The 72089-nt window shown below is 47.2% G+C and overlaps 4 protein-coding genes across 4 annotated transcripts; 3 read left to right on the top strand and 1 right to left on the bottom strand.

Moving 5' to 3' along the window:
* Positions 1 to 14123: 14123 nt before the first annotated feature.
* Positions 14124 to 14911, top strand: LOC147973481 (F-box protein SKIP19-like). The gene is made up of 2 exons (XM_087525020.1): positions 14124 to 14440; positions 14620 to 14911. The coding sequence occupies exons 1-2, from the start codon at positions 14124 to 14126 to the stop codon at positions 14909 to 14911; spliced, it is 609 nt and encodes a 202-aa protein (XP_087381146.1).
* A 2337-nt stretch (positions 14912 to 17248) lies between these two features.
* LOC147973480 (F-box protein SKIP19-like) lies at positions 17249 to 17947 on the top strand. The gene is made up of 2 exons (XM_087525019.1): positions 17249 to 17580; positions 17686 to 17947. The coding sequence occupies exons 1-2, from the start codon at positions 17249 to 17251 to the stop codon at positions 17945 to 17947; spliced, it is 594 nt and encodes a 197-aa protein (XP_087381145.1).
* A 27375-nt stretch (positions 17948 to 45322) lies between these two features.
* On the bottom strand, positions 45323 to 45943 carry LOC147973479 (uncharacterized). The gene has a single exon (XM_087524695.1). It carries the CDS (start codon positions 45941 to 45943, stop codon positions 45323 to 45325), a length of 621 nt encoding a protein of 206 aa, XP_087380821.1.
* A 1171-nt stretch (positions 45944 to 47114) lies between these two features.
* Positions 47115 to 48322, top strand: LOC147973478 (protein LURP-one-related 15-like). Its single transcript, XM_087522084.1, has 2 exons — positions 47115 to 47571; positions 47692 to 48322. The coding sequence occupies exons 1-2, from the start codon at positions 47344 to 47346 to the stop codon at positions 48055 to 48057; spliced, it is 594 nt and encodes a 197-aa protein (XP_087378210.1). The 5' UTR covers positions 47115 to 47343; the 3' UTR covers positions 48058 to 48322.
* Positions 48323 to 72089: the final 23767 nt, after the last annotated feature.

Genomic DNA, 72089 nt, shown 5'->3' with positions numbered 1-72089 from the left:
CGAGGGTAATCAATGAGCTATGGAGATGCCCATCGATTGATGATAATGTAAGGAGTAGGGATTGCCATGCAAGGGATTCACTAGAGCTATAAATGTATGAAAGCTCAACAAAAGAAACTAAGCGGGTGTGCATCCAACTTGCTTGCTCACGAAGACCTAGGGCACTTGAGGAGGCCCATTGTTGGAATATACAAGCCAAGTTCTATAATGAAAAATTCCCACTAGTATATGGAAGTGACAAAACAAGAGACTCTCTATCATGAGGATTATGGTGCTACTTTGAAGCACAAGTGTGGTAAAAGGATAGTAGCATTGTCCCTTCTCTCTTTTTCTCTCATTTTCATTTTTTTGGGCCTTCTCTTTTTTGGGGCCTTCTCTTTTTTTATGGCCTTTCTCTTTTTTATGGCCTTTCTCTTTTTTTATTCCTCACTTGGGACAATGCTCTAGAAAATGATGATCATCACACTTCTATTTATTTACAACTCAATGATTACAACTCGATACTAGAACAAAGATGACTCTATATGAATGCCTCCGGCGGTGTACCGGGATTGCGATGAATAAAGTGTGACATGTATGAAAAATTATGGACGGTGGCTTTGCCACAAATACGATATCAACTACATGATCATTCAAAGCAATATGACAATGATGATGCGTGTCATAATAAACAGGATGGTGGAAAGTTGCATGGCAATATATCTCGGAATGGCTATGGAAATGCCATAATAGGTAGGTATGGTTGCTGTTTTGAGGAAGATATAAGGAGGTTTATGTGTGAAAGAGTGTATCATATCACGGGGTTTGGATGCACCGGCGAAGTTTGCACCAACTCTCAATGTGAGAAAGGGCAATGCACGGTACCGAAGAGGCTAGCAAGGATGGAAGGGTGGGAGTGCGTATAATCCATGGACTCAACATTAGTCATAAAGAACTCACATACTTATTGCAAAAATCTACAAGTCATCAAAAACCTCGGCACTACGCGCATGCTCCTAGGGGGATAGATTGGTAGGAAAAGACCATCGCTTGTCCCCGACCGCCACTCATAAGGAGGACAATCAAATAACACCTCATGTTTCAAATTTGTTACACAACGTTTACCATACGTGCATGCTACGGGACTTGCAAACTTCAGCACAAGCATTTCTCAATTTCACAACTACTCAACTAGCATGACTTTGATATTATTGCCCCCATATCTCAAAACAATCATCAAGCATCAAACTTCTCTTAGTATTCAATACTCTACATGAAAGTTTTTACTATTCTTGGATGCCTAGCATATTAGGATTATTTAAGAAAATTACCATGCTATTCTAAAGACTCTCAAAATAATATAAGTGAAGTATGAGAGTTCATCTATTTCTATAATACCACCACCTTGCTCTAAAAAGATATAAGTGAAGCACTAGAGCAACAACAAACTACTCCGAAAGATATAAGTGAAGATTAATGAGTAGTTAAATAATTATTTAGCTATGTGAAGACTCTCTAACATTTAGTAATTTCAGATCTTGGTATTTTATTCAACATCAAGCAAAGCAAAATAAAATGACATTCTAAGAATGGCAAACATCATGTGAAGAAGCAAAAACTTAGGATCAACCGAAACTAACCGATAGTTGTTGAAGAAGAAAGGTGGGATGCCAACTGGGGCATCCCCAAGCTTAGATGCTCGAGACTTCTTGAAATATTATCTTGGGATGCCTTGGGCATCCCCAAGCTTGAGCTTTTGTGTCTCCTTAATTCCTCTCATATCAAGGTCTCCCTAAATCTCAAAAGCTTCATCCACACAAAACTCAACAAGGACTCGTGAAATAAGTTAGTATAAACCATTGCAAAAACCTTATCATACTCTACTGTAGCAAATCACTAAAATTATTATTAAACATTGCATACTAAATGCCTCTGCATATTTAATAGTCCTATCCTCAAATAGAATCATTAAAGAAGCAAACATATGCAAGCAATGCAAACATAACAGAAATCTGCCTAAACAGGATAGTCTGTAAAGAATGCTGCAACATCCATACTTCCCTAGATCCAAAAATTATTAAAGAAAATTCCCACTGTAGTAAATTTATCAGAGGTTAATATGAAAAAGGTTTCAACATTTTATCACATTCTGAATTTTCTAGGGAATTATTGCAACAGCGGTAAACTTTCTGTTTTCAAACAGCAACATGTATACTTGTAACATAGGCATAGTAAAGGCTATCAATGCCACTTTTATTGAAATAAAAGATGAAAAACATTGTTCTAAATAACAGCAAGAAAATCCTAACAAAATAAATTGACGCTCCAAGAAAAACACATATCATGTGGCGAATAAAAATATATCTCTAAGTAAAGTTACCGATGAACGAAGACGGAAGAGGGGATGCGTTCCGGGGCATCCCCAAGGTTAGGCTTTTGGTTGTCCTTGAATATTACCTTGGGGTTCCTTGCGCATCCCCAAGATTAGGCTCTTGCCACTCCTTATTCCATAGTCCATCGAATCCTTACCCAAAACTTGAAAACTTCACAACACAAAACTTAACAGAAAACTCATAAGCTCCGTTAGTATAAGAAAATAAATCACCACTTCAAGATACTGTAATGAACTCATTCTTCATTTATATTTGTGTTAAACCTACTTTATTCAAAATTCTCTATGGTTTATAAACTATTTTACTAGCCATAGATTCATCAAAATAAGTAAACAACACATGAAAAACAGAATCTGTCAAAAACAGAACAGTCTGTAGTAATCTGGATCAAACGTATACTTCTGGAACTCATAAAATTCTAAAATAAATTTCTGGATCTGAGTAATTTATCTATTAATCATCTGCAAAAATAATTAACTAAATATCACTCTCCAAATAGAAATGGCAGCAATTCTCGTGAGTGCTAAAGTTTCTGTTTTTTACAGCATGATCAACAAGACTTTCCCCAAGTCTTCCCAAAGGTTCTACTTGGCACAAACCCTAATTAAAAGCATAAAACCACATCTAAACAGAGGCTAGATAAATTATTTATTATTAAACAGGAACAAAAAGCAAGTAATAAAAATAAAGTTGGGTTGCCTCCCAACAAGCGCTATCGTTTAACGCCCCTAGCTAGGCATGATGATTTCAATGATGCTCACATAAAGGATAAGAATTGTAACATAAGGAGAGCATCATGAAGAATATTACTAGCACATTTAAGTCTAACATACTTCCTATGCATAGGGATTTTGTGAGCAAACAACTTATGGGAACAATAATCAACTAGCATAGGAAGGTAAAACAAGCATAACTTTAAAACTTTAAGCACATAGAGAGGAAACTTGATATTATTGCAATTCCTACAAGCATATGTTCCTCCCTCATAATAATTTTCAGTAGCATCATGAATGAATTCAACAATATAACCAGCACATAAAGCATTCTTTTCATGATCTACAAGCATAGAAAATTTATTACTCTCCACATAAGCAAAATTCTTCTCATTCGGAATAGTGGGAGTATCATAGGAAACTCGAATACTATAAATTGTTTCCACATTAAAAGAGTAATGTTCAGAAAAGGGGTAATCATAATCATGACAAGTTTTATAAATATAATCATCACTACTTTTTATAGCATATGTATCATCACAATAATTATCATAAGTAGGAGGCATGCTATCATCATTATAAATTTGCATATCAAAACTTGGGAGATTAAAAATATCATCTTCACTAATCATAGCTTCCCCAAGCTTGGGACAAACATTAATTGCAGCAAATATATTCTCAAAAACATCATCTTCATCAAACATAGAATCCCCAAGCTTGGGCCTTTTCATATCATAAGCATAATCACTCTCATCATTAATAGTATGGATAGCACCAATAGTATAGCAATTATCATATTCTTCCAAGCAAGTGCCAAAAAGATTTTCAAGATCATAAGAAGTATCATTATCTTCCACAATTATATTTTCATGAGGCACAATAGTAATGGGAGCACCATTATTTGGGAGGGGTACCTTTTTACCTCTCTTCCTTTTTCTTTTCCTCTTCTTCACCACATCATGTGTGGGTTCAATCCTCTTTTTGGAGCTCCTTATTAATGAGATTGGTTGAATAGGAGGCTCCTCCTCGTTACCTGATTCATCATAAGAAATAATAGGAGGATATTGGGAAGTCTCTTCCCTTTCATTAGTATTCTCTTCATCTTCTATTTGTTTTCTTTTCTTTATGTAGTTGGCAATATAAGGATTTTCAATACAATTCACCGCACAATACATATAAATTTTTTCTATATCAAAATCAAGAAATCTGTCAAGATTAAACTTTGGAATACCCTTAGTTATACATTTCATTTCCTCATACCCCAAAAGAAGACTAAGTTCTTTATGATGCTCAAGGGTAATCAAATTATCACAATTTTTGGATATGATTCGGTCACGAAACAATTTGCATTGGAGATTCAAATGACCATGGTCATTGCAAAGTTCACAAGGGGCGCGAAAAATATTGAATTTTTCAGCACAATCATCAAGACTTTCTTGCAACAATTTAGTTTCTAAGTACTTATGCCTCTTGCAATATCTATCTTCCCTATTTGGTGTGTGCGTACAAACCCAGTGCACTCCACAAAAATTGACATGTTTATAGGAGACATTTTCATCATAACTAGTGCAATCATCATTAGTATCATGGATATTCAAAGAATTCGTACTAACAACATTGCAATCATGCTCATCATTCAAATATTTAGTGCCAAACATTTTATAGATTTATTCTTCTAGCACTTGAGCACAATTATCCTTTCCATCATACTCACGAAAGATATTAAAAAGGTGAAGCGTATGAGACAAACTCAATTCCATTTTTTGTAATTTTCTTTTATAAACTAAACTAGTGATAAAATAAGAAATTGAAAGACTCGATTGCAAGATCTAAAGATATACCTTCAAGCACTCACCTCCCCGGCAACGGCGCCAGAAAAGAGCTTGATGTCTACTACAGAACCTTCTTCCTATAGACGTTGTTGGGCCTCCAAGTGCAGAGGTTTGTAGGACAGTAGCAAATTTCCCTCAAGTGGATGACTTAAGGTTTATCAATCCGTAGGAGGCGTAGGATGAAGATGGTCTCTCTCAAGCAACCCTGCAACCAAATAACAAAGAGTCTCTTGTGTCCCCAACACACCCAATACAATGGTAGATTGTATTGGTGCACTAGTTCGGCGAAGAGATGGTGATACAAGTGGTATACGGATAGTAGATAATGGTTTTTGTAATCTGAAAATATAAAAACAGCAAGGTAACTAATGATAAAAGTGAGTGTAAACGGTATTGCAATGCGTTGAAACAAGGCCTAGGGTTCATACTTTCACTAGTGCAAGTCCCCTCAACAATGATAACATAATTGGATCACATAACTATCCCTCAACATGCAACAAAGAGTCACTCCAAAGTCACTAATAGTGGAGAACGAACGAAGAGATTATGGTAGGGTATGAAACCACCTCAAAGTTATTCTTTCCAATCAATCCGTTGGGCTATTCCTATAAGTGTCACAAACAGCCCTAGAGTTCGTACTAGAATAACACCTTAAGACACAAATCAACCAAAACCCTAATGTCACCTAGATACTCCAATGTCACCTCAAGTATCCATGGGTATGATTATACGATATGCGTCACACAATCTCAGATTCATCTATTCAACCAACACAAAGGACCTCAAAGAGTGCCCCAAAGTTCTACCGGAGAATCACGACGAAAACGTGTGCCAACCCCTATGCATAGGTTCATGGGCGGAACCCGCAAGTGGATCACCAAAACATACATCAAGTGAATCACGTGATATCCCATTGTCACGACAGATATCCACGGCAAGACATACATCAAGTGTTCTCAAATCTTTAAAGACTCAATCCGACAAGATAACTTCAAAGGGGAAACTCAATTCATTACAAGAGAGTAGAGGGGGGAAGAAACATCATAGGATCCAACTATAATAGCAAAGCTCGCGATACATCAAGATCGTACCACCTCAAGAACACGAGAGAGAGAGAGAGATCAAACACATAGCTACTGGTACATACCCTCAACCCCAAGGGAGAACTACTCCCTCCTCGTCATGGAGAGCGCCGGGATGATGAAGATGGCCACCGGAGAGGGATTGCCCCCTCCGGCAGGGTGCCGGAACGGGTCTAGATTGGCTTTCGGTGGCTACGGAGGCTTCCGGCGGCGGAAATCCCGATCTATTGTGCTCTCGGATGTTTTTAGGGTATATGGAGATATATAGGCGGAAGAAGTACGTCAGGGGGGCCACGAGGGGCCCACGAGGGTGGAGGGCTCGCCCTAGGGGGGTGGGCGCGCCCCCTACCTCCTGGCCTCCTAGAAGGTCCCCTGACGTGCACTCCAAGTCTTCTGGGCTTCTTTCCTTCCAAAAATGAGTTCCGTGAAGTTTCAGGTCAATTGGACTCCGTTTGATATTCCTTTTCTTCGAAACACTGAAGTAGGCAAAAAACAACAATTCTAGGCTGGGCTTCCGGTTAATAGGTTAGTCCCAAAAATAATATAAAAGTGGATAATAAAGCCCAATATTGCCCAAAACAGTAGATAACATAGCATGGAGCAATCAAAAATTATAGATATGTTGGAGACGTATCACCCCTCTCGACCCCACTGCCCCTCTGACTTCGGGAGCATTACATGTGGACCAGCCATCTATCGGGTCCACTTATTATTGACTCAAAGGCAGGTGTCGTAAGGCGCTGAAGCTCAGACCCGAGGGCCCCGAGAGGTAAATGTAACTCCTGCGCCAGGCCTTGTGGTGCTATCGCTGCACAAACTCGTGGCAAACTCAAGATTTATTTCTTTACTATACATGCACGCAACGATTTAATGGACATTGTAATCTCAACATGTGATGGGGAGCTCTAAATTTGAATTTGAAACTTATAAAAGGAAAAAAAATTCAAAACCAATAAACTAGGAGAGAGGGAGTATACCGCAGGATGTGTCCCATATGAAACAAGTCCCCTGGTTTGTCACAGCAAAGATGCGGTTAGGAAGGAGCACATCGTCTTCGTACTTGTACGTCAACAAATCGGCCACAGACATCATCGTCCACATTTGACCGCCATGTGCAAGGTTCGTGCTATCTTCTTCAATCTCACTGTGGTTCCATCGTACCAATTCTGGCGGTGGCACGTTGCATGGCTGATCCCAATGTTGGACAACATTTCTACGGGAACCGTGTCACCATTGTAAATGCTGTGCGAATTGATGTTGGTACCGTCCCGTACATATGCAAGCCAATCTCCACTCGAACCGAGCCTAACCTGTGAAACAGTGGACAAGGGGAGAATTAGGAAATGGAGACGGAGGTAATATTTAGAATGCATTTACTATGTAATCAAACTCATCTTACCTGCTCAATGGACAAAATCCGAGTGCCCCTCAACGTCGGCATCTCAAGGGGCGTCAACTTGCAACTATGGCCATGCCGCGCTGGAGAGACCCCCAAGGAAACATCCTCGTGCGTTGCACGGAACATCAAGATGCATTTGTATGAGTATTTTATCTTGTGAGAGAAAAAGATGAATGAGGGAAGGCCTTATTTGCAAATGTGGAGAGGGGTGTAGGTTTCATTTTGCAAAATTGCCATAGTTTTCTTCCTATCCATCAGATATAAATCGGACGTCCTATATTGTAGGGTGGCAGGCACACCATCATCACCAACTCTATTTTTTATAAGAGTAGAGACTAGAAAGATGCCCATGCGTTGCACGGAACATCAAGATCTTGTGGGAGAAAAGGATAAACGAGGGAAGGCCTTATCTGCAAATGTGGAGAGGAGTGCGGGTAAATTGTCATAGTTTCCTTCATATCCGTTAGATATAGATCGGATAGGGCTGTGGGTATTTTTTTTGCAAAATTGCCATAGTTTCCTTCCTATCTATTAGATATAAATTGGATGGCCTATACTGTAGGATGGCAGGCACACCATCATCAACAACTCTGTTTTTTATAAGAGTAGAGTAGGGATAGAGATAGAGACTACTACTACCAATGTGTTGGCCCATGCGTTGCAATGGATCTAAAGTAGTCGAATAATACTTGTTCATGGGCTTGAAATATAAACACTCTAGTTTTGATACACATATATCTGTAAAAGTAAATCATGCTTCACTCAAAATATATTCGTCGGGCTGTTTTGATGGTTTGATAACAGGTTTTAAAAAAATTGGAGCAGTTTTTGTCATGGAATTGTCACATCAGATGTCCTAGTGAAAGGACTTAGTCGTGAGGCCAACACATCTATGTGGTAACTTGAGAGGGGTTGAGCAGAATTGTGAGACGCAACACAAGACAAGGGTTTAGACAGCTTCGGGCCCTGGGAAACATCATCTAGTAACAACCCTACATGATGTTTGTGGCTAGGTCTTATTATGCTCATGAGGGAGTCACCGTAAGCCGGCTCTCTTAGTTGTATCTAACCTAGAGATTATTTTTCTCTCCCTCTTGGGGTGCCCTGCCCCTCCTTATATAAGTTGAAGGGGCGGGTTACATGTAGAGTCCAACTAGGATTAAGACTTACACTATTTCTGACTTCTCATCACGGGCTTCTCTCCATGGGCTTCTTAACGTCTTGGGCTTCTTAATGTTTTGGGCTTATTAACCCCAGGCGACTCTGTCACAATCTGACTTAAACATATGGCTTAAACAATCTGCCGGCTTAAACATCTGGTTTAAACAATCTGCCGGCTTACAATCTGTTGGCTTAACATCTGGCTTAAACAATCTGTTGGCTTAAACATCTGGCTTAAAAAATCTGCCGGCTTATAATCTGCCGGCTTAACATCTGAGTTGGACTCCACCTCCGCCGCGCCTTGCCCCCTCCTCCAAGCCGCCGCCCCCGCCCCCTTTATATACGCCGCCACCCCCGCCCCCAACACCACACCGCCACCGCCGCCAGCCCCGCCAGCCCCACCGCCGCCGCCCCGCCGCTGCCTCGCCTCGCTCGAGCCCCCTCGCCGGAGGTAGCCACTGGACTCCGTCGCCATTTTTTTAAAAACCATTCGATTCTTTTTTAAAAAACCCTAGATCTATTTCTTTTTTTCGGATTCGCCGATTTTTCTCGGTTCTTCTAGTTAGCGGACGTTCATCCGTACGTTCGTTTTAACGAACGGTTTTCGCCCGTTAGTTACAGCTAACGAACGCTCGTTCATTAGTCTGTTCGTGAGTTTTCTTTTATCGGATTTATTCCGCGTTTTTTCTGATCGCGATTTTTGATCCGATCTTAGTTTCTATTTATCTTTTCGCTCGTTAGTCGGAATCAGGCGATTCAAGTGCCTAGAGTTTCGTCCCGAAACCCTCTTTCAGACGCGGATGGTAATGTGACCATCTATAAGGCTCGGCCTGTCGCTAAGGGTTATCGACAAGTTCAAGGGGTTGACTACGATGAGACTTTCTCACCCGTAGCGAAGCTGAAGTCCGTCTGAATCATGTTAGCAATTGCCGCATTCTATGATTATGAGATATGGCAAATGGACGTCAAAACAGCATTCCTTAATGGTTTCCTTAAGGAAGAATTGTATATGATGCAGCCGGAAGGTTTTGTCGATCCTAAGAATGCTGACAAGGTGTGCAAGCTCCAACGCTCAATCTATGGGCTGGTGCAAGCCTCTCGGAGTTGGAACATTCAATTTGATGAGATGATCAAAGCGTTTGGGTTTACGCAGACTTATGGAGAAGCCTGTGTTTACAAGGAAGTGAGTGGGAGCTCTGTAGCATTTCTCATATTATATGTGGATGACATACTATTGATGGGAAATGATATAGAATTCTTGGAAAGCATAAAGGCCTACTTGAACAAGTGTTTTTCAATGAAGGACCTTGGAGAAGCTGCTTATATATTAGGCATCAAGATCTATAGAGATAGATCGAGACGCCTCATTGGTCTTTCACAAAGTACGTACCTTGACAAGATATTGAAGAAGTTCAATATGGATCAGTCCAAGAAGGGATTCTTGCCTGTATTGCAAGGTATGAGATTGAGCACGGCTCAATGCTCGACCACGGCAGAAGATAGAGAAAAGATGAGTGTCGTCACCTATGCCTCGGCCATAGGGTCTATTATGTATGTCATGCTGTGTACCAGACCTGATGTAAACATTGCCGTAAGTTTGGTAGGAAGGTACCAAAGTAATCCCGGCATGGAACACTGGACAGCGGTCAAGAATATCCTGAAGTACCTGAAAAGGACTAAGGATATGTTTCTCGTTTATGGAGGTGACGAAGAGCTCGTTGTAAAGGGTTACGTCGATGCTAGCTTCGACACAGATCTGGATGACTCCAAGTCACAAACCGGATACGTGTATATTTTGAATGGTGGGGCAGTCAGCTGGTGTAGTTGCAAGCAAAGAGTCGTGGTGGGATCTACATGTGAAGCGGAGTACATGGCAGCCTCGGAGGCAGCACAAGAAGCAATCTGCATGAAGGAGTTCATTACCGACCTAGGAGTTATTCCCAATGCGTCGGGCCCGATGACACTCTTCTGTGACAACACTGGAGCTATTGCCCTTGCCAAGGAGCCCAGGTTTCACAGGAAGACCAGGCATATCAAGCGTCGCTTCAACTCTATTCGTGAAAATGTTCAAAATGGAGACATAGATATTTGTAAAGTGCATACGGACCTGAATGTCGCAGATCCGTTGACTAAACCTCTTCCTCGAGCAAAACATGATCAACACCAGAACTCTATGGGTGTTCGATTCATCACAATGTAACTAGATTATTGACTCTAGTGCAAGTGGGAGACTGTTGGGAATATGCCCTAGAGGCAATAATAAAATGGTTATTATTATTATATTTCCTTGTTCATGATAATTGTCTATTGTTCATGCTATAATTGTATTATCCGGAAATCGTAATACATGTGTGAATACATAGACCACAACATGTCCCTAGTGAGCCTCTAGTTGACTAGCTCGTTGATCAATAGATGGTTACGGTTTCCTGACCATGGACATTGGATGTCATTGATAACGGGATCACATCATTAGGAGAATGATTGGATGGACAAGACCCAATCCTAAGCATAGCGCAAGATCGTGTAATTCGTCTGCTAAAGCTTTTCTAATGTCAAGTATCTTTTACTTAGACCATGAGATTGTGCAACTCCCGGATACTGTAGGAATACTTTGGGTGTGCCAAACGTCACAACGTAACTGGATGACTATAAAGGTGCACTACAGGTATCTCTGAAAGTGTCTATTGGGTTGGCACGAATCGAGACTGGGATTTGTCACTCCGTATGACAGAGAGGTATCTCTGGGCCCACTCGATAAGACATCATCGTAATGAGCTCAATGTGACTAAGGGTTGGTCGCGTGATGATGTGTTACGCAACGAGTAAAGTGACTTGCCGGTAATGAGATTGAACGAGGTATTGGGATACTGACGATCGAATCTCGGGCAAGTAACGTACCGATTGACAAAGGGAATTGTATACGGGATTGCTTGAATCCTCGACATCGTGGTTCATCCGATGAGATCATCGTGGAACATGTGGGAGCCAACATGGGTATCCAGATCCCGCTGTTGGTTATTGGCCGGAGAGTTGTCTCGGTCATGTCTGCATGGTTCCCGAACCCGTAGGGTCTACACACTTAAGGTTCGATGACGCTAGGGTTATTAGGAAGATTTGTATGTGATTACTGAATGTTATTTAGAGTCCCGGATGAGATCCCGGACGTCACGAGGAGTTCCGGAATAGTCCGGAGGTGAAGATTTATATATGGGAAGTCATCATACGGTCACCGGAAATATTCTAGGGTATACCAGTATTGTACCGGGACCACCGGAGGGGTTCCGGGGGTCCACCGGGAGGGTCCACCTGCCCCGGAGGGCCTTGTGGGCTTTAGGTGGAAGGGAACCAGCCCCTAGTGGGCTGGGCGCCATCCCCCCTAGGGCCCATGCGCCTAGGGTTTGGGGGGGAACCCTAAAGGGGGCCCCCCTTGCTTGGGGGGCAAGCCCCCTCCCCCTTGGCCACCGCCCCCCTCTAGATCTCATCTAGAGGGGCCGGCCCCCTTCCCCCTTCTCCCTATAAATAGAGGGGCGAGGGGAGGGCTGCAGCAACACATCCAAGGCGCAGCCCCTCCCCTCCCCAACACCTCTCCTCCTCCGCGTGAGCTTGGCGAAGCCCTGCCGGAGAACTGCCACTCCATCACCACCACGCCATCGTGCTGCTGTTGGAGCCTTCTTCCTCAACCTCTCCCTCCTCCTTGCTGGATCAAGGTGCGGGAGACGTCACTGGGCTGCACGTGTGTTGAACGCGGAGGCGCCGTTGTTCGGTGCTTAGATCGGATTCGGCCGTGATCTGAATCGCTACGTGTACGACTCCTCCAACCGCGTTCTTGCAATGCTTCCGACTCACGATCTTCAAGGGTATGAAGATGCACTCCCCTCTCGTTGCTAGTTACTCCATAGATTGATCTTGGTGATGCGTAGAAATTTTTTAATTTCTGCAACGATCCCCAACACCATCTGCCAGTGGTTCATGGGTGATCTCAAAATCAGAGGAGCAAGCAATGAGGATTCCTCCCCAAGTGCCCACAGCAGGCTTGTAAATGAAGTTCTCTCTGAACTGGGTGCCCAAGATTTCAGCAACAATAGCAGCAGTAATCATAGCTTATTTCACCTCTTGGAGGCAGATTATGTTGCATCCAACCTCAGCCACAAACATTAGAGTTGCTCTTCCCTTGGCCGGGCTGTTTAAGCCCCGGACATTCCAATTTAAAATTTTGTAATCCATAAGGAAACCAAGGTCACAACAGGATGGAACAGCAGCGTGGATTGACATCCAGACAGTAGGTTGTAGGGCAGAGCCAATTGATCCGGACTTCCCAACAGACGAACAACAATACTAAGCACTCCAACAACAATTTTGTTGACAGAGCTTTGGCAATTGGGGCAAGTGTTGGGGTGGATATGTCATTAGCAACGCATCTTCACGGCTATGGTGGCAGGACTCGCTGTTGACAGAGCTTTGGCAATTGGGGCAAGTGTTGGGGTGGATATGTCATTAGCAACGCATCTTTAGAGTGCAACATTTGTCGATGTGCTTGATCTAGAAGCTGGTATGATTGGTTCAGACAACATTGATGTAAGAATATTTAAAATGGCCACTGTAAATTATAGTGTGATTTTAATTAAGAGGTCTAAGGCCAGTTCATTTGGGGCATATGAAACTAGCCCCAAAATAACTTTTAGGCTTCTGAAACAATATTTTAGATCGAGATTCTATAATAAGCCGAGGAGAGGGCAACTTATTTCCACAACCAGCCATAAGCCGCAAAAGAATTGGCCCCTGGTTTACCTTCCCTATTGACCAGCGATATGCAGATTTTGTTTTTCCTTCCTTTTCGATTTCATGTGCATCATCTTTTATTTTATTTTTTGTATTTTGTATTTTTGGTTCCTATTTCCTTTTCGCATTTTCTATTTTTACTTTTCCATTTTTTACAAAAAGAAATATACACATTTTGAAACATGCTTTTTAAGACGTGTAAATATTTTTTTAATTAAATATTTTTTCTTAAAATGCAAGACCACTTTTAAAATCATATTGAACATATTATTGACGTAAGCATTTCATAAATGCATGAAAACCCTTTAAATTACATGAACATTTTATAAAATGCATGTACACTTATCGAATTACATGAAAATAATTAATGCACTTACAATTTTTAAAATGACATGATCGATTTTCAAAATATGTAGATATTTTTTTAATTACTTGACATTTAAGAAAATATGCATACAATTTAAACTAAATGAAGTTTTGCCTTTTAAAACTCTTTTCACTTGGTTATACAGAGTTATAGAGAAAGATGTTTTCGAAATAAATATATAGAGGGAAATTTCCGAAATTATATATAGATGGAGAAAAACAGCGCGAGAGGGGTGCCTAAGGTTGGCACGTATTTCGGCCCAGAACACGAGAGGTCGGATGACCGTCCAGTCTATCTGGTCGCAATCCTCAAAAATAAAAAAGAAGTCTATCTGGTCTCTGAATTCAGAGAAGACAGTCTTCTGTTTCCGACGTCCCAACACAAAAAAGAGAGAGAGATCGATCTATCATCATCGATGGACGATGCGGCGCCGCGGGCCAGGGATTGGTCACTGCTGCCCCTCGACGTTCTCTCCTCGATCTTGGTCCGGATCGGCGCCGTCGACGTCCTCATGGGCGCCGGCCTGGTGTGCCGCTCGTGGCTCGAGGCGGCGAAGCTGCCAGAAGTGTGGCGGGCCGTGGACATGGACAAACACGAGGTCGTGTTCAGGAAGTGTAACGCTGTCCTGCGCGCAATGGCGAAGGCGGCCGTCGACCGTTCCGACGGGCAGCTTCGGTCGTTCGCCGGCAAGCTGTTCGTCACCAATGAACTCATCAAGTACATCGTGGAAAGGTGTTTTTTCTTGCCCTACTTAGCTTTCTGTTCGAATTTTTGTTACTTATTACTATCAATTACAGCTCTGCATCAGTCAAAATCCCCGTACTACGTAGTCCTGTACTGCACCCGTTGAAAAAACATTGTTTTCACATTCACTCCTTTCACAAATCACAACATTGCACTTTTGTTTGCAGATCGCCCTCGCTGACTAGCCTTCGGCTTGTTTCCTGCCATGTCCACCACCTCGCCAGTGTTATGCAAGAGTCGGCTCCGATGGAGCTGCGTTCCCTTGAGCTCGAAGACACTTACCTCACCGTTAGAGACCTGACCTCTGTCGTCGAGAGCTGCCCTCTCCTAGAGGCTCTTTGGGTGCAAGACTGCGTTCAGGTCTATAAGAAGGACGAGCAGGCCCTGCAAGCGAAATTCGCTAGGATCAAGACCCTAAAGCTTGAGCGTGATGCCGCTACAGTTAGTAACCATAATTAAGAGAATGACCAAACTACCACCAGTCAATTTAATCTTGCCAAAATAGCATTCCCTTAAAAAAAGTTCTAGTCACTCAGGTGTATAGGGCGTGGACATGCTTCTAGGTCGGTAATTTGAGTGCGATGATTTGTTTCACTACACTTCCGATTATTTCAAGAGCTATGATGATTGTGAGCACATTCCCATTTTTTTAAACGATGGCAAAAAGCTTTGTGATATGTCATTATTAAGAAGAGGAGATGAGAGAACATATTCACAAGATTGCGTCCATATGTATGCAATGGAGCTTTATGAATATATGTGGCGCTTAATTGTGGTTGGTTATTTTCTTTCTACCTGATACATTTTATTTCTAGCGATATAAAGGGGTGTTCATTATATTATGTTTGTTGAGAAAAACAATGGCTTAATTTGAGTTCGGTGATGAGTGTAGTATTCAATTTCGATGGACCGCCTATTCCAAGCCTCAAAACTTGCGGTAAGCGCCAAGTATGGATCTAGTAGATAGACATGCATACAACAACATAATCTTTGTTACGAACTCTATGTTTGTGAAAAACAACATCATTGTAACATTACATATAAAACAAGAGCTATGTTTCGATACCACCCCCTACCCCCCTTAAAAGTTTTAAAGCGTTATTTTTCATCCATCGGTGTTAAGCAAGAGATTAGTTTTTCAATCTTCAATCGTTCTCGTGGAATCTCCGCTCCGCTGTTCAAGATCCTGTCAGTCGTCTCTCGGCTACCACAACACTGTAACACCAGAACTTCTGCCCGTGCACTTGCTTCGCAGTGTCATTGTCCAACTCATCCCACGATCCATGATGTGCAGTTGTGCCCAGCGAGTTGCATCAGGAAGATGGACATGGATAGGTGCTTTTACAGCTACATACCTTCACAATGTTTTTTCCCTGAATGTTTAAAATATGTAAATTGCCACTACTACCCTTTGTAAGTAAGAGATAAGTTCTAATCTAAGCCATAGTTCTGCATCAAGAATTGTAAACTTTGCAAAGGGGGTGTAAGCTCCTCATAAAACAATTACTTTGAAGCGAAGATTTTGTAAAATTCCTAGTTACGCGGTGGCTAATAGGGTGAGTGTGACAAACGTAACCATGAGATGGGGTGCCAATGCGAGCTCTCCGCGTTCACCTTTATCAATCCATCCCTTGATTAATTGTTAATAGTGCTTTGGCAGTCGTGAAAAACAAGTGTGGGGAGGGCATGTGTTGCTACACATCTTGAGAGTGTGACGTGTGTCGATACGCTTGATCTAGAAACCGGTATGATTAGTTTAGGACAACATTGATGCCAATGATTGTTTTGAGATGATTGAGAACGTTGTGGTAACTACAACACCCAAAACATATGTGGAACGAGCAGTAACAATACATGCAAATAGCATTAGGAAACATTCCATGGTTGGTAGTCATGAAGAAATGGGCAACAGGGTCAAAGTAGACATGTAGGTCGTCGTCGACACTATCTTTTTTTGTGGACAGTGATGGTAGACAACCTTAAATCCTTCAAAGCCCCTTTTCAAGGGCCGATAGCTAGCCCTCTTAGGGTTTAAGCCATGCATGTGTATTTTTGTAGAGATACACGACCTCATTTTTTATATGAGGCTCTGATAGACCAAGGACCAAACCTATTCGTTACTTCTGGGTGCCCCAAAAGTACCCCATCGTCTCTCGGTCTATTATGACTTGAGATCAATTGTAATAACATTGACATAATTGATGCTAAAGTGAGAGAAAGAATCGGACAAGTGATAAGGATTGGTCTTGTTAACTTTGATGCCTAGTTAGTAGTTATGAAGAAAAAGTCATTTGGAACGATCTATTCATTCTCAACAAGAGTTCATCGTTTATAAGAAGCAATCATCATAATTCTCAAGGTTTTTAAACTCTAATTTATACTACTCGAACTTCTGTTTATACTCTTTAACTCCCTTCGTAGTTTTTCTTTTTCTTTTTTTCAGATTTTTTTAACACATTACAGACTCAAGCCCTCATACATACGCGCATACACTCACTCCTATAAACGTGCACACACACACCCTACATCTATGAGCACCTTTGTAGTTTTTTTTTTTCATTTGAGCAATCATCAAAATTTCCAAGGTTGGTCGGCGATTCGGCCCAGAATCCAGAAGAAGATTCGGCCCAGAACGCCGCACATGCCCCGATTCAGCTGGCCCATGGTTTTCATCAACAGTCAAAAGGCCGACTGCTTGCGTGCCTGCCTCGCATCCATATAAATCGGTCTCTGAATTCACCGGACGCTCTGACGACTGTTTTCAGGAAATCGATCTATAGTACAGTAGTATCATCGATGGATGACGCGGCGCCGCTCGTGTCCGAGCCGCCGGCCAGGGACTGGTCGCTGCTGCCCCTCGACGTTCTCTCATTGATCTTCCCCCGGGTCGGCGCCGTCGACGTCCTCATGGGCGCCGGCCTCGCGTGCCGCTCGTGGCTCGAGGCGGCCAAGTTGCCAGAACTGTGGCGAGCCGTGGACATGGACAAACACCAGGTCGTGTTCTGGAAGGACGATGATGTCGTGTGCGCAATGGCGAAGGCGGCCATCGACCGTTCCGACGGACAGCTTCGGTCGTTCGCCGGCAAGCTATTTGTCACCGATGAGCTGATGAAGTATATAGTGGAAAGGTGTTTTTTCTTCCGTTACTTAGCTTTCTGCTCGAAAATTTAATATTCGTAAAAATTCCCAAACAACCTGTAACTACTATGAAAACGCTGCACTATTGTTTGCAGATCACCATCACTGACTACCCTTCGGCTTGTATCCTGCCATGACCTCTTCCTCGGCAGTGTTATTCATGAGTCGCCTCCGCTGGAGCTGCGTTCCCTCGAGCTCTACGACATTTCCCTCACTGTCGGAGACCTGACCGCTGTCCTCGGGTGCTGTCCTCTCCTAGAGGTTCTTTGGGTCCGCAGCTGCTTCCGGGTCTACGAGGAAGACGAGTATGCCCTGCGAGCGAAATTCTCCAGGATCAAGACCCTGACGCTTGTGTGACGGCGTGTTCCGCTACAACTTTTTATTTCAAAAGCTATGACTGCGATCACGTTCCAGATTTTTTTAGATGATGAGATGACAGATTGTTTTTTTAGAAAAGGAAGTTAAATCCCCTGGCCTCTGCATCAACCGATGCATACAGCCATCTTCATTAATTGTTCCTTATGATCGATCGGTACCTTTCATCAGATTGCTTACTTGTGTTTGTGACGAATCTTCAAAAATGTAACTGGCCCTTAAAATTGTCAGTGAATTCTAGTTTGTATTCTTTTTTCCTTTCCGATGCTTTTTCTCCGTTAATCTTTGTCTCTAGCGTTGTATCCGAAGGTGTTACCCTTTGATATCTTTGTTGAAAATAAATTGCTTGGCTTGAGTTCGGTCATGAGAATCTATTTTGGATGTACCAGTCATGTACGTAGTACATTCCAGCCGTTCAGACAACCTAATTTATCAATCGATCCCTTGATTTCTTCTTGATATAGCTTTCACAATTGGGAAAAGAGAATGGATTTCCTATAACAGAGGATAGCTGCCCCCCTAACATTCACACACGATATGTTATAGAGATCTGTGCAGTGCTTGTACCTTTATCCTGTTGGTCACCAGAATTGAACACTAATTCGCAGTTATGTTTTTGTTCACTTTTACAATGTGTCAACATGGTTTTTATCCTCATGAATATCACGAGGGAAAATATCGAGGATTTGGCAATTGACAAATGCAAAAGCATGGTGAGACAAGTCTTCCTCTCTACACGTCACTCGTCCGACTTGTCATGTAGATTTGGAAGTTGTCCCAAAACGTAGTACTTTTCAGTTTCTACTTTTGTGTTCCGAGTTACCGACAAAGAATGTGTGTAGCAGTGCTATTCTTTTGAGTTTGGTTTGGTTGGGGAGTCAGTTAATTTCTGCCTCCACCGGCAAGCCCCCATCCCCAGACCGTAACCAAGCCACCACATGCAAGGTCCACACATCACCGAGGTTCCCTCACCTCCACCAACTGCTCTGCTGGCGACGGGAGGGAGGGAAACCACGGGGGTTTTGTTTCATCATGCGTTCAGTAGTCTAGCATCTTAGTTAGGTCTTAGGTTGTCCATGGTTTTAGCTCTAGCGGTGGCGATGGGTGGGCGCTTCGTGTGTCTTCATGTTAATTTCAAGGTAATTATCTTATTTATTTTGCTCTTTTACGATGGTTGTGTTGCAGGTAGACAACGGCAACCAGAAAATAACCTATTCTATTGATCGAAGGAATGGTGCACTTCGGGGATGCGGCTTTCTCTACGGAAACAACGGTATGCCTTGGCAGTACTTCGAGGGCGAAACGACAACCCTTGGGGATAGGGGTGGCATTACGCCGATTGTTTTTCGGCAATGACAAGCTTGTGACATCCTTTTTCTCCCCTTTGGTATCTTTCTTACATGACATGTCGCTCTCTCTGGTGGTTCACACTCCCTCTCCGCCCGGGTGGCGCTTTCTTCGCGCGCCACTATGTAGTTAGCGAAAGTTTATTCAGAAGATCATTTGGCTCTGGAATTTCTGATCTATACATGGCTTCTACGATGGTGGCTTCTTCTCTGATCCAACTAAAACTTAGCATGATGATTTCCCAACAACAGAATACCGTGTCAGGATGGCTTGAGCAATGGAGCTGCAGTGCGCCTTTGGCTTGTGCTAGAGATTGAGTTGTATGGTTCCTTGAGAACCTGGTTGTAATTTCCTTCTTTTGAGTCTTGTGTTGTTGGAAGTTTTTAATAAAAATTCAGCGACTTATTCCATAAAAAGAGTTAAAAGTCTTGGATGTGTGGTATTTTTTTATTTGAGACACTAATTTCTTTAAGAGAAAAGTCTATTTTTCATCCCACAACGGATTGCAAAGTGCGAGTTTCATCCCTCAATTTTAGAACGGATAACACACCTTTAACTTTGTAAGAGCATCTACAGCTGGGCATCCCAAATCCGCCTCATACGTCCGGGTAGGTCGCTCGGTCACTGACCGGTCACGAAATCTCGACCCAGATGGGAATCTCAAACGGGCCTCAAACGCCCGGGCTGACCGACACCCCTCAAATCCAGCCCAAATATGAGGCGGATATGGAGCACCCAGGCGGGCACGTCCGTCACGTCGGACCCAACAGCCCGACCCCACTGCAAATTGCACCAAATCGACCTACCTGATCCATTTGCTCTCTCCTCTCTTCTTCCTACTCCTCGACGTCTTTCTCGCCGCTCCGTCGCCACGCGCCCCCCGCAGCCGTTCCTAGCCTCTACGCTGGCACCTCCGGCAGAGTACTCATCTCTCATGTCATCGCCGCCGGGGACGTCTTCGCCAGGCCCGGACACCAAGGCTATACGTCCCGCAATTCTCCGGCTCCGCCTTGCGCTCTATTGTTCATACATTGTTTGTCCAATTTTTTAAATGATTTTTTAGGGAAAATGATGAATTTCGATGCTTCATCCAACGAGAAGTATGGACCGACCGAGCTTGATCAAATGATTCAAGAAGTGTTCTTTGTTTCCTCGGATTCAGACAAAGAAGTGGATATGATCATTCTCATGAGCATGCAAGAGGAAATGGACCGGCAGGTGGAGTGTATTTTCAACTTCAAGGGCTCAATCAAAGGGAGAAGAGTGGTCAATCGGGATAGGGTGTCCGGAGCACGACTATTGCAGAGGGACTACTTTGCTCCGAACCCAATTTTCCGGATGATCCATGGTTTCGTTGTCGTTTCCGCATGCAGAAACCATTGTCCTTGCGCATTATGGAGGGATTGGAGGCACATGCTAAATACTTAGAGCTGAAGAGGGATTGTTTTGGCCAACTTTCTTTCTCTGCTAACCAGATGTGCACGGCTGCTCTGAGGATGCTTGCACTTGGTACTGCCTAGATGCCATTGGTGAGACGGTTAGGATGGGGGAGAGCACATGCCTGAAGACCACTGTCAAGTTTGCCCGCGCCGTGGTGCAGGTGTTTGAAGCTGAGTATTTGAGAGAACCAAATACGCAGGACACAGAAAAAAGTTGTTGGCTATTGGATAGGCCAGAGGGTTTCCAAGAATGCTCGGATCAATTGATTGCATGCATTGGCAATGGAAGTGTTGCCCAAAAGATTTGCGTGGAATTTATCAAGGTCACACCAAAGAGGCCACCATCATACTTGAAGCGGTGGCATTACATGACTTATGGATTTGGCAAGCTTTCTTTGGAATGTCGGGGTCTCACAATGACATCAACATGCTTCAATAATCTCCGGTGTTCAGGTGCAACTACACTATCAACGGCCGTGAGTACAACATGGGATACTATCTTGCAAACGACATCTATCCTCAATGGGCGGCATTTCACTAGTAGAAAAAGGGCCTATTGTCCCGGTTCGTAAGGGCCTTTTGTCCCGGTTCCTGAACCGGGACTAAAGGGTCGGTACTAATGCCCTGTCCCTTTAGTCCCAGTTCAATCCAGAACCGGGACAGATGGGCCTTCATGTGGCCTGTGTGCGGAGCCCAAGCAGGAGGGCCTTTGGCCACCAACCGGGACCAATAGGCATCCACGCGTCAGCATTTCTGTGGCTGGGGTTTTTGTTTTTTTTGAAGGGGGGGGGTTGGGGGTTTTGGGGGGTTAATTTAGGTGTTTCATATATTGTGTTAGCTAGCTATAATTAATAGAGAGAAGTGTCCTCTCTTATGTACGTGCTTGGTCGACGCTACGTACTATACATATGTATAGAGAGGACTAGACACGCTAGCTATCTAGTAAGCAAACGAAGGAAACAAAAGATCGTCATGAACATATATGCATACATAGAGAAGTGGTATCGACCACCTCTCCTTCTCCGAGAGATTGGTCGAACAACAAGTTCTCGTATATCTATCCGACACTACCGACACATATATACAATAATTATATCTTACAAATATAATCTCCTAACATACGGACGCGTGGTCCACATAGTATTCTCCGTCTTCAGCGATCACGTGGTCAAGAAAGAATGCCGCCAATTCCTCTTGAATTGCTCGCATGCGAGCTGGTGCTAGGAGTTCATCCCGCTTCCGAAACATCTAATTTGAAGAAGGGGGTCAATACATATATATATATATATGAATGAATGAAACTCAACACAAATGATGGTAATAAAATAAAATTGTGAATGTTGTTATTTACGCACTTCATATTGTTCGTTAGAGTAGCCCCGCTCACAGGTCGTGTGGCAGATGGACTCGCAAACGTAGTATCCACAGAAATCATTCCCTTGTTCCTGCCACAACCACTTTACAAGAAATAGAGGTCAATCAAACTGATAAGCAAGAATGCCAAATGGTATTGATGAAACTAGCGCTTGAATCAATAGGAGATGCGCGGAACATGCTACTATAGTACTTACTTTCGGTGTCTAAATTGCAGCTTCTTCGGGAGTGCCAGAGCTTTTTTGGTGAATTTTTTCCAAACCCTGCCAGACAAAGAAAACAATTACTTGATATATCAGGAAATGAACAAAGTTGCTGATATGGTGGATAATGATCGATTTAACTTACTTCTCGAGCATTTGAGTCATGTCCGCATAGTCCTGGGGATCTTTTCGTCTTGAGTCTAAAACGGTTACTAGTCCCTGCTCAAGCTTAATCTCTAGGAGAATATAGTGGAAACTGCACACGCATGCATAACTCATCAATTACATTACTATAACCTTGACTAATATATAAGGGAAACCGAATATGCACAAGACAGTAACACTCACTTGAAGTTGTAAGGAAAGAGTATTATATCTTTGTTTTCATTTATTACCAACGATCGTAGCAAGTTGGCCTCGGTATCTGCGGCATGAAATTTAACCTGAGTTGCATCTATGAGATTTGTGTTAATGAACCCAATATCATCGATTTGTCTTTTCTTCAATTCGGCGATCTTCAATCTGCATAATATAGTGAGGATAATTATAAATACATGCAATGAAAGAGCTGAGCTATATAGAGAGACTTTATGACAGAAGTGGTACTACTTACAGACAGTAGCATGTGACTGTTGCTTTATCGAGGGCCAATTGATTGAAAAACTGAAAGAACTCCTCAAATGGAACAGGCAACAGTTCAATTCCAAGGAGGTCATGCTCCTTTTTAACTCTCACATACAAAGTACTCCTCCCCCCAGACTCTCTGCAGATTTTCAAGTACCAATCATGCAATCTTCACATCATCATTGATAGAGATCTTTCATCTTTGACGAGAGGCTTCCCGTACTCGTATCTTTGTATCTACACCTCCATGAAATCATAATGTACATCGTCGGGCAGGTAATATCCAAGATTGCTATAACCGGGCACCATCCTCGGATCATTAGCGTCGATGTCGCTAGGCACCTTGAGCGGGGGGCACGATTGCTTCGCTTGTTCGCCGAGCTGGGCAATTTGTTTCCCAGCTCATCGTTCTTTCAGCCTTTGGTCACTAACATTACTTCCCGACCGCTCCGCTTCGACAAATTCCTTTCCAATAATGCGCTCATAGTTGCCTTTCGGCAGAGACTTGGGTGGTTTTGTCAGGGCAGCCAGAGTGCGCTTCTCTTTCACCGGATCTACCTTCTCCTCCGGACGTGGATGTTTCTTTGCTTTCACCCCTTCAAAGAAGTTCCTCACTTCTTCTCGCGCGATCTCGGCGTTCTCCTCCGGGGTCCTCTGGTATGGTAACTTCTCTGGAGTCTTTAGAGAAGGACCGAATCTGTATATCCTCCCGCCTCTGGTTGTACTGCTAGACGCCGGTAGAGCAGATGGAGTGGTTGTCTTGTTTACTTTCTTACGAGGGGGAGGAGAAGGACTGCGACGCGCCAGAGCAGCCGGAGCGGCGGCAGGTCTCTTCCGCCCTTGCTGACGAGGCGGAGAAGGAGGCTGGTTGCTCGGGCGCGCTGGCGCAGGCGGAGAAGGAGGCAGAGTGCCGTCACGCGCCAGAGAAGGAGCCGGCCGAGTGCCCTGATCGTCACTCGCCGGAGGAGGAGGCGGAGTGCCCTGACTCGCCGGAGGAGGAGGAGGAGGCGGAGGCGTCCAGTTCGGAAGGTTGATGAGCTCCTTCCGCCATAGGCATGGAGTCTTCAGAGCAGGACCCAGCCGAGTCTCTCCTTCACCGATAGGGTGGTCAAGTTGGAGGTCCTCAAATCCCTCCATTATTTCATCCACCATCACCCTAGCATATCCTTCTGGAATCGGCCGGCAGTGAAAAGTTGCGCCAGGTTCAGTAGGAAAAACAGAGCCAACAGCCGCCTTGACCTTCATATTAATCCATTGCGTCATAAGGTGGCAATTTTGAGACTCCGTGATAGCATCCACGGGATAGCTGGCAGGAGCCGTCAAGACATGCTCCGGCTGAAGCAGCTCGGTGGAACCCACGCTGCTTCTCTGCTGAGATGGCGGGATAGCTTCGGGGGAAGCTTCGGCAGTTCGTTTGCTGCGATTTGCTTCTCGTTCCTCTATCGCTTGTACCCTAGCGTGCAGTGCAGTTGGTTCTGCTCCACTTTCTTCCTCCTCTCGTGGCATTTGTAACCGCATGCGTCCGGAAACCCAACCTTCCACGGAATGGAGCCTGGCGTGCCTTGTGTCCGTCCAGGGTGCTCAGGATTCCCGAGGGCCATTGTGAGCTCGTCCTTCTCTCTGTCTGGAATGAATGTCCCTTGCTGCACTGCTTCGATATACTGCTGAAGCTTCTTGACTGGTATGTCCATTTGATCGTTCGTCCAAATGCACTTCCCTGATACAGGGTCCATGGTTCCGCCAGCCCCGAAGAACCAAGTCCCGCAACGGTCTGGCCAGTTAATTGTCTCTGGTTCGATCCCTTTATAAACCAGATCATTCTCAGTCTTGGCCCACTTAGGCCGGGCTACGAGGTAGCCACCTGACCCCGTGCGATGGTGATGCTTCTTCTTCGCAGCATTTTGCTTGTTTGTCGCCGACATCTTCTTACTCTTTTCCGATTTTTTGTGGGCCACAAATGCGGGCCAGTGATCTCTGATCTTCTCATATCTGCCCTTGAATTCTGGTGTCTCTTTATTTTCGACAAACTTATTCAACTCTTTCTTCCACCTCCTAAATAGTTCTGCCATCCTCTTAAGAGCAAAATACTTGATTAATTGCTCTTTAACTGGCTTCTCCGGATCATCCTCTGGCGGTAGGGTGAAATTTGACTTCAGCTGAGTCTAAAGATCATTTTTTGGCATATCATTGACATAAGACACCTTAGGGTCTTCTGTAGCTGGCTTTAACCATTGCTGGATGCTGATCGGGATCTTGTCCCTAACCAGAACCCCGCACTGAGCAAGAAATGCGCTCTTTGTCCGGAGGGGTTCAATCGGTTGGCCGTCGGGCGCGATTGCTATGATCTCAAACTTTTCATCCGAGCTCAACTTTTTCTTCGGGCCTCGTCTCTTTACCAAAGTTGTGCTCGATCCGGAGGGCTAGAAAAAAGAACAAAGACTTAATTAATATGTGTACATACCAAAACAATGAATGCATCAATTAGCTAGTCAGCACAAGCTTAACTAATATATATACCTGGCTGGACTCGGTTCGGTCACCGGAGACGTCATGACGGTCTCCTTCTTGCACCGGCATTGGGTCACCGGAGCCGTCCTCACGGTCTCCTTCTTGCACCGGCATTATGTCACCAGAGCCATCATAATCATAGCCAGCTGCTTCCAGACCATCGGTGTCGTTGAGAAACAACGAGCAGACGGCATCACTTCCTCGTGCGATTATGTCCCCCAACAACTCTTCTTGTACTTCGTCTCGGGCGGTGTCCATAGTTTCTACAAATATTTACAACATGGCAATTATTATTCAAACATGACAGATGGATATATTAGTGGCAAACGTAGAACTAATATTAATTAGTGGCCTCGACGCTGCTTCTCTAGGGTTTGGGGTGGCCTCGACGCTGCTTCTCTAGGGTTTGGGGTGGCCTTGACAATGCTTCAAGGATAAAAAAGAAGAGGAAGAAGAAAAAAAAAAGAGGAGAAGAAAGAATAGAGGAGTAATAGAGGAGTAAGAACTCCTCTATTCTTTCTTCTCCTCTTTTTTTCTTCTTCTTCCTCCTTTTTTTATCGGGAACGAGGGTCGTCGAGGGTCGCCGAGCGGTAGAGGAAACCCTAAATAGCAAGTATCGTGGGTGTGAGATACATGTGGCCGTCGGTGTCGGACACTACATCCACGTCCCAAATTTAAAAACACTTTTTTAGTTTTTTTTGCTTTTAGTGCCTATTTTTTCCAGTTTTTTTGTTTTGTTTTCTGCATTATTTATTTTCTTTTGTTTTTTGCTTTATTTTTAATTATTTTTGCTTTTAGTTTTAGAAAAAATATAAAATTTCTGTTAGTGCCATTAGTTTTCAAATTTGAAAACACTTTTTTAGTTTTTTTGTTTTCTTTGTTGCTTTATTTATTTTATTTTCTTTCTACTTACAACAAAATACTTATTGTTGCTATTTTTATTTTTTTCAATTTTTTTGTTTTGTTTTCTGTATTATATATATTCTTTTGTTTTTTGCTTTATTTTTTAATTCTTTTTGCTTTTAGGTCGGCAAAATTATAAACTTTCTGTTAGTGCCATTAGTTTTAGAAAAATTATAAACTTTCTGTTAGTGGCATTAGTTTTCAAATTTGAATAGTTAAAATTTGAATTCTTTGAAATTTGTGTGAATCACAAGTTTGTGATTAACTTTACTAAAAAAATGAACATAGATGCACCTATAGAGAAAATTCGACCTAAATTCATCGTTTTCAAATGAACTCTGAAAAAGTTGGCATAGCATACTCGTGTGTTAAAAAGTTGGCATGGTATCATCATAATAGTTGCGGGAGAAAGTCTTCACTTTTTCTTCGCTTGTGTCATTTGCTTATTGCGCCGTAACCATGGATAATCTTCATCGTTTATCAGGATGCTTGGGTCAGCCTTGACATTGAAGGGAGGAATTTCATGAAACTTTTCATAATCTTCAGACATGTCTGTCTTGCCCTCCACTCCCAGGATATCCCTTTTTCCTGAAAGAACTATGTGGCGCTTTGGCTCATCGTATGATGTATTCGCTTCCTTATCTTTTCTTTTTCTCGGTTTGGTAGACATGTCCTTCACATAGATAACCTGTGCCACATCATTGGCTAGGACGAACGGTTCGTCAGTGTACCCAAGATTTTTCATACCCACTGTTGTCATTCCGTATTGTGGGTCTACCTGTACCCCGCCTCCTGACAGATTGACCCTTTTGCACTTAAACAAAGGGACCTTAAAATCATGTACGTAGTCAAGTTCCCATATGTCCACTATGTAACCATAATATGTGTCCTTTCCGCTCTCGGTTGCTGCATCAAAGCGGACACCGCTGTTTTGGTTGGTGCTCTTTTGATCTTGGGCGATCGTGTAAAATGTATTCCCATTTATCTCGTATCCTTTGTAAGTCAATACAGTCAAAGATGGTCCCCTGGACAACAAGTACAGCTCATCACAAACAGTGTTGTCACCTCTGAGACGTGTTTCCAACCAACTGCTGAAAGTCCTGATGTGTTCACATGTAATCCAGTCGTCGCACCGCTCCGGGTGTTTGGAGCGCAGACTGTTCTTGTGTTCATCGACATACGGGGTCACCAAGGTAGAGTTCTGTAGAACTGTGTAGTGTGCTTGAGACCAACAATATCCGTCCCTGCATATTATTGAGTCACTTCCAAGAGTGCCTTTTCCGGTCAGTCTCCCCTCATACCGCGATTTAGGGAGACCTATCTTCTTAAGGCCAGGAATGAAGTCAACACAAAACCCGATAACATCCTCTGTTTGATGGCCCATGGAGATGCTTCCTTCTGGCCTAGTGCGGTTATGGACATATTTCTTTAGGACTCCCATGAACCTCAAAAAGGGGAACATATTGTGTAGAAATACGGGCCCCAGGATGACAATCTCGTCGACTAGATGAACTAGGACGTGCGTCATGATATTGAAGAAGGATGGTGGGAACACCAGCTCGAAACTGACAAGACATTGCGCCACATCACTCCTTAGTCTTGGTACGATTTCTGGATCGATGACCTTCTGAGAGATTGCATTGAGGAATGCACATAGCTTCACAATGGCTAATCGGATGTTTTCCGGTAGAAGCCCCCTCAATGCATCCGGAAGCAGTTGCGTCATAATCACGTGGCAGTCATGAGACTTTAGGTTCTGAAAATTTTTCTCTGGCATATTTATTATTCCCTTTATATTCGACGAGAAGCCAGTCGTGACCTTCATACTGAGCAGGCATTCAAACAAGATTTCTTTCTCTTCTTTCATAAGAGCGTAGCTGGCAGGACCTTTATACTGCTTCGGACGCATGCCGTCTTTTTCGTGCAAACATTGCAGGTCCTCCCGTGCCTCAGGTGTATCTTTTGTCTTCCCATACATGCCCAAGAAGCCTAGCAGGTTCAGGCAAAGGTTCTTCGTCACGTGCATCACGTCGATTGAAGAGCGGACCTCTAGGTCTTTCCAGTAGGGTAGGTCCCAAAATATAGATTTCTTCTTCCACATGGGTGTGTGTCCCTCAGCGTCATTCGGAACAGCTAGTCTGCCGAGACCCTTTCCAAAGATTACGTGTAAATCATTGACCATAGCAAGTACGTGATCACCGGTACACGTGGCGGGCTTCTTCCGGTGATCTGCCTCGCCTTTGAAATGCTTGTCTTTCTTTTGACATTGATGGTTGGTCGGAAGAAATTGACGATGGCCTAGGTACACATTCTTCCTGCATTTGTCCAGGTATATACTTTCAGTGTCATCTAAACAGTGCGTGCATGCATGGTATCCTTTGTTTGTCTGTCCTGAAAGGTTACTGAGAGCGGGCCAATCGTTGATGGTCACGAACAGCAACGCCTTTAGGTTAAATTCCTCCTGTCTGTGCTCATCCCACGTACGTACACCGTTTCCATTCCACAGTTGTAAAAGTTCTTCAACTAATGGCCTTAGGTACACATCAATGTCGTTGCCGGGTTGCTTAGGGCCTTGGATGAGAACTCGCATCATAATGAACTTCCGCTTCATGCACATCCAAGGAGGAAGGTCATACATACATAGAGTTACGGGCCAGGTGCTGTGATTGCTGCTATGCTCCCCGAAAGGATTAATGCCATCCACGCTTAAAGCAAACCATACGTTCCTTGGGTCCTTTGCAAACTCATCCCAGTACTTTCTCTCGATTTTTCTCCACTGTGACCCGTCAGCGGGTGCTCTCAACTTCCCGTCTTTCTTCCGGTCCTCACTGTTGTTGGGGAACGTAGTAATTTCAAAATTTTCCTACGCACATGCAAGATCATGGTGATGCATAGCAACGAAAGGGGAGAGTGTGATCTACGTACCCTTGTAGACCGACAGCGGAAGCGTTAGCACAACGCGGTTGATGTAGTCGTACGTCTTCACAGCCCGACCGATCAAGCACCGAAACTACGGCACCTCCGAGTTTTAGCACACGTTTAGCTCGATGACGATCCCCGGACTCCGATCCAGCAAAGTGTCGGGGTAGAGTTCCGTCAGCACGACGGCGTGGTGACGATCTTGATGTACTACCATCGCAGGGCTTCGCCTAAGCACCGCTACAATATTATCGAGGATTATGGTGGAAGGGGGCACCGCACACGGCTTCTCAACTTGTGTGTCTAGGGGTGCCCCCTGCCCCCGTATATAAAGGAGCAAGGGGAGGAGGCCGGCCGGCCCCTATTGGCGCGCCAGGAGGAGTCCTCCTCCTAGTAGGAGTAGGACTCCTACTAGGAGGGGGAAGGAAGTGGGGAGGGAGAAGCAAAGGGGGGCGCCGCCCCCCTCTCCTAGTCCAATTCGGACCAGTGGGGAGGAGACGCGCGGCCCACCCTGGCTGCCCCTCTCTCTCTCCACTAAGGCCCATATGGCCCATTACTTCTCCCGGTAGGGTTCCGGTAACCCTCCGGCTCTCCGGTTTTCTCCGAAATCACCCGGAACACTTCCGGTGTCCGAATATAGCCGTCTAATATATCAATATTTATGTCTCGACCATTTCGAGACTCCTCGTTATGTCCGTGATCACATCCGGGACTCTGAACTAACTTCGTTACATCAAAACTCATAAACTCATAATATAACTGTCATCGAAACCTTAAGCGTGCGGACCCTACGGGTTCGAGAACAATGTAGACATGACCAAGACACGTCTCCGGTCAATAACCAATAGCAGAACCTGGATGCTCATATTGGCTCCTACATATTCTATGAAGATCTTTATCGGTCAGACCGCATAACAACATACGTTGTTCCCTTTGTCATCGGTATTTTACTTGCGCGACATTCGATCGTCGGTATCTCAATACCTAGTTCAATCTCGTTACCGGCAAGTCTCTTTACTCGTTTCGTAATACATCATCTCGCAACTAACTCATTAGTTGAAATGCTTGCAAGGCTTATGTGATGTGCATCACCGAGAGGGCCCAGAGATACCTCTCCGACAATCGGAGTGACAAATCCTAATCTCAAAATACGCCAACCCAACATGTACCTTTGGAGACACCTGTAGAGCTCCTTTATAAGCACCCAGTTACGTTGTGATGTTTGGTAGCACACAAAGTGTTCCTCCGGCAAACGGGAGTTGCATAATCTCATAGTTATAGGAACATGTATAAGTCATGAAGGCAATAGCAACATACTAAACGATCGGGTGCTAAGCTAATGGAATGGGTCATGTCAATCACATCATTCTCCTAATAATGTGATCCCGTTAATCAAATGACAACACATGTCTATGGTTAGGAAACATAACCATCTTTGATTAATGAGCTAGTCAAGTAGAGGCATACTAGTGACGTTTGGTTTGTCTATGTATTCACACAAGTATTATGTTTCCGGATAATACAATTCTAGCATGAATAATAAACATTTATCATGATATAAGGAAATAAAATAATAACATTATTATTGCCTCTAGGGTATATTCCTTCAGTCTCCCACTTGCACTAGAGTCAATAATCTAGATTACACAGTAATGATTCTAACACCCATGGAGCTTTGGTGCTGATCATGTTTTGCTCGTGGAAGAGGCTTAGTCAACGGGTCTGCTACATTCAGATCCGTATGTATCTTGCAAATCTCTATGTCTCCCACCTGGACTAGATCCCGGATGGAATTGAAGCATCTCCTGATGTGGTTGGTTCTCTTGTGAAATCTGGATTCCTTTGCAAAGGCAATTGCACCAGTATTGTCACAAAAGATTTTCATTGGACCCGATGCACTAGGTATGATTCCTAGATCGGATATGAACTCCTTCATCCAGACTCCTTCGTTTGCTTCTTCCGAAGTAGCTATGTACTCCGCTTCACATGTAGATCCCGCCACAACGCTTTGTTTTGAACTGCACCAACTGATAGCTCCATCGTTTAATGTAAACATGTATCCGGTTTGCGATTTAGAATCGTCCGGATCAGTGTCAAAGCTTGCATCAACGTAACCATTTACGATGAGCTCTTTGTCACCTCCATATATGAGAAACATATCCTTAGTCCTTTTCAGGTATTTCAGGATGTTCTTGACCGCTGTCCAGTGATCCACTCCTGGATTACTTTGGTACCTGCCGCTAGACTTATAGCAAGACACACATCAGGTCTGGTACACAGCATTGAATACATGATAGAGCCTATGGCTGAAGCATAGGAAACATCTTTCATTTTCTCTCTATCTTCTGCATTGGTCGGGCATTGAGTCTTACTCAATTTCACACCTTGTAACACAGGCAAGAATCCTTTCTTTGCTTGATCCATTTTGAACTTTTTCAAAACTTTGTCAAGGTATGTGCTTTGTGAAAGTCCAATTAAGCGTCTTGATCTGTCTCTATAGATCTTAATGCCCAATATGTAAGCAGCTTCACCGAGGTCTTTCATTGAAAAACTCTTATTCAAGTATCCCTTTATGCTATCCAGAAATTCTATATCATTTCCAATTAGTAATATGTCATCTACATGTAATATCAGAAATGCTACAGAGCTCCCACTCACTTTCTTGTAAATACAGGCTTCTCCAAAAGTCTGTACAAAACCAAATGCTTTGATCACACTATCAAAGCGTTTATTCCAACTCCGAGAGGCTTGCACCAGTCCATAAATGGATCGCTGGAGCTTGCACACTTTGTTAGCTCCCTTTGGATCGACAAAACCTTCCGATTGCATCATATACAACTCTTCTTGCAGAAATCCATTCAGGAATGCAGTTTTGACATCCATCTGCCAAATTTCATAATCATAAAATGCGGCAATTGCTAACATGATTCGGACAGACTTAAGCATCGCTACGGGTGAGAAGGTCTCATCGTAGTCAATCCCTTGAACTTGTTGAAAACCTTTTGCGACAAGTCGAGCTTTGTAGACAGTAACATTACCGTCAGCATCAGTCTTCTTCTTAAAGATCCATTTATTCTCAATTGCTTGCCGATCATTGGGCAAGTCAACCAAAGTCCATACTTTATTGTCATACATGGATCCCATCTCAGATTTCATGGCTTCAAGCCATTTTGCGGAATCTGGGCTCACCATCGCTTCTCCATAGTTCGTAGGTTCATCATGATCTAGTAGCATGACTTCCAGAACAGGATTACCATACCACTCTGGTGCGGATCTTACTCTAGTTGATCTACGAGGTTCAGTAGTATCTTGTTCTGAAGCTTCATTATCATCATCATTAGCTTCCTCACTAATTGGTGTAGGTGTCACAGAAACTGGTTTCTGTGATGTACTACTTTCCAATAATGGAGCAGGTACAGTTACCTCATCAAGTTCTACTTTCCTCCCACTCACTTCTTTCGAGAGAAACTCCTTCTCTAGAAAGTTTCCGAATTTAGCAACAAAAGTTTTGCCTTCGGATCTGTGATAGAAGGTGTATCCAATAGTTTCCTTTGGATATCCTATGAAGACACATTTCTCCGATTTGGGTTCGAGCTTATCAGGTTGAAGCTTTTTCACATAAGCATCGCAACCCCAAACTTTCAGAAACGACAACTTTGGTTTCTTGCCAAACCATAGTTCATAAGGCGTCGTCTCAATGGATTTTGATGGTGCCCTATTTAACGTGAATGCGGCCGTCTCTAGAGCATAACCCCAAAACAATAGCGGTAAATCAGTAAGAGACATCATAGATCGCACCATATCTAGTAAAGTACGACTACGACGTTCGGACACACCATTACGCTGTGGTGTTCCGGGTGGCGTGAGTTGCGAAACTATTCCGCATTGTTTCAAATGTACACCAAACTCGTAACTCAAATATTCTCCTCCACGATCAGATCGCAGGGATTTTATTTTCTTGTTACGATGATTTTCAACTTCACTCTGAAATTCTTTGAACTTTTCAAATGTTTCAGACTTATGTTTCATTAAGTAGATATACCCATATCTTCTTAAGTCATCTGTGAAGGTGAGAAAATAACGATATCCGCCACGAGCCTCAACATTCATCGGACAACATACATCTGTATGTATGATTTCCAACAAATCTGTTGCTCTCTCCATAGTACCAGAGAACGGTGTTTTTGTCATCTTACCCATAAGGCACGGTTCGCAAGTACCAAGTGATTCATAATCAAGTGGTTCCAAAATCCCATCAGTATGGAGTTTCTTCATGCGCTTTACACCGATATGACCCAAACGGCAGTGCCACAAATAAGTTGCACTATCATTATCAACTCTGCATCTTTTGGTTTCAACATTATGAACATGTGTGTCACTACTATCGAGATTTAATAAGAATAGACCACTCTTTAAGGGTGCATGACCATAAAAGATATTACTCATATAAATAGAACAACCATTATTCTCTGATTTAAATGAATAACCGTCTCGCATCAAACAAGATCCAGATATAATGTTCATGCTTAACGCTGGCACCAAATAACAATTATTTAGGTCTAATACTAATCACGAAGGTAGATGTAGAGGTAGCGTGCCAACCGCGATCACATCGACTTTGGAACCATTTCCCACGCGCATCGTCACCTCGTCCTTAGCCAATCTTCGCTTAATCTGTAGTCCCTGTTTCGAGTTGCAAATGTTAGCAACAGAACCAGTATCAAATACCCAGGTGCTACTGCAAGCATTAGTAAGGTACACATCAATAACATGTATATCACATATACCTTTGTTCACCTTGCCATCCTTCTTATCCGCCAAATACTTGGGGCAGTTCCGCTTCTAGTGACCAGTCTGCTTGCAGTAGAAGCACTTAGTTTTAGGCTTAGGTCCAGGTTTGGGTTTCTTCTCTTGAGTAGCAACTTGCTTGCTGTTCTTTTTGAAGTTCCCCTTCTTCTTCCCTTTGCCCTTTTTCTTGAAACTAGTGGTCTTATTGACCATCAACACTTGATGCTCCTTCTTGATTTCTACCTCCGCAGCTTTCAGCATTGCGAAGAGCTCGGGAATAGTCTTATTCATACCTTGCATATTATAGTTCATCACGAAGCTCTTGTAGCTTGGTGGCAGTGATTGGAGAATTCTGTCAATGACGCAATCATCTGGAAGATTAACTCCCAATTGAATCAAGTGATTATTATACCCAGACATTTTGAGTATATGCTCACTGACAGAACTGTTCTCCTCCATCTTGCAGCTATAGAACTTATTGGAGACTTCATATCTCTCAATCCGGGCATTTGCTTGAAATATTAACTTCAACTCCTGGAACATCTCATATGCTCCATGACGTTCAAAACGTCGTTGAAGTCCCGATTCTAAGCCGTAAAGCATGGCACACTGAACTATCGAGTAGTCATCAGCTTTGCTCTGCCAGACGTTCATAACATCTGGTGTTGCTCCAGCAGCAGGCCTAGAACCCAGCGGTGCTTCCAGGACGTAATTCTTCTGTGCAGCAATGAGGATAATCCTCAAGTTACGTACCCAGTCCGTGTAATTGCTACCATCATCTTTCAACTTTGCTTTCTCAAGGAACACATTAAAATTCAACGGAACAACAGCACGGGCCATCTATCTACAATCAAACGTAAACAAGCAAGATACTATCAGGTACTAAGTTCATGATAAATTTAGGTTCAATTAATCATATTACTAAAGAAATCCCACTTAGATAGACATCCCTCTAATCCTCTAAGTGATTACGTGATCCAAATCAACTAAACCATGTCCGATCATCACGTGAGATGGAGTAGTTTCATTGGTGAACATCGCTATGTTGATCATATCTACTATATGATTCACGCTCGACCTTTCGGTCTCCGTGTTCCGAGGCCATATCTGTATATGCTGGGCTCGTCAAGTATAACCTGAGTATTCTGCTTGTGCAACTGTTTTGCACCCGTTGTATCTGAACGTAGAGCCTATCACACCCGATCATCACGTGGTGTCTCAGCACGAAGAACTTTCGCAACGGTGCATACTCAAGGAGAACACTTCTTGATAATTAGTGAGAGATCATCTTAAAAGGCTACCGTTAATCAAAGCAAGATAAGATGTATAAAAGATAAACATCACATGCAATCAATATAAGTGATATGATATGGCCATCATCATCTTGTGCTTGTGATCTCCATCTTCGAAGCACCGTCGTGATCACCATCGTCACCGGCGTGACACCTTGATCACCATCGTAGCATCGTTGTCGTCTCGCCAATCTTATGCTTCCACGACTATCGCTACCGCTTAGTGATAAAGAAAAGCATTACATCGCAATTGCATTGCATACAATAAAGCGACAACCATATGGCTCCTGCCAGTTGCCGATAATTTGGTTACAAAACATGATCATCTCATACAATAAAATTTAGCATCATGTCTTGACCATATCACATCACAACATGCCCTGCAAAAACAAGTTAGACGTCCTCTACTTTGTTGTTGCAAGTTTTATGTGGCTGCTACAGGCTTAAGCAAGAACCAATCTTACCTACGCATCAAAAACACAACGATAGTTTGTCAAGTTGGTGCTATTTTAACCTTCGCAAGGACCGGGCGTAGCCACACTCAGTTCAACTAAAGTTGGAGAAACTGTCACCCGCTAGTCACCTTTGTGCAAAGCACGTCGGGAGAACCGGTCTCGCGTAAGCGTACGCGTAATGTCGGTCCGGGCCGCTTCGTCCAACAATACCGCCGAACCAAAGTATGACATGCTGGTAAGCAGTATGACTTATATCGCCCACAACTCACTTGTGTTCTACTCGTGCATATAACATCAACACATAAAACCTAGGCTCGGGTGCCACTGTTGGGGAACGTAGTAATTTCAAAATTTTCCTACGCACACGCAAGATCATGGTGATGCATAGCAACGAGAGGGGAGAGTGTGATCTACGTACCCTTGTAGACCGACAGAGGAAGCGTTAGCACAACGCGGTTGATGTAGTCGTACGTCTTCATGGCCCGACCGATCAAACACCGCACACGGCTTCTCAACTTGTGTGTCTAGGGGTGCCCCCTGCCCCCGTATATAAAGGAGCAAGGGGAGGAGGCCGGCCGGCCCCTATTGGCGCGCCAGGAGTAGGACTCCTACTAGGAGGGGGAAGGAAGTGGGGAGGGAGAAGGAAAGGGGGGCGCCCCCCCTCCTAGTCCAATTCGGACCAAGGGGGAGGAGGCGCGCGGCCCACCCTGGCTGCCCCTCTCTCTCTCCACTAAGGCCCATATGGCCCATTACTTCTCCCGGTAGGGTTCCGGTAACCCTCCGGCTCTCCGGTTTTCTCCGAAATCACCCGGAACACTTCCTGTGTCCGAATATAGCCGTCTAATATATCAATCTTTATGTCTCGACCATTTCGAGACTTCTTGTTATGTCCGTGATCACATCCGGGACTCCGAACTAACTTCGGTACATCAAAACTCATAAACTCATAATATAACTGTCATCGAAACCTTAAGCGTGCGGACCCTACGGGTTCGAGAACAATGTAGACATGACCGAGACACGTCTCCGGTCAATAACCAATAGCGGAACCTGGATGCTCATATTGGCTCCTACATATTCTACGAAGATCTTTATCGGTCAGACCGCATAACAACATACGTTGTTCCCTTTGTCATTGGTATTTTACTTGCCCGAGATTCGATCGTCGGTATCTCAATACCTAGTTCAATCTCGTTACCGGCAAGTCTCTTTACTCGTTTTGTAATACATCATCTCGCAACTAACTCATTAGTTGAAATGCTTGCAAGGCTTATGTGATGTGCATTACCGAGAGGGCCCAGAGATTCCTCTCCGACAATCGGAGTGACAAATCCTAATCTCGAAATACGCCAACCCAACATGTACCTTTGGAGACTCCTGTAGAGCTCCTTTATAATCACCCAGTTACGTTGTGACGTTTGGTAGCACACAAAGTGTTCCTCCGGCAAACGGGAGTTGCATAATCTCAGTCATAGGAACATGTATAAGTCATGAAGAAAGCAATAGCAACATACTAAACGATCGGGTGCTAAGCTAATGGAATGGGTCATGTCAATCACATCATTCTCCTAATAATGTGACCCCGTTAATCAAATGACAACACATGTCTATGGTTAGGAAACATAACCATCTTTGATTAATGAGCTAGTCAAGTAGAGGCATACTAGTGACGTTTGGTTTGTCTATGTATTCACACAAGTATTATGTTTCCGGATAATACAATTCTAGCATGAATAATAAACATTTATCATGATATAAGGAAATAAAATAATAACATTATTATTGCCTCTAGGGCATATTTCCTTCAACTGTGCCATCGCATCAACTTGGCATGCTCTTCGTTTCTGAACAGACGTTTCAACCGTGGTATTATAGGAGCATTCCACATCACCTTCGCAAGAACCCTCTTCCCGGGGGGGCTCGCCGTCAACATCACCAGGGTCATCTCGTTTGATCTTATACCGCAATGCACCGCATACCGGGCATGCGTTCAGATCCTTGTATGCACCGCGGTAGAGGATGCAGTCATTAGGGCATGCATGTATCTTCTCCACCTCAAATCCTAGAGGGCATACGACCTTCTTTGTTGCGTATGTACTGTCAGGCAATTCGTTATCCTTTGGAAGCTTCTTCTTCAATATTTTCAGTAGCTTCTCAAATCCTTTGTCAGCAACAACATTCTCTGCCTTCCACTGCAGCAATTCCAGTACGGTACCGAGCTTTGTGTTGCCATCTTCGCAATTGGGGTACAACCCTTTTTTGTGATCCTTTAACATGCGATCGAACTTCAGCTTCTCCTTTTGACTTTCGCATTGCGTCCTTGCATCGACAATGACCCGGCGGAGATCATCATCATCGGGCACATCGGCTGGTTCCTCTTGATCTTCAGCAGCTTCACCCGTTGCAGCATCATTGGGCACATCGTCTGGTTCCTCTTGATCTTCACCAGCTCCCCCCGTTGCAGCATCACCGTATTCAGGGGGCACATAGTTGTCATCGTACTCTTCTTCTTCGCCGTCTTCCATCATAACCCCTATTTCTCCGTGCCTCGTCCAAACATTATAGTGTGGCATGAAACCCTTGTAAAGTAGGTGGGAGTGAAGGATTTTCCAGTTAGAGTAAGACCTCGTATTCCCACATTCAGTGCATGGACAACACATAAAACCATTCTGCTTGTTTGCATCAGCCGCATCGAGAAACTCATGCACGCCCTTAATGTACTCGGAGGTGTGTCTGTCACCGTACATCCATTGCCGGTTCATCTGCGTGCGTTATATATAATTAAGTGTCCAAATTAATAGAAGTTCATCATCACATTAAAACCAAAGTACATACATAGTTCTCATCTAACAACATATAGCTCTCCAGAACATCTAATTAATTAAACCATACATTGAAACTATGTAAAACATTTCAATGTGAAAACAAATGCGATCATAATCGCAACCAAGGTAACAATTGATCTAACGGCATAATGATACCAAGCCTCGGTATGAATGACATATTTTCTAATCTTTCTAATATTCAAGCGCATTGCATCTATCTTGATCTTGTGATCATCGACGACATCCGCAACATGCAACTCCAATATCATCTTCTCCTCCTCAATTTTTTTTATTTTTTCCTTCAACAAATTGTTTTCTTCTTCAACTAAATCTAACCTCTTGACAATAGGGTCGGTTGGAATTTCCGATTCACATACATCCTACATAAATAAAATCTATGTCACGTTGGTCGGCATAATTTTCATAAACAATAAATGAACCAATAGTTATAAAGATAATATATATACCACATCCGAATCATAGACAGGACGAGGGCCGACGGGGGAGGATACCAAAACCATCGCACTATATAAGATGCAATAATAAAAGTAAGAAAATAATACAAGTATCTATGTAAACATACAAGTAAGAATATTTTTTTCCTTTCAAAAAGAAGATAAGAACAAGAGGCTCACCACGGTGGTGCCGGCGATGAGCTCGGCACGGGTGATCGACGGCGGTGAAGACGGGGACGTGGCGTGATGGACCGGTAAACCTAGACAAATATTGAGGAAAATGGAGCTTGAAGGTCGAGCTTGGAGAGGAGAAAGCTTAAGTAGTGTGGCTCGGGCATTCCATCGAACACCTTTTGTGCATAGGAGGTGAGCTAGAGCACCACCAAGCCCTCTCCCCCTCGGCTAGAAAAAAACAGAGCAGTGTGCTCTGCTCTTACGCGAGGGGGTATATATAGGCACCTCATTGGTCCCGGTTGGTGGCATGAACCGGGACTAAAGGGGAGCCTTTGGACCCGGTTCAAGCCACCAACCGGGACCAATGGTGGTGGGCCAGGAGCGAGGCCATTGGTCCCGGTTCATCCCACCAACCGGGACCAATGGCCCACGTGGCCTGGCTGGCCCTCTGGGCTCACGAACCGGGTCCAATGCCCCCATGGGTCCCGGTTCTAGACTGAACCGGGACTAATGGGTTGACCCAGCCTGGACTGTTGCCCCCTTTTCTACTAGTGTTTGTAAAGACCATATGCGAACCATAGAGCAACAAACAAAGCCACTTTGCAACAATGCAGGAAGGAACCAGCTATGAAGAATGTGGATAGGGCATTTGGAGTGCTTCAAGCTCGCTGGGAAATTGTTGGTGGAGCTACAATGATGTGGGAATCAAAAACTTTGTGGCAGCTCATGACATGCTGTGTTATTTTGAACAATATGATTGTCGAGGATGAGGGTGATGATGTAGCCCAAACCAATGATTTTGAAGCACCTCGAGAACAAGTTTAAATCCCGGAAGATCAAGATGTAGCTGAACTCATGAACTTTCTGCAGATGCATCAGAATTTTCGAGATCATCAGGTGCACGCACAGCTACTCAATGACCTTGTGGAGCATATGTGGACCCACAATGAAAACCAAGAGCTAATGTTTGAGTTGCGCACTTAACAAATTTTATGTAACAAGATGTCAAGACATATGTATTTTGGATACCAACATTCGTTATTTACGTGCGACATTAGCTTGCAAGATCGACGTGCATGGATTTACATGGATTTAAGAGCCCATATTTGAGATCTGTGAATACCGAACACAAAATATGAGAGGTCGGTGGGCGCTGTTCGGGGACGTTCCTGCGGGCGTATAAGGGACCATATTCAATTCTGGCTGTAGATGCTTTAAACTTGAGAAGTTTGGTCCTTCTCCAGCCTGGAAGTGGTTTATCTAATGATATATGGTATGGTTTTGACCCCGGTGTTAGTAGTTGACTGCCACCTCATTATTTTTCCTCTCTGTGTCTCTCCTCATATCTTAACCGAGTTCTCGCCCTAGTAGCCATTTAATCAAGGACTGTGATATTTGACACACGTGTGCCATATAAGTAAAACTGCCACACCTCTACTTCTTTCATTTTAAAGTACCATACGATCCCTCGTTCTTTGACCTCGCCTCTTCCCAAATGACCCCGCAGGCTCGCCTGAGAAACCTGCTTCTCCCGCACATCTCGGGCGCTCACCCCCGAGAAAACTGCAACTTCTTCACGTCTACCACATGATTTCTCCTCAGGACAAAGTTATCATGATATTTGTATGCAAGTTATTAGGTTTGTGTTGCATAACTTACCGTGCTATTTACATAGAACGTATCAGGTACTATGCTTCAACAACTACACCCTTTCAAAGTTACCACTGTGTTTTGTACACAAGTTATAAGGTCTTCGATATGTAAAATACCGTGGTACTTACACATAAGTTATCAGGGTATATGTACATCAACCTCCCCCCGGTCAAAGTTACCATGGGGGATTGTACATGAGTTACCAGGTCTATGGTTTGTATATTATCATGGTACTTGCACCTAAAAACCTAGGTGTGTTTCGATAGCTTTTTCCATAGGTCAAAAATTACCATGATGTTTTTGCATAACTTATCACGCCTATAGCACGTGTGCCCCTCATGACACTAAACATTATGTGACTTTCCCGTGGCACGCCATGTGTTGTGTTCATTCAAGAGGCCCACGCGCGAGGCGAGTGTATGTTTTTAACAACTTATATATTTTTCTTTGGTAAAAAAGTTACCATCATGTTTATATTGCAAGTTATCAGTTATGCGGTGCTTATATTATCATGTTATTTACACAAAAATTATTGGGGATGTTTTGAACAACTTTTTCCCGGGGCAAAAAGTTATCATGGTGATCCTAGGTAACCTATCAAGCCCCCCCCTCCCCCCGCACGGGTCAAAAACTTATCATGGTGTTTAGTTATCGCAGTGCATATGTTTTCATACTATTTACACATAAAAATGCCAGGGGAGGGAGGTATACTACCATGCTATTTACACAGAATATACCGGAGTATCTTTTCAAAAAAAAATCCCTACGGTCAAAGTTACCATGGTGCTTCTACTTCAGTTATCAGATGTGCGCTGCGTATATTACCATCTATTTACACATAAATTATCAGGTATCTTTTCACATTTGTTTTCCCCTATGGTTAAAGTTACCACGATGTTTGTATCTAAATTATCAGGTCTATGGCGTGAATGTTATCGTGCTATTTACAGAAATTACCAGGGGGCGGGTTCAACAAATTTATTCCCAATGATCAAAGTTACCACGATGCTTGAAACAAAAAGTTTTTCAATGCTAACATATTAAAGGCAAAAACATGTCAAAAACAGTATTTCCCTTAGAATGTTCAACAATGAGTGTGATAGGTGAGGTAGTTAGCTCCCTTTGTTAATTACCTACAGACCAAAGATCAAATCGTAGTCTAAGCATTATTTTTTCTGAAAATCGAGAAGGCATGTGGGGCCATAAATGACGATTACAAAAATTAGGAAGACACGAACGGGTGTGCCCCATAAAATCGAGGAGGACGTGCGGGAAAGGAAAGAAATCGGAGGAGGACATGAGGGAAAGGAAATAAATCAGGAGGTCGTGCGAAAAAGGAAGGAAATCGGGAGAGAATTGATGACGTTGGATGCGTGTGGCAGTTTCGCAATCTACCACACGGTTGCCATACACATATAAGTTATGTGTCATCTTTCGTGGCAGTGTTCCGGGGGCATGTGCAGTGACACACGACAATGTAGTCCACTCGTCGTGGTGTAGGAAGGTGCAAGCGGTCGCGGCACCGCGTGTAACGGAGAGGCACGCGGTCATTGGTCGTGGTGGCATCGCAGTGAAGTCAGGCGTCAATGATGCCTTGCTCGAGGAGGTCATAGAAGAGGAGGCGGTCACGTCCAGCGTCCCAGTAGCGGGGCAAGCATGCGATACTGCGGTGGCTGAGGCTGTCGAGCACCAGCTCGACATGGGATTCACGGTTTGTGGCACTAGCGGCATGGTCCTTAAGAGAGGCGCTTCACGACCATCGCAGGGTGCAAAATCATGAAGGCACGGACTGGGAGGGATGGCGGTGACGAAGGACGCTACATGCCTTCATCAACTGAGGCCCTGTTTGGTTCGGCTGTGGATTTCTAAAAGCAGCTGTGAAAAAGCTGCTATGGAAAAACAGGTGTGGAAATCTGATGTGAAAAAGATGTAGGTTATTTGGCAAACCAGCTGATACAGCCTTTTCAAATTTTGGCCTGCAGCGGAATCAGATTTTAGAAAGCACGTCCTGGGTTGCTTCCGCTTTTGGTTCAGATTTTGGCAGCGGATTTCTGAAATCGGATTCTGTTGGGTTCGCCCTTTGGTTCAGATTCTGCTGCGCGGCAGCGGAATCTGTCGATAAAAGCTGAACCAAACAGGGCCTGAGAAGGATGCGTATTTGTTGCAGCCAAGGAAAGAGAGGCTCAACTATTTTGGATCAATGGGGACATAAAATGAGAGGCAGAAAGCAGCGTAAGGTTGAAGAAACTATTTCCATGCGGGACCAACCGGTCAAAGTCAAATAAACCATTTCAGTTTAGGGAGATACCAAACTTGTCTGGCTTAAGGACATATTTTTTTTGAAACGGCTAGCTTAATGAGTTATAAGAGCAACTCCAAAGGGCCGACCTATTTCGTACGCCTGCATTCGTTTGGGTCGGTGCGGACAAAAGTGATGGCCCAACGCGTCGACCCAAATCCAAATCACGTCCGCATCGCGTCCGCACCGACGCATTTGTGGCCCAAATTTGCGTTCTAAATGCGTCGACGCGGACGCCGAATGGACGCTTCGCGCGCCTTCCCGTTATCCGCCGCGTCCCCACATGGCGGCTGTCCAACTACCCGCTGCCCACGCGGTCAGCTTAATTTATGACGACGGGCCCACGCGTCAGCAACGACGCTCTTCCTTTTTTAAGCTGACCGTGCGGCGGGGCCGTCCTCATCCAAACTCGCCATCCACATCTGCCATCCTTTGCTCCCTCGTCGCCGGCAAACCCTAGCCACCACAACCACAGTAGAGATGGGCCTCTTCTCCGGCGCCAGCGGCAGCAAGGCCAAGAGCAAGTCCCCCGCCAGCCCTTTCCTCCCGCCTCCGCCAGAGGCAGGGGGTGAACGTGCCAGTGCACCAAGCGGAGTGGCACTGGCAGCAACGCCAGCCTCTGCCGTATCCCGACGTGACGGTGCCGCACGACTGGCATCTGGATCCAGAGAGGATCCCAGTGCCGGCGGCGCCGCGGTCGGCTCGTGCTCACGCGGAGGAGGTGCGGCACCGGCGGGCGATGCTGACGCCGGAGCAGCGCCGCGAGGCCGCCTACGCAACCGACTCGCCCAACTGGGCGAGGTGGTTCGCCTTTGAGCACGAGGAGGCGAGGCGACGGGGCGTGCGCGAGGTCAACCAGAGGTCGCCGCCACCGGCGCTCGTCGTTCGCGAGGAGGACCAGGCGGCGGAGGAGGCCTACCAGGCGGCACTTGCGGCCGTCTTCCGGGAGAGCGAGGAGGACGAGCGGCGCAGGGTGGAGGCGACGGAGGCGAAAGAAGAGGCTCGGTACGAGGCGGCAACAGTGTGGTGCCGCCGGTGGCCCCGACGTCCCCCATCAAGCCGGAGGCGGAGCTCGAGCCGTCCCCCATCGAGCGCTACTCCTGGACGGGAGTAGTGTGCGAATGGGTACGCGCGCCGCCGGTCTGGATGGGAGCGACGCTGACGCAGGAGCAGGCGTACCTCGAGCACTAGCGCAGCATCAGGGTGGCCGAGGTGTGCCGCGACGACGAGTACCTCGAGATGCTCGAGCGCGACCTCGAGGAGGAGCAGCGCGAGGCCGAGGAGGAGGCGCTCCAGGCCGCGGCTGCACAGGCGGCCGCACAACCCCCCGCGCCAGCACAGCCCGACATGACGGCGCTCTGGAACACGACGTTCGCCTGGGCCGGGCCGGCGCCGACGCTCATCGACCTCACGGACCCCGAGGACGACGACGATGCCTAGGGCAGCGCGCCGCCTCGTAATTTAGGCTGTTTTCTTTTTTTAAATGTAAATGTGGACGCATGGACTCTCGCCGGCCTTCGTGGCCGGCTTTAATGTTTAATTAATGATGTTTTTATTTTTTTAATATGCATGCGTTCATTTTTTTGACGGCGTTAAAATGGGTCTCAGGCCAGCGTTGGGCGAACGCGCCGACCCAAATGCGGAAGCAGGCATCCGTGTCCGTCTGGCCAACCCAAACGAATAAAAAACAGACGAAATCACCGTCCGTTTGGGTCGGTTCGTTGGAGTTGCTCTAAGGATGCAAGTTGTTCGATTTTAGAGTTTAGGGATGAATTCCAAACTGCATGATTAGTTGAGGGACAAAAATAGACTTTCCTGTTTCTACGATGATGATGAAACTGGGGGGAAACGAAGTGAGATCTACCCCCACTGCGGGCCCGTACGAGAGACTTCATTTTCGTCGAGAGGGCCCATTTTTGTCCGTGGGACACAAAGATTAAACTGGAGGTCGGCCGGGCCGACACCGACAACAGCGGCTACAGCTTTTAGTATGACAGTGCCAGATCTAGAGATTTTGAGACGCCACGGCCTCTAGTATGACAGTGCAAAGCCTTGACATGTCCCTTATACTGCCCTTGTCAAGCAGAAGGGTAGTTCTTTCACTTCCAGTGCATGCAGTCTATACTGCCAAGCATCCCCGGGAAGCCCTTGTTGGCATTCATCGCCAACAAACGGGCTGTATCTTCAGCTGTCGGCTCTCTCAGATATTCAGGGCCAAACACAACAATTACAGCCTTGCAGAACTTATACAGGGACTCTAGGCATGTAGACTCGCTCATACGGACGTACTCGTCAATGAGATCACCGGGCACTCCGTATGCAAGCATTTGGATGGCGGCAGTGCATTTCTGATAAGAGGAGAAACCAATGTTGCCGACGGCATCCTTTTTGCACTCGAAGTAGTCATCATAGCCGACCACTCCCTCTCTAATATGGTTGAAAACATGCCTACTCATACGGAACCGGCAGCGGAATTTGTGATGTTTGAACAACGGGTTTGTTGTATCAAAGTAGTCCTTCCAGAGAAGAAAATGCCCGCTCTCTCGGTTACGATTCAACGCCGGAAGGTGGCCCGGAATGGAGCCACGGAACAACGGCCGCTGGTTGTTGAGATGGTGGTGGACCAACACGGCAGCCAGTATCTCCTCCTCGTCGTCGGATGACGAATCGTCGGTGTCGCAAAGGAAATTGCGGAAAAAGAACTCGTCGGCGGAGTCCATTTTCGTACCTTGGCAAACTGTCGAACAGTTTGCGGGCGTCGAAGAAGGAGACGGCCGGCGAGGGGAGACGCGGCGCCCACAGACCAGCTAGCCGCCCTGCCGGCGTCCGACGAGCGTGCAGGTTGGATGTGGCAAGGGAGGCGAGGCGTCTTCTTGGTCGCGGGCGGCTGTGCGGTGGGGAAGCGGCGGCGGGAACCAGTTTGCTCCCCGGCGGCAAAACGGCGGCGGGGGGCGACGTGGGGCAGGGGCGGCGTTGCTGGGCGGATGTGGAGGCGGCGGCAGCTGGAAGAGTCGCCGGCAAAAATGGGCGGCGGCGTCGGTGACGGAGGAGGCGGGGCGAGGGTTGCTTGTTAGCCGGGGGAGGGGGAGGGTGAGAGGGGTGGCCAATGTGCCACAGACCAGCAGGGCCGGGGACAGGAGTAGGTGAGCGCGCGCGTCCGTCGCGTGTCCGCGCCGACACAAATCGGGCTAAAAATGGGCCGGGAATGGATCTCCCACGGATGAAAAACGGATGCGCGTCTGTTTGTGTCGGCGCATTGCGCCGCTTTTTCTGTCCACACCGATTCAAATGGACACCCGCGGACGAAATGGGTCATCCGAGTGGAGTTGGTCTAAGGATGGTTCGATTTTAGAGTTCAATGATGAATTCCACACTTTGATTAGTCGAGGGACAAAAATGGACTTTCCTCTTTCTACGGTGAAACTGGGGGAAACGAAGTGAGATCTGCCCCCACCGCGGGCCCGTACGAGAGACTCCATTTTCGTCGAGAGGGCCCATTTTTGTCCGTGGGACAGAAAGATTAAACTGGAGGTCGGCCGGGCCGACACCCGCGACAGCGGCTACAGCTTCCTCAGACTCCGCACGCTTTCCTTCCGTGGTCGGCGCGCTGTTGGATTCTCGCCAATCCACACAACAGGCCAAGGCAAAGAAACATCACCGAAGCCACCAACGGCTCGCTGGGGTTCGAATCCATCCTCTTTATTTACTCATTAAGCAACTCGAGGATGAAACAAATGATTGATAAGATGAAAAAAGCCACTGGGCTGGACGACTCGCCTGCTTCCACGTACGCGCCATGAGAACTGGCGTCCGGTAAAGATGGGTTCTTCTTTGCCAAAGTTGATATATTTCTATCGCTGTCGATGTCGCCGTGGAGGGCTTCCCGTTCAGACCTGACCCACCTGACGAAGAATCAATCAATATACACTCCTATATATCCTGAAGCCGAGCTGCCATTGTTAATGCTGGTGTTGCCGAGCTGGTCAAACATCCCGGTCCGAAACCAGGACAGGGGACGGAAGACGCGTGCGCCCATCCCCACCATCGCCCGATCGATCCGATCCGATCCGCCGCCACCTGCTTCTGCTTGACGGCGTGCGCGCGTGTGGCGCCGAAAGGGATGGACGCGGTGCCGGCGCTGGCGGTGGTGGACGCGCGCTTCTGCGCGGGGGACGAGGCGGCGCTGGCCGTCGCCAAGACGCTCAGCATGTCCGGCAACGACTTCACCGTCACCGACGCCGCCACGGGCGCCCTGTTGCTGCGCGTCGACGGCGTCCTCTTCAGCCTCCGCCGCCGCTGCCTCCTATCGGACGCCCACCGCCGCCCCGTGCTCACCGTCCAGGAATCGGTGGGTCTTCTTCTCCTCTTTCGTGTCGCCCCCCTCTGTTTCCTCCAAGCTCGTTGATTTCCTCTTCCCCAACCGTCTGACCCTGACGCGCCGCGGTTGGTGGCCGGTCGTTCCATCCAGGCGCTGGTGATGAACACGCGGTGGAAGGTGTACCGCGGGGACAGCACGAGCCGGCGGGACCTGCTGTTCACGGTGGTGAAGCCGTCGGTGATCCAGCTGCGGTGGTCCACCAAGGTCAGCGTCTTCCTCGCCAGCAACGACGCCGAGCAGGCCCCCGACTTCCGGATCACCGGCAGCTACCACGACGGCGCCTGCTCCGTCTCCCTCGGCGAATCCGACACCGTCATCGCCAGGATCGACCGCCGGTCCACCGTGGTGAGCGCGCTGCTGGGCAAGAACGCCTACAGCGTCACCGTCAACCCCGGCATCGACTACGCCTTCATCGTCGCGCTCGCCGTCGTCCTCGACGAGATGCACTACCAATGACCACAACTCAAGTCTCCTCCTGCCGCGGGTGGCTCGTACGAATTGTTGTGTGTGTCAATGCTTTCTGCAGGGGAATCGCGATTCACGAATGCTCTGCTTTTGAGTTGATAATACATGTGTGAGTGTGACGATGCGAAACAGAGATTTTGATCCCATTCGAGAGGGAGGCACTCGGTTGAACGGCTTTGCCTGGTCCAATTCTGTTTCGTTAACTGGTCTCTTTGTAAACATTGGATTGGCCTGTACGTCAATTTGTTTTTCTCCAGAGACCTATCACTTTGCTCACTCCCTTCTGCTTACAGCATCTACAAGCAGACCCTCGAACCCGTCTCAAATGCTTGGGCATGCCGCCCGGTCACTGCCTTGTCATAATTTTTTGACACAGACGGGCCTCTTAGACGGCCCTCAAACGCCCGAGCTGACCAGCATCTCTCATATCCAATACGTCGGACTGACGAAAGGGTCCTGACCGGAAACGCCCCTCAACCCCGGCGGTCTGGTGATGAAGCTATGTACCTGGGGTAGGAGCACGGACCCGTCCCAAAGAGTCCTACCCAAGGACATCTCTAGAAGAAATCACCCATCAATCGACTTGAAGATACTTCACTCGACGGGTTCAAGACACTCGACCATGAAGCTATTCACTCGACTGCCAGGAGATCTACAGTCACTCCGTAGGCAAACGGTCAGCTGTTAAGTAGTCTTCATGGTCATTACAACACTTTATTAGAGGCGTTACCAGTAACGCCCCATCTTAAATGTACTTTAAACCCCTGCATTACTGAGGGCAGGAGGGGGTCGGCGAACTCTATATAAGCCACCCCCCTCCTCAGTAGGAAGGGTTCGCACCCCTGTAATCCATACACGCATAATCCAGTCGACCGCCTCCGGGCTCCGAGACGTAGGGCTATTACTTCCTCCGAGAAGGGCCTGAACTCGTAAACCTCGCGTGCAACAACTTCCCAATAGCTAGGATCTAGTCTCTCCATACTCACCCCCCTACATCACTGTCAGAGTTAGAACCACGACAGTTGGCGCCCACCGTGGGGCAGGAATCTTAGTGCTTAGTTGGAGAAGTTGTGATTTTTCTCGATCCCTTTTGATCATGTTTTCTTGCGGAGTTTTGGTGGAGGACCGCGAGATCCGTCTCGGCGCGCTCACCTTCATCGTCGACGACTCCGCCTGGCTTCAGGAGGCACCGCTCGACATCGACGCGCTCCCCGCCCGCGGTGCGACACATTTCCGCGCATGCGTTCGTGGCGTCCTCCTGCGGCAACCGTCGACCCAATATGGGTCGGCCCCCGTATCGTCTCCCCGCCCTGTCTCCCACCAGCGCAAGCGCTCCGGTCGGTCAAGACTTCAGCGGTGGGTGAGGCACGCTGTGGCCCGCCAATCGGCCGCCCCGCAAGTCGCGGCCATCGAGCCCGTCGAATCCCTCTACAGCCTGTTCGATCTGTCGACTGGCTCCGCGGAGACCGCATCCGAGTGCGACAGCAGCGATCCAGCGGCTGAGGTCCTGGCGGTCGATGGAACACACAGTCCCCCCGGTTTCCCTCGCACTGATGGAGGCGCGGGTGGAGGCAATCCGTCGCATTCCCACGACGAGTATCTCCCCGAACCTCTCACGTCATTACAGCGAGAGGAGCTTCACCGCCGGAACATGGACGCGCTCCGCACTCCTATCGTCGGAGAGACCCCCGAGGCCCGGGCCTTGGAGGACGCGCGTTTGGCCAACTTGGCCGAGCGCACTCGACTGGAGAATCTCCAGCGAGCACTCGACGAGCAAGCGCGTCAGCGGGCTCCCGAGTCTAGACGACGCCAGCTCTTCCCGCCGACGCAGGTATACCGAACCCCAGTTCAGAATTTGGCCGCTGCGGCCCGTATAGCAGAATCAATTCAGCCCTCCCAGTCGGAGGCGGGCAGGGGCTTGCTGCAGATCAGAGCGCTGCTCCGGGCGGCGGGAAACCAGAATTCTGCTGTCTCTCAGTCGCGGAACAGGATCCACAGTCGATCCGTTGCGACGGATACAGTCGAGTCGGCTCACAGCCCGAGATCGCCCCCGAGGCGTGAGGGACGTGGCGACCAGCATGATCAGTACAGGAGGAATGAGCAGTACGATCGCCGGTTCGACCGTGATGATCGACGTCGAGTGCCAACCCCCCCCCCCCCCGAGGAGTGGGTCATATGCGCCTCGACGGCAAGATGACAGACACCCTCATAGTGTTGGGCAGAGGATTCCAGTCGACCCCAGGGACCCAGGCTTTGATGCGAGATCCATCCTCGTTCAAGGTTTGGTTGACAGGAACAGAGCTCATCGAGAAGGCCACAACAGAGATGCGCCTGCCAGCAGCAGAGTACGCGCTTCAGGGCCAGAGTGCTTCAGTCGAGCCATCAGAGCCGCAGTGATACCTCCCAATTTCAGGTTGGCGACTGGAATCGGCAAGTTCACCGGTGAATCTAAGCCTGACACCTGGCTCAAAGATTACCGGGTGGCTGTACAGATTGGCGGTGGCAATGACGAGGTGGCCATGAAGCATTTGCCTCTCATGTTAGAGGGCTCGGCCAGAGCATGGCTAAATCAGTTGGCACCCAGCAGCATTTACACTTGGGAGGACCTCTCCCGAGTGTTTATCACAACCTTCGAAGGAACATGCAAGCGACCTGCAGGCCTAACAGAGTTACGGTCTTGTGTGCAGAAGCCGAATGAAACTCTGAGGGAATACATCCAGAGGTGGATCACGCTGCATCACTCGGTTGAGAACGTGCCGGACCATCAAGCAGTTTGTGCCTTCAAGGAAGGTGTTAAATACAGAGAGTTGAATCTGAAGTTCGGTCGAACTGGAGAGATGTCTCTGAATCGGATGATGGAGATTGCCACCAAGTATGCTAACGGAGAAGACGAAGATCGACTCCGGAGTGGCAAGCAGAAAGCAGTCGCCTAGGAAACTGGAGGCAATTCCAGTCGGAAGCAGAAGCGGAAGGCCGAGCCAGCTGCTCCTGGGGAGGCCCTGGCCGTAGCCCAGGGAAACTTCAAGGGAAAACCCAAGGCCACCTGGAAGCCCAAAAAAGTGCCCAGGGAAACTTCAAGGGAAAACCCAAGGCCACCTGGAAGCCCAAAAAAGTCAAGGATCAAGACGGAAATGATGTTTTGGATCTGCCATGTCACATCCACACCAAGAAGGATGAAGAGGGTAATTTTATTTACCCAAAGCATACCACTCGACAGTGCCGACTCCTGATCCAGCAGTTCCAAGGAAAGCAGTCCAAGGATAAGGAAAAAGAGTCGAACAGGGTCGAGGACAAGGAAGACAGCGATGATGGATACCCCCAAGTCAATTCCACCCTGATGATTTTTGCCGATGTCGAGAGCAAAAGTCGACTGAAAGTCATTAACCGAGAGGTGAACATGGTTGCCCCGGCAACACCCAGTTACCTGAAGTGGTCTCAGACTGCCATCACATTCGACCAGTCTGATCACCCAACGCACATTGCCACCCCTGGGAGGCAAGCTTTGGTGGTCGACCCAATTGTTGAAGGCACTCGACTGACTAAAGTCCTGATGGATGGCGGCAGTGGCCTGAACATTCTGTATGCTGAAACATTGAAAGGAATGGGCATTCCGATGTCCAGGCTCAGCACCAGTAGTATGAGTTTCCACGGAGTCATTCCTGGGAAGAAAGCCCAATCACTCGGCCAGATCGCTCTTGATGTGGTTTTCGGTGATTCAAAGAATTACCGCAAGGAAAAGTTGACATTCAAGGTTGTGGACTTCCAAAGTGCTTATCATGCCATTTTGGGCAGGCCAGCTTACGCGCGTTTCATGGCTCGACCATGTTACGTGTACCTCAAACTGAAGATGCCGGGCCCTAAAGGGGTAATCACTGTTACAGGCAATCGGAAGAAGGCAGAAGAATGCTTTCAGAAAGGCTCAAAGATTGCAGATGCTCAGATGGCAGTGGTCGAGCTGCAAGAGTACCAAAAGACTGCCGATCCGAGTGAATTGCTACGGGCCAAGAAGCCCGCTTCAGAGTCAGCTTTTCAGTCGACTGGTGAAACGAAGACAGTCCACATTCACCCGACCGACCTTGATGCTGCACCGAGTCATATCTCAACGACGCTTGAATCCAAATAGGAAGAAGCGCTCATCCAGCTCCTCCGTGAGAACTGGGACATCTTCACATGGAAACCCTCTGACATGCCTGGAGTTCCCAGGGGGCTGGCTGAGCACCGTCTGCGGGTCGACCCAAAGTTCAAGCCTGTGAAGGAACACCTTCGACGGTCCGCCGTCCAGAAGAAGCAAGCCATTGGCGAGGAGGTGGCTCGGCTCTTAGCAGCGGAGTTTATCTGAGAGATTTACCACTCCGAGTGGCTCGCCAATGTGGTCATGGTCCCCAAGAAAGACAAGTCACTTCGCATGTGCATAGATTTCAAACATATCAATCGGGCCTGCCCGAAAGACCATTTTCCTCTCCCTCGCATCGACCAAATAGTCGACTCGACTGCGGGGTGCGAGAGATTGTCTTTTCTAGATGCTTATTCCGGGTACCATCAGATCCATCTGTATGGACCCGACGAAATCAAAACAGCTTTCATCACCCCATTCGGATGCTTCTGTTATGTCACCATGCCGTTCGGCCTCAAGAACGCCGGAGCCACGTTCATGAGAATGATTCAGAAGTGTTTACTCACTCAAATCAGTCGGAATGTGGAGGCATACATGGATGATATTGTGGTCAAGTCACGGAAAGGTTCCGACCTGCGAGCTGACCTTGCCGAAACCTTTGCCAACCTCAGGAGGTATGATATCAAGCTCAATCCATCAAAGTGTTCATTCGGAGTTCCAGGCGGAAAGTTACTCGGTTTTCTCGTTTCCGAACGAGGGATCGACGCCAATCCTGAGAAAATTGGCGCCATACTCCGGATGAAGCGTCCTGTACGCGTGCACGATGTCCAAAAGCTTACAGGCTGCTTGGCCGCTTTAAGTCGATTCATTTCTCGTCTCGGTGAAAAGGCGTTGCCTCTCTACCGACTGATGAAGAAATCTGACAAGTTCGAGTGGACTCCAGAAGCTGACGCAGCGTTTGCAGAACTCAAAGCTCTGCTCTCCACCCAGCCGGTGCTTGCTGCCCCAATCAGCAAAGAGCCTCTGCTGCTGTACATTGCGGCCACGGGACAAGTTGTCAGTACAGTACTCACGGTCGAGCGGGAAGAAGAAGGAAAGGCTTCAGAGTTCAGCGCCCAGTCTATTATCTGTCTGAAGTTTTGACCCCTTCAAAACAAAGATACCCTCACTATCAGAAGCTTGTATATGGGATTTACATGACCACGAAGAAGGTTGCACACTACTTCTCTGACCATTCCATTACAGTCGTCAGCGACGCCCCACTGTCAGAGATTCTGCATAACAGAGATGCAACTGGTCGAGTGGCCAAGTGGGCGATTGAACTCCTTCCCTTAGATATCAAGTTTGAAGCAAAGAAGGCTATCAAGTCCTAAGCAATCGCAGACTTCATCGCCAAGTGGATTGAACAGCAACTTCCGACTCAAGTTCACTCGGAGCACTGGACCATGTTTTTCGACGGATCTAAGATGCTGAATGGTTCCGGTGCTGGGGTAGTTCTAGTCTCCCCCCGAGGAGATAAGCTCAGATATGTTCTCCAGATTCACTTCAATTCCTCCAACAATGAAGCAGAGTATGAAGCACTTTTGTATGGGTTGCGCATGGCCATTTCACTCGGCGTCCGTCGCCTCATGGTCTATGGCGACTCAGATTTGGTGGTTAATCAGGTGATGAAGGAGTGTGACGTCAGAAGTCCAGCTATGACTGGTTATTGCAATGTAGTGAGAAAGCTAGAAAAGAAATTCGAGGGGTTAGAGCTTCATCACATCCCCCGACTGAAAAACCAAGCAGCTGATGACCTGGCAAAGATAGGCTCCAAGCGAGAAGCCATTCCCAGCAATGTGTTTTTGGAGCACATCCGCTCGCCGTCTGTCCAGGAAGATCCTTTCACAGAAGAAGCCCCACAACCAAAAAGTGCCACAGATCTGACTGAAGTCGAAGTTCCTGCTATGGTCGACCTAATCATGGAAGTCTTGGCAATAACTCCTGACTGGACGATACCGTACATCACGTATATCCTAAGGAAAGAGCTCCCAGAAGACGAGGAAGAGGCTCGACAGATCGTCCGCCGATCTAAGGCCTTCACAGTCATAAAGGGGCAGTTGTATAGAGAAAGCGCGACTGGAATCGGATAATCCTTGATGATATCCACTCGGGAACCTGTGGCCACCATGCGTCCTCTCGGACCATTGTGGCTAAAGCATACCAAGCAGGATTCTTCTGGCCTAGAGCAAATGAGATGGCAAAAGAGATAGTCGACAAGTGCGGAGGCTGCCAGTTCTACTCCAACATGTCACACAAGCCTGCATCAGCCCTGAAGACCATTCCTCTCGTCTGGCCATTTGCTGTCTGGGGACTGGACATGGTTGGTCCACTGAGAACAGGCAGGAGCGGGTTCACGCATGTGCTTGTGGCAGTCGACAAGTTCACCAAATGGATCGAAGCCAAGCCTATCAAGAACCTCGATGCTGGCACTGCTATCAGTTTCGTCAAAGGACTAACATTCAGATATGGAGTCCCTCATAGCATCATCACTGACAATGGGTCAAACTTCGATTCGGACCAGTTCAGAGCTTTTTGCGCCTCTCAAGGCACACGAGTCGACTACGCGTCGGTCGCGCATCCTCAGTCGAATGGGCAAGTTGAAAGAGCAAATGGTCTGATTCTTAAAGGACTAAAACCTCGGCTGATGCGTGATCTCAAGAACGCGGCAGGTGCTTGGGTCGACGAGCTTCCGTCAGTTCTGTGGGGATTGAGGACCACCCCTAACCGGTCGACGGGAAGAACTCCATTCTTTCTGGTTTATGGAGCCGAAGCGGTTCTACCAAGTGATCTTCTTCACAACGCGCCCCGAGTCGAGCTTTACACCGAAGATGAAGCAGAACAGGCCCGGCAAGACGCAGTCGACCTCCTCGAAGAAGAGAGGGAGATGGCCATGATCAGATCGACCATTTATCAGCAAGACTTGCGCTGATTCCACGCCCGGAATGTGAAAAGTCGAGCCTTCCAAGAAGGAGATTTGGTCCTCCGAGTGGATCAACAGAAACCACACAAGCTTGCTCCCACTTGGGAAGGTCCCTTCATCATCACCAGAGTCCTCCACAATGGAGCGTATCACCTCTTCAACGTTGATCGCCAGATCGACGAGCCTCGAGCTTGGAATGCGGAACTACTCCGCCCCTTTTACACTTGAGCTCAACCTTGGACGAGATGTAATAAGAAAAATTCCCGCAGTTCGTTTTTATCAAAGGCAAGAGTGTTCCATTAATTGTTGTCACTTTTGTTTACATACGAAATCCCCCAGTGGGTGACTTAGCTGCAAATCCGTCTCGCCTAAGTTTGAAAAATCCTACCGAGTGAAGAGCGATCCTCCCACTCGGGGGCTTAGCTGCAGTCCAGCACTCGCCTAAGTTCTCTCATTTAGAGACTTAGCTGCAGTCCGGCACTCGCCTAAGTTTGAAAAAATCCTACCGAGTGGAGAGTGATCCTCCCACTCGGGGGCTTAGCTGCAGTCCAGCACTCGCCTAAGTTCTCTCATTTAGAGACTTAGCTGCAGTCCGGCACTCGCCTAAGTTTGAAAAAATCCTACCGAGTGGAGAGCGATCCTCCCACTCGGGGGCTTAGCTGCAGTCCAACACTCGCCTAAGTTCTCGCTTTTAGAGACTTAGCTGCAGTCCGGCACTCGCCTAAGTTTGAAAAAATCCTACCGAGTGGAGGGCGATCCTCCCACTCGGGGGCTTAGCTGCAGTCCAGCACTCGCCTAAGTTCTCTCATTTAGAGACTTAGCTGCAGTCCGGCACTCGCCTAAGTTTGAAAAAATCCTACCGAGTGGAGAGCGATCCTCCCACTCGGGGGCTTAGCTGCAGTCCAGCACTCGCCTAAGTTCTCTCATTTAGAGACTTAGCTGCAGTCCGGCACTCGCCTAAGTTTGAAAAAATCCTACCGAGTGGAGGGCGATCCTCCCACTCGGGGGTTTAGCTGCAGTCCGGCACTCGCCTAAGTTTGAAAAAATCCTACCGAGTGGAGAGCGATCCTCCCACTCGGGGGCTTAGCTGCAGTCCAGCACTCGCCTAAGTTCTCTCATTTAGAGACTTAGCTGCAGTACGACATTCGCCTAAGTTTGAAAAATCCTACCGAGTGCAGAGCAAACCTCCCACTCGGGGGCTTAGCTGCAGTCCAGGACTCGCCTAAGCTCTCCTACGAAGAGACTTAGCTGCGGACAGCACTCGCCTAAGTTTGAAAAATCCTACCGAGTGGGGAGCAAACCCCCCACTCGGGGGCTTAGCTGCAGTCCAGCACTCGCCTAAGTTCTCTCATTTAGAGACTTAGCTGCAGTACGGCACTCGCCTAAGTTTGAAAAATCCTACCGAGTGGGGAGCAAACCCCCCACTCGGGGGCTTAGCTGCAGTCCAGCACTCGCCTAAGTTCTCTCATTTAGAGACTTAGCTGCAGTACAGCACTCGCCTAAGTTTGAAAAATCCTACCGAGTGGAGAGCAAACCTCCCACTCGGGGGCTTAGCTGCAGTCCAGGACTCGCCTAAGCTCTCCTACGAAGAGACTTAGCTGCGGTCAGCACTCGCCTAAGTTTGAAAATCCTACCGAGTGGGGAGCAAACCCCCCACTCGGGGGCTTAGCTGCGGTCCAGCACTCGCCTAAGTTCTCCTACGAAGAGACTTAGCTGCAGTCAGCACTCGCCTAAGTTTAAAATCCTACGGAGCGAGAGCAAACCTCCCGCTCGGAGGTTTAGCTGCAGCCCAGCGCTCGCCTAAGTATGAAACACTTCTCATGTCCCAAGGACGACGAGAGGCAGGTCGACTGCCACCTTCTCCTTCGGAGCTGCACCACAGACACAAAGTTACTTCGAGTGAAGATCAAATCCCACTCGACGGGTCATCCACAAAGAGATTCAACGACAAACCAAGTTCAAATAAAGCCTAAAATATCCGAGAGACCTCAGATCGAAGTACTCGAGCCCACAGCTCGAAAGAGTTTAACTGTTACACTTCCACTCGGCATTCCGAGGCAAATTTAAGGCAGAGTTTAACGGATTACAAAATACACTCGGCATCCCGAGGCAAGTTTTTTCATTCCTCAGGAGGAGGAGGACTGGCAGGGGCGACAAACTCATCCAAGTCGATCCCTTCTGCGATGCGGGTAGCAGCAGCAATAAATGTCTCCATGAAGTCCTGGAAGTTGTGCTTCCTCGTGTTGGCAACTTGGATGGCGGCCAGCTTCTCCTCCCGCGCCTCCTTGCAATGGACGCGGACCAGAGACAGAGCCACGTCGGCACCACACCGAGCTGAAGACTTCTTCCACTCTTGCACTCGGTCAGGGATTCCGTTGAGTCGAGTCATCAGAGACTCGAGATCGTTCTGGAGCGTGGACTCTGGCCAAAGCGTCGGGTCGATCCGCGTCATGGCGACCTTCAGTCGAGCCAAATAATCCACGACGCCGTCAACGCGGGATTCCAGTTGGAGCAGGTTCATGGCAGCTTCGTCTTGCACCGGAGAGTTGATTGGATCCAAACCTGTTTCGATCCGCCCGGTCTCCTCTTCGAAGTTCTGGCAAAGTTCTGCATGCACGGCCCAAGGATAAGTCAAATTTCATAAAACTGAGTCGACACAAAAAGAACCAGCCGGAACTGATTGTGCACCTTCGAGCTTGATGTACAACTTCTTGGCAAAGCTCCTCAAGTAGCTCTCCAGGTCGTCTCTCCGGCGAGCGACGCTTTCCATCTTCTCGCTCAGGGTGAGGTGCTCCTTCTTCCAACGCGAGCACTCCCTGTTGGCTTCCTTCAGAGCGGTCTTCAACTTGCTGTTCTCCCCATCTAATTGGTCGACCGAAGCCAGCTTCTGCGCGGCCAGAGCGGTCTTGTCATCAGCCTCCTTACGGGCAGCAACCAAGTCCTGATCCTTCTTCGCCAGAGCTTCTTTCAGTTTTTCTGCAAAAAATGACGATTGAGTCGGAGAAAGCGAAAAGATACTCAAGCCTAAAAACCAACCAGTCGACAAAGGTGTCTTACCTGCGGCGCCGTCTCTGACATTCTGCAGCTCTGTCCTGGCCAGCTCCAGATCAAGGTTCATTTGAATTTGCTGCTTCTCCAAGTCAGCCAAGCGGGTTCCAAGATCACAAGATTTCTGAAGTCAAAGAGGAGGAGTTACAATTTCAGTAAAGAGGAAAAAGCAACAAAGGCAGTAAATACTAAGACTACGGTCGACTGCCAGCAGTCCACCATAGTCTCGGGGACTACACCCAGTGGGTGCACTTAGCGTGCCCCCACCGGTTCCTATCCCACTCGACCGTTCCTTGAAGTCGAGTCCAAGACAAGCTGCTTCCGAGCAGTTAAGAGACAATAACAGAGTTTCTAAGACTACAGCCGAAGCAAAACATTCGACAGTAGCCTCGGGGGCTACACCCAGTGGGTGCACTCAGCGTGCCCCCACAGTAAAGAAAAAGAGAAAAGATGTCGACTGCCCGCAGTCGACGAGGTTCCATTCGGCACGACCCGATCAGACAGAGCGAAGAAACTCAACTACGACTCAATTTAAAAAGACTACAGTCGACTGCCAGCAGTCGACCGTAGTCTCGGGGACTACACCCAGTGGGTGCACTTAACGTGCCCCCACTCGTCCAAGAATTGGCAAAAACACCCAGTGGGTGTACAAACTTAAATATCTTCGGAAAAGAGATTCTTCAAAGAACATACCAAAACAGACCAAGTGTTGAAGTCGACTGACCTGGACATTGCTCTGAAGAGCCGAGCTTGCGTCGTAAGCCGCCTGGCAAGCCTTCCGAGCCACTTTTACCTGCTCCATCATGACTCCAGCCTGGCGTACAGCCTCCTTCGCAGCAGCCGCTTGGTCCTCAGGGACGGGGTACGCAGCAAAAAGCAAAGACGGATCTGCAGTCGACGCTGAAGGCTGCGCACTCGTCAAAGGAACAGTGAAAGTCACGGAAGCCCGAGTGGGTTTGCCATCCTCCCGAACTGCAGCCTCAGGCGCGGGAGTGGATTGCGGAGCCTTGCCAGCCAACACCTTCTTCTTCCTCTTCACCCTCAGTGGTGTGTTGTCGTCGTCGTCCGGGAGGTCGATAACATGAGGAGGAGCTGCAAGGAAAACATTCAATCGACCAACGCTTCAGTTGACTCGTAAGCAGGACGGCAGTGATCGTACCAGGGTTGGAGGTGACAGCGTCCTCCATCTCTTGGTTGTCGTTCCTGGCGGAGACCTCAGAAGTTGCACCACTGCAAATCTCGAAAGTTAGTTAGTTGGCCCAGTGAATCGACCAAGGATCCGTCCACAGTCGACAAAGGAAAGCAAGTGTTGTTGTTACCCCGAAATGGTGGGAACAGCTATCTTCATTTTGGGCAAGGCCTTGGGCGGCTTAGATGGCGTCGTTCGTGGGTGCTTGGGAGCCTTCCCGGTCGGCGGAGGAGAAGAAGTCCGAGGGCGTTTCGATGACTTCCCAACAGGAGCGGCCGCCTTGCCACGTTCCTGCGCTGGATCGTGGGCGAGCTTGGACCGTCCCTCCGGGCAGGAGGGTTCAGCCTCCTCCTCCTCCTCACTGGAGAAGATGTCATCGCCCTCCTCTCCCTCACCGTCGGACTCCCACTCGACCTGGTCGTCCCCGCTCTCGCCTCCGCTCCCCTCACCTTCCTCGGTCGGCCCTTGTGCCCCGTTGGGCGTCGATTACATCTCAGTGGTAGCCTGGAGGACAACGGACAGGACGAAAGTTAGTCGACTTATACAAAGAAGACTAATACAGAAGGCTAGATATCCGACACAAAGACATACCTGATCCACTTCATATGAGTTGTCGAGTGGAATCACCCTTCTGGCTCCTCGGGGGTTGTCTTTGTTCCCCGTGATGCTTGACAGCCACCCCTCTAGCATCTCATCGGTGACCTCCTCCGGGTGGATCCGAGTGGTGTCGTCAAGGCCAGAATACAGCCACATCGGATGGTCTCGCGCCTGGAGCAGTTGGATGCGCCTCTGGAGAAAGACCTCTAACAGGTCCATCCCAGTCACCCCCTCACGGACAAGCTCAACCACTCGACCTGCCAACACCTTGACTTGGGCACTTTCCTCCGGCGTGACCTTCAGAGAGATAGGCTTCTCGGCTCGGTCGAGTGAAAAAGGAGGAAGACCGGTCGACTGCCCGGGGGTCGCCTGGTCCTGGCAGTAGAACCAGGTCGACTGCCAGCCGCGGACCGACTCCGGAAAGGTGATAGAGGGGAAACAGCTCTTCCCCCTCGTCTAGATCGCCAGACCCCCGCACAACTGGATGACTTGCGTCTTCTCGTCACTCGACTTGGCCTTCTTCACCGACTGGGAGCGGCAAGTAAAGATATGCTTGAAAAGCCCCCAATGCGGACGGCAACCCAGGAAGGCCTCGCACATGGAAATGAACGCGGCAAGGTAGACTATGGAATTGGGGGTAAAGTGATGGAGCTGCGCTCCGAAGAAATTCAAGAAGCTTCAGAAGAATGGATGGGGAGGCAGAGAAAACCCTCGATCGATGTGGGTGGCGAGGAGCACGCACTCACCGTCGCGGGGTTGCGGCTCAATCTCCCTCCCCGGGAGACGCGCGGCCTCGTGGGGAATGGCTCCTCCCTCGACCATGTCATCGAGATCTTCCTGCCGGAGCACCGATGGCATCCAATCGCCCTGAATCCAACCCTTGGGCAGGGTGGTCCGGGAGGAAGATCCACCTTGCGAAGACTTCTTTCCTTTCCCCGCCACCGCCGCCTTCTTCGCGCGCTCCAAAGCAGTGGTCTTGCCCTTCACCATCGTCGCCGGCGAGGTCTCGCACGGGCTAACGGCGCTAGAGTACGGCCGAGGGTCGCAGGAGAGCTGGAGAAGGGAGAGAGGAAGAAAGAAAGAAGGAAGCAGAGGAGAAGCGCGTGGCTTGGAAACCCCGAGCCGGCAACTTATAAGGGGCTGCTCCCGAGTGACTAACTGGTAGGCCCAGGCAGCCCAGTCAAATCCCGCAACAGACGCGCGCGCAGTACGTGGCGAAAAAGGCGACGCGAGGATCGAGGAGTTTCTGCTTTTTCACTTCCGATTACTACGGCTGCTCCCGTCCCACGCGCTTCCCAAAATCCAAATCCCGTGAGATCCGCGGGCCGCAGAACCGCTTGCCAAAAACAAAGTATCCCACTCGTACCAACACTCGGCATGTCGCAAGCAAGGATATTCACTCGACGAAGGGCCTGGAATGGATCAAGGCGACTGAAAGAGGTTGGTGACGTCGTCTGCGACAACTGACCCTAAGCGAGGCACTCCTACAACCTCGAAGAACCGGTCGGAAAGGATCCCCAACTCTTCCCCCACTCTAACCTCGATCCATTCGGGGGCTAATGATGAAGCTATGTACCTGGGGTAGGAGCACGGACCCGTCCCAAAGAGTCCTACCCAAGGACATCTCTAGAAGAAATCACCCATCAATCGACTTGAAGGTACTTCACTCGACGGGTTCAAGACACTCGACCAAGAAGCTACCACTCGACCATGAAGCTATTCACTCGACTGCCAGGAGATCTACAGTCACTCCGTAGGCAAACGGTCAGCTGTTAAGTAGTCTTCATGGTCATTACAGCACTTTATTAGAGGCGTTACCAGTAACGCCCCATCTTAAATGTACTTTAAACCCCTGCATTACTGAGGGCAGGAGGGGGTCGGCGAACTCTATATAAGCCACCCCCCTCCTCAGTAGGAAGGGTTCGCACCCCTGTAATCCATACACGCATAATCCAGTCGACCGCCTCCGGGCTCCGAGACGTAGGGCTATTACTTCCTCCGAGAAGGGCCTGAACTCGTAAACCTCGCGTGTAACAACTTCCCAATAGCTAGGATCTAGCCTCTCCATACTCACCCCCCTACATCACTGTCAGAGTTAGAACCACGACATCTGGTGCTCGTCTCCTCCGTCGGACCGGTGGCGCCGCACGGCGCAGCTCCGGCGGGCCGCGTAGTGCATTGCCCGACTATTTAAGTCGACTGGCGGCACCGAAACCCTACCATCGATTCACATTTTCCTTCTCATGTCCGCCGCCGCCACTTTCCACTCCACATGTCCACCTAGTAGCCATGCCCCCACGTCGCCAGGTGAGGAGCGAGCATTTTCTGACTCCGGAGCGCCGGCTTGAGCTCCTTGAGCAGATCCGGGCAAGGCGCGAAGCCCGGATCACAGCGGGGCTACCTCCGGGTGCAGTGGATCCGGAGAAGGAGTTGAAGGAGGAGGAGGAGGATGTGGGGACGCTGGCGATGGGGATCTGCAGACAGAGCAGTAGGCCATCCTCGATTCCCTCTGGTAGGTGTCGGCTGCAGAGGCAAGACGCCGTCGCCCGTAGGAGATTGAGGGGCAAGAGGCCATGGACGAGGCGAAGATGTTCGCCTACATGGATGAGGTCGAGCAGGAGGAGGATGAGTCGAAGCCCCCCTACCCGCCCGTCCAGCTGGCGCCCGACACCGTCGTCGTGGACATCTCCGACGACAAAGAGTAGCTAGGGTACTGCGTAGATGTAGTACGTAGGATTACTTTTGCATGTTTTATATGGATCTAGGTGATGAAATACGAGAGAGGCAGATGCAAAGTGGCTAATTTGAGGTGTACCCGGTCAGTGCCTGCCCGCGGACGCACCCGTTTGAGGGGCCGAATTTGCAATGTCCGGCTGTAGATGCTGTTATAGTGTAACATAGTTCTAAGACAGGTGAGAAATCTGTAGGGGCATATTGGATACGTTAGCACCCTGAACTATAATAGTAGGGTCTACTAGTTTGTTTGGGATTTTCATCCCATGGAAGAAAGAGGACCCTTTGACTAGGGTTGCTCGTGCCTCCCGCCGGTGTCGTCGTGAGTCTATCTCATCTTCTGTGGGCTTATGGCCATGGTGGCGCGGTGGATCCCAGCCTTTGCCAGTGAAAACGTTTCGTTGTTTCATTTTTTGTTAGGCTTTGTGTCCTATTCAGAGAGGCGAGGTGGCGGCTCTCTGAAGATGGAATAAGATTCTTCCTGCCTAGTCCCCGTCCTGGTGATGTTTCTAGCATCGTCGAGGCCGTGTGGGGTTTTTTCTCTGGCAGATCTCACGGGATTCGATTGGCGTTTGTCTTCGGCGGATACACGTGGATCCTATCTCCGTTCGTATGTGTTCATGTGCCTACATGTTGTATCATTTCGATCTACGCATCTCTTAATCGGCGGCAATTGCCGTTGGTGCGCTGGTCCTATGCGACCTTAGCACGATGACTTGCCGACTGTCTAGTACAACAAGGTTTTCCACCTCCGAGGGAGGGGCGAAGATGGCAGCGTGCCTTCGGCTCGCTCCAGTGCTTCTATTCGTCGCTAGATGGAGTACGAACCTGGATGTATTTTTTATTTTCTGGTATTCTTTGTACTACCTTGACTCTGGATGAATAGATTGAAAGTTTTTCCTTAGAAAAAAAGAGAACCTACTTCATTTTTGAGTCAATCACATGAAACTATGAGTTTGTAGCTAGGGTTTCACATAACCATAATTTTTTTATTTTGTTTTGTCTTAATTTTCCCGCCACACCCAAACCAATCGTGTGAGTTGTTTTGATAAATTGACACCTTATGTCCACTTGTCATTGCTAGTTTTGTCACACAAGCAAGTCAATGTGGTAAGTTGACTTCCACGGACGAAGCTAGAGACTGGGGATGGGGAGGGCACTAGTGCAGAAACCCTTTGATGAAATAGGCTTTCGCCCCGCTATATTAATATAACAATCACACGATACAATGTAGTTGCTGGAGCCGCAACACAACCAAGCCCAAAGGAGAAAAAGAGAGAAAGAAAGAGAAACAAATACCAACACCGGTAGATCGACGACACGAAGATGACCGGCAACCAGCGATACCCTCTAGAGAAGTCTCACTGCGCTCCTAGCACTCTGAAGCGCCGCGTACCGAGCAACACCTTCTAGAATGAAGCAACGACGATGCAACTGCTACCTGGACTAGTCCGAGGGTTTCCCTCGGTACACGAAGGGCAGTTGGGAAGGTGTACACTAAGGCCCTTCAGGAAGGAATGACAGCACCTGTAGGCGTCACCACGTCGGTGCCGGACGAGCCGACAAGGATGTCTCCCAACCCCAAAAAACCACCACCGCCTAAACAATCCATAGTGCTTCACCCAACATACCACCACCAACATGCGCCACCACGGTCTTAGCGCCATCCTTGTCGTCTCACTATGGTCACCTGACATGAGGCCTAGAGGAAAGAGGAGGGGACAATAGAATCGGGGACAACAACAACTCAGCCGTGCGGGTGGGAACAACCTCCTCCGCCGCTACGACAGTCGACCGGACGCGGCACCACGGACACACTAGGCCACTACTGGCCCGGCCGGGCCTAGCTGGGCCTATGAAGGCCCCGTTGCCACAATGCAGCAAGCCGGCTGATAGCGCCGCACCAACACCTCCAGAGATTATCGCCGCTGCGCCACCAATAGACGGCCCTCCCTACCCAGATGGGGCATAAAGGGGCCCAGATCTAGGAATATACCATGATGAAATTATATATATAATTCCGATCACAATGAACTAAATGCATAGGATAAAACTTCTAATGAAATTCCAATTTCAATCGCTTCCAATCCCATGTTCCAATATCATCCAATAGCCTATACCATGTCAATATCTTTCCCTCCAAAGATAAATAGAATACCTTCTTCTTAGCTCCATCACCAGATAAACCTGCAAGCTTAAATAATCCACAAATTTCATCCACATAGATAAGTGCATATCAACATGTAGCGTTCCATCTCCTACATAAGGATTAGCTAGCAGTTTCTTTAACATACCTGAATGAATCTCATAATAAATATTTGGAGTAGGTTCAGTAGGTTGAGGGGTAACTCTTATTGCTTCTGGTCGAGGTGAAGATACCCCGAACAAACCCCTCAAAGAATTATTTTCCATAGTGACAAGTGACAGAAAATTTCAGCACATAAGATAAATGTTTCCTTACCAAATTCCACATTTCAAAGGCACTTCACTCCCCAGCAACGGCACCAGAAAAGAGTCTTGATGACCCACAAGTAGTATCAATCATAGTCCTTTCGATAAGTAAGAGTGTCGAACCCAACGAGAAGCAGAACGAAATGATAAGCGGTTTTCAACAAGGTATTCTCTGCAAAGTACTGAAAGTAACAGTGATAGATAGTTTTGTAGCAAGATAATTCATAACAAGTAACAGATAGCAATAGTAGCAAGGGTGCAACAAGGTGGCCCAATCCGTTTTTAGCAAAGGACAAGACAGAAAGTTCTCTTATATAAAGCAAAGTGCTCTCAAGGACACATGGGAATTGTCGTCTAGTCACGTTCATCAAATTTAGTTGATTCGCGTTCGCTACTTTGATAATTTGATACGTGGGTGGACTGGTGCTTGGGGTGTTGTTCTTACTTGAACAAGCAGCCCACTTATGATTACCTCCTCTCACAAGAATCCGCAACTACGAAAGAAGAATTAAGATAAATCTAACCATAGCATGAAACATATGGATCCAAATTAGCCCCTTACGGAATAACGCATTGATACGTCTCCAATGTATCTATAATTTTCGATTGTTCCATGCTATTATGTTATCAACCTTGGATGTTTTATATGCTATTTTATATGATTTTTGGGACTAACCTATTAACCTAGAGCACAGTGCCTGTTTCTGCTTTTTCCCCTTGTTTTAGAGTATAACAAAAAAGGAAAATCAAACGGAGTCCAATTGACCTGAAACTTCACAGAACTTATTTTTGGACCAGAAGAAGCCCACGGAGTATCGGAGTTGGACCAGGAGAGTCCCGGGCTTCCCACGAGGGTGGAGGGCGCGCCCATCCCCCAGGGCGCGCCCCCTGCCTCGTGGACAGCCCGGAGGTCCACCGACGTACTTCTTCCTCCCATATATACCCACATACCCTAAAAACTTCGGGGATCACAATAGATCAGGAGTCCCACCGCCAGAAGCCTCCGTAGCCACGGAAAACCAATCGAGACCCGTTCCGGCACCCTGCCGGAGGGGGGGAGATCCCTCTCCGATGGCCATCTTCATCATCCCGGTGCTCTCCATGACGAGGAGGGAGTAGTTCTCCCTCAGGGCTGAGGGTATGTACCAGTACCTATGTGTTTGATCTCTCTCTCTCTCTCGTGTTCTTGAGGTGGTACGATCTTGATGTATCATGAGCTTTGCTATTATAGTTGGATCTTATGATGTTTCTCCCCCCTCTACTCTCTTGTAATGGATTGAGTTTTCACTTTGAAGTTATCTTAGCGGATTGAGTCTTTAAGGATTTGAGAACACTTGATGTATGTCTTGCATGGGATAACCGTGGTGACAATGGGTTATTCTATTGATCCACTTGATGTATGTTTTGGTGATCAACTTGCGGGTTCCGCCCATGAACCTATGCATAGGGGTTGGCACACGTTTTCGTCTTGACTCTCTGGTAGAATCTTTGGGGCACTCTTTGAAGTTTTTTGTGTTGGTTGAATAGATGAATCCGAGATTGTGTGATGCATATCGTATAATCATACCCACGGATACTTGAGGTGACATTGGAGTATCTAGGTGACATTAAGGTTTTGGTTGATTTGTGTCTTAAGGTGTTATTCTAGTACGAACTCTAGGGCTATTTGTGACACTTATAGGAATAGCCCAACGGATTGATTGGAAAGAATAACTTTGAGGTGGTTTCGTACCCTACCATAATCTCTTCGTTTGTTATCCGCTATTAGTGACTTTGGAGTGACTCTTTGTTGCATGTTGAGGGATAGTTATATGATCCAATTATGTTATTATTGTTGAGGGAACTTTCACTAGTGAAAGTATGAACCCTAGGCCTTGTTTCAACGCATTGCAATACCGTTTACGCTCACTTTTATCATTAGTTACCTTGATGTTTTTATATTTTTAGATTACAAAAACCTATATCTACTATCCATATACCACTTGTATCACCATCTCTTCGCCGAACTAGTGCACCTATACAATTTAGCATTGTATTGGGTGTGTTGGGGACACAAGAGACTCTTTGTTATTTGGTTGCAGGGTTCCTTGAGAGAGACCATCTTCATCCTACGCCTCCTACAGATTGATAAACCTTAGGTCATCCACTTGAGGGAAATTTGCTACTGTCCTACAAACGTCTGCACTTGGAGGCCCAACAACGTCTACAAGAAGAAGGTTGTGTAGTAGACATCACACGTAAACTAGGGTTTAAGCTTCTGTCACTCTAGCAACCCATCATCTACTTATTACTCCACAGTGTCTTCCCTTAGGTGCAAGTATGGTGAAGTGTCATGTAGTCTACGTTCACAGGATACCACTAAAGGAAGCAACAACATACATATCATCAAAATATCGAACAAATACCAACATCACATGATTACTTCTAACGACTTCTCCCATGTCCCCAAGAACAAAATTAGCTACTCACAAACCATATTCATGTTCAAGATCAGAGGGTTATTAAATATGCTTGAGCATCTAAACATTTAATATTCCATCAAATAAACCAACAAGATTTAACTACAGGATGTAGTCAACACTACTAGCAACCCACAGGTACCAATCTGAGGTTTTGAGACAAAGATTGAATACAAGAGATGAACTTGGTTTTGAGATGAGATGGTGCTGATGAAGAAGTTGATGAAGAGTGGCCCACCCACGATGAGAGGGTTGTTGGTTGTTAGGGCATATTTCTCCCTAAGTGGTTTTGGTGATTGATGACAATGTGTTCGCGAACTAATCATGTGCATTGAGCATTTCAGACTATCAAGCATATGGCACAACACGATTTGAGCCCATCGGAGTTTCAGAATGAAGACGGTTTTCTTTCCTGTGTTTCTTTTTTGGTGGACTTGAGTCGTATGGAAAACCGTACTATCAAGAGGGGATCTGTTTCGGAAAGGTTTGGGTGGAATCATCACAGACACACACTTTTCGAACCCATCTTTTCTTTCCGCCTCTTTGGAGTTGTCCATCTATCTTGCTGAAGAAATGCTGGGGAGCTGCAAGCGATAGTACCGTGGGTAGCAGCGGTAGTACCGCTTATAAGCGGCAGTATCGCTACTAGTCCCGCTTGTACTACCGCTCACAACCGGGGTCTCTACTTTTCATGTCGGGTTCTACAGTAGTACCTCCTGGTCTCTACCGTGCTACCTTATTAGACCTGGAGGCCGAGCGGAAGTAGGAGCGGTAGTAGACGCGGTAGTACCGCCCCTACCAACGTTGCTACTACCGCTCAGTGCTATGTTCTCCCCTGTTTCTTCTTTCTCCTTGGCTTCCTATATGAAGCAGTAGTACCGCTCCTGGAGTGGTAGTACTGCTTGTGTGTGGGCTGATAAGAGCATAACGGTTGGATTTGTTCCCTACTATAAAAGGGGGTCTTCTTCCTCAAGAAGACTCACCTCTTCCTCCCCCAAACTCCATTGTTGCTCCAAAACTCACTTTCGCCCGATCTCTCCCCCTAGCCAATCAAACTTGTTGGTTTTCTAGGGGTTGGTTGAGAAGGCCCCGATCTACACTTCCACCAAGAGAAATTTGATTCCCCCACTAATCCCTTACGGATCTTGTTACTCTTGGGTGTTTGAGCACCCTAGACGGTTGATTTCACCTCGGAGCCACATAACATTGTGGTGAAGTTTCATGGTGTTGTTGGGATCCTCCAGTTAAGTTGTGGATATTGCACCAACCTTGTTTGTAAAGGTTCGGCCATCGCCTTCAAGGGCACCACTAGTGGAATCACGACATCTCGCATTATGTGAGGGCGTGAGGAGAATACGGTGGCCCTAGTGGCTTCTTGGGGAGCATTGTGCCTCCACACCGCTCCAACAGAGACATACTTCCCCTCAAAGGGAAGGAACTTCGGTAGCACATCCTCGTCTCCACCGGCTCCACTTGTGGTTATTTCCTACCTTTACTTTGTGCAAGCTTTACTTATGTTATATCTCTTGCTTGCTTTGTGTTGCTTGTGTTGCTTGCATCATATAGATTGCTCACCTACTTGCATATCTAGACAACCTATTTGTTGCAAACCCTAATTTGTCAAGAAAAGTTAAAAATTGGTAGTTGCCTTTTCACCCCCCTCTCTAGTCAATCATATCGATCCTTTCATGGTGATGTCGATGGCTTCAATTTCCCCCTCCTGGATGTAAGTATGCCCGGCAGAATTGCTCCGATGGAGAGCAAAAGTGCTCCTGCTCAGGTTCCGCCTCGAGACGGCGACACTTCGTCCCAAAAGTCTTCTCCTTATTTTTTCTAGGGAAAACGGCTTCATATAGCAGAAGATGGGCCTCGGAGCAAGGTAGTCAGAGTTGGGATTCGGAGTCGGATTTGTTTTCCCCAGACAGAATCGAGTCATAAGATCGAGTCGTGGAATTGAGGATTCTACTAGATTTACTCAAATAAGATATTCTGTATGCACACAAGAAATGTATATGTGTTCTATAGAGTTTTGACACTAAATATGGAGCAAAGAACATACACATCAATGCTAGTTGTATTCCACTTCTTTTTATGGCTAACCTACCATCTAGCTCGCATGTATGGAACATATATGAGAATGAAATATATAGAACATTTAAAACTTCAATGCACAAAATTTACTTATGTTCTTTTAGAGTGCATGAATAGTCGATCACTTGTCTATCTGACCTACAGTATAGCTGGCCAAATGGGCCGTTTTTTCGGGCCGGCCCGTGAGCACGCCGGCACGGCCCGCCTTGAGCCAGGCATGTCACGGGCTAAATGGGCCGGGCCTGGCACACGGCACGTCCTGGGCCGTGCCTGGGCCTGGAGGCTAGGCACGTGGGCCGGCACGGCACGGCCTGATTACATTTTATATTTTTATACATCTTGATATGGCCCAACATGTAAAAATAGGCTAAAAAATGCTCAGTACATCAAAAAACAGGCTAAAAATATGCGGCCCACCGTGCTAAACGGGCCAATGTGCCGGCCCGTTTACTAACTGGGCCGTGCCTGGGCCGGGGGCGCAGCACGCGGGCCGGCATAACATGGCCCGTATAGTAATCGTGCCCTGGCGGGCTGTGCCGGGCCGGGCCGGCCCGTTTGGCCAGGTATGACCTACAGTGCTAAACCTTGAAGGGTCTTGCTCTCCTTCTCCAATCAATCTGGAAGCATCCTCCTTTTCATGCCAATTCCATATGTCGACAAGCATGATCCTCAATTTTAATCTAGGGTTTCTAAGAGCTAGATCAAAGGTGTCTACGGTTGAGCATTTGGACTTGGGAGGGGAATAAAGGTCCATGAGGTATATGAAAAGGGGTTTGTATGATGACATACTATTTTGCTACAACTAAACAAACGGCTTAGATAAGTTAGTAGAATCAGATGTAGTCCATAGCATAGTCGGGATTGTACAGTTTTGTACAGGATTCTATGATTTGGATCGTGACTCAACATGGATTCTATATGATCTGGATTCATAGCGAGATTTGGATCGACATGCTTCCATAGCGCCGTGAAGTCCTAGGATTCTAACAGTCGAATCCGGATTCTGACTACCTTGCCTCAGAGGATGGCCAGGGGCCCCACTCACCACCAGGGCCCTGTGCGCGCCCTGGTGCCTCGTGGGCACCTAGTGGGCCCTCTCTGGTATTTCTTTTCTCTAGTATTATTATATATTCCAAAATAATTCTCCATGAAATTTTAGCTCATTTGGAGTTGTGCAGAATAGGTGTCTCTGATGTAGCTTTTTCAGGTCCAAAATTCCAGCAGCCGACAATGTCTCTCTTCATGTAAATCTTGGAAATTAAGAGAGAAATGGCATTAAAATTGCACCACAAAGTATTGTATTGATAAAAACATCATAAATAACAATAGGAAAACATGATGCAAAATGGACGTATCAGAGGCGAGTTGCGAATGAAGTATTTCACTCGGTTGTGCTTTTTCTTTCATTTCATAGTCTAATTCCTACTGGGCACTTCTACAATATTTTGCTGAGGAAAACCAGGAGGAGTCGACTAACGAGTACCGTGTTTGGAATCTCTACAGTTGCGGGCCTAAAGAACTATCAGAAGGATTATGATGATACCCCTGAAGGAGTCCCATCAGAATGTTGCATAGTTCTAAACCCAAGAGAAGGTCATCCACAACCCGATGAAGGAGAACTAGATACTGCAACAGATGAATAACAAGGTCCCAGAACAAACTTCGATGACTTGTTCTTGGGGTGGTCCAACTTGAATATCACGGATGAGAATGAACTCATCCGACTAGGGGAAGCCTATGCTGCTTTCAAGAGGTACTTGTCTAAGTGTATGCGCTTCTCTAGCAGGAGACTATCCGGTAAGTCATTTCTCCGATAAGAGAAGAATAATTTCCGACTATATTAACTTAGTCACTAATCGATGATGCTTTTCATCCAAGTATACTACCCTGCCACCGAGCTTGAGGTTGCGCGAGTCGTGGAGCAACTGTCCATTATTGCCAATCTAGAGTAGCTGGATAGGAATTTAGCAGTGTTGGAGGACCGGCTGGGGCAAACCATCAGTTTGCTGGAGCGGTTGAAGTTAGCCGGATAGGGGATCTGCACATTCCTTTTGCTCGACAAACTTGCTCCGGTCGACGTGCCCGGTCTGGTCACCCGACTGCTGCAGGCTCCAGTGTGCATCACTCAATGGAAGGGGTTGACTTACAGGCCCGAAGCCTTAACAGGTTTGACTCTCGTGCAAGGGCACCTTCCGAGTGCCAAGCGCCTCGCTTCCGTCAAGAAAGGCATCACTAACAGAATAAATGACGCTGCCGACGGTGTTAGCTATGCCGACGGCCCCCGTCGGCATAGATGGAGATACGCCGACGGCCGGGGAAAAGCCGTAGGCGTACAGAAGCCGTCGGCAACACTTCGTCTATGCCGACGGGCACCGTCGG

This window comes from Triticum urartu, chromosome 5A (assembly GCF_056163025.1).
Source record: "Triticum urartu cultivar PI428250 chromosome 5A, HENAU_Tu73, whole genome shotgun sequence".
Lineage (NCBI taxonomy): Eukaryota > Viridiplantae > Streptophyta > Magnoliopsida > Poales > Poaceae > Triticum > Triticum urartu.
The sequence above is the reverse complement of the archived record's forward strand: the minus strand, read 5'-3'. Positions and strand labels throughout refer to the sequence as shown.

Bases quoted from the DNA above. Each gene is read 5' to 3' on its own strand.
- LOC147973481 (XM_087525020.1), top strand. From the start codon at position 14,124: ATGGACGATGCGGCGCCGCGGGCCAGGGATTGGTCACTGCTGCCCCTC. The intron at 14,441-14,619 runs GTGTTTTTTCTT...TTTTGTTTGCAG, and splicing joins ATCAAGTACATCGTGGAAAG to ATCGCCCTCGCTGACTAGCC.
- LOC147973480 (XM_087525019.1), top strand. From the start codon at position 17,249: ATGGATGACGCGGCGCCGCTCGTGTCCGAGCCGCCGGCCAGGGACTGG. The intron at 17,581-17,685 runs GTGTTTTTTCTT...TATTGTTTGCAG, and splicing joins ATGAAGTATATAGTGGAAAG to ATCACCATCACTGACTACCC.
- LOC147973479 (XM_087524695.1), bottom strand. From the start codon at position 45,943: ATGGACTCCGCCGACGAGTTCTTTTTCCGCAATTTCCTTTGCGACACC.
- LOC147973478 (XM_087522084.1), top strand. From the start codon at position 47,344: ATGGACGCGGTGCCGGCGCTGGCGGTGGTGGACGCGCGCTTCTGCGCG. The intron at 47,572-47,691 runs GTGGGTCTTCTT...CGTTCCATCCAG, and splicing joins TGCTCACCGTCCAGGAATCG to GCGCTGGTGATGAACACGCG.